Source organism: Triticum aestivum, chromosome 2A (genome assembly GCF_018294505.1).
Source record: "Triticum aestivum cultivar Chinese Spring chromosome 2A, IWGSC CS RefSeq v2.1, whole genome shotgun sequence".
Taxonomy (NCBI): domain Eukaryota; kingdom Viridiplantae; phylum Streptophyta; class Magnoliopsida; order Poales; family Poaceae; genus Triticum; species Triticum aestivum.
Window position 1 is genome coordinate 633,997,031 of NC_057797.1, and position 72,089 is coordinate 634,069,119.

A 72,089-nucleotide genomic window follows, 5' to 3' on the forward strand; every position below is an offset into this window, starting at 1 on the left:
AGCATGATAGCGCATGCTTTTATTGTTAAGAATAAGAAAAAGATGCTTAACTATAGACTGATTTTTGGTAAGAATAACTTTGAGACTATTACCTTGCCTGTTCCCTCTTTGTTTCACATATTTTTAGGCAAGTACCTTGTTTTGACGGAGGAAGTTTATGCATACTGGAGCGTGACACCAGCTCCAGAGCCTGAGCCGGAACCACCCCTGGACCCTTGTCGACAGTCCATTTACCAGTGGGATCCGGAGGATATCGCCAACCAGTGGCACCCAGAGGACACTCCTCCTTACACCAGAGAGGCCCACTTTGATCCATGGGCATAGACCAACTTAGGCCAAAAGCCTAAGCTTGGGGGAGTATGCATCTCTCACCGACATTACATTCATGTTCACACACTCATGCCAATTGTCGGTGCTCATACTTTTTCATTGTATCATCCATGCTAGTTTATTTTCTTTTTAAGCTTTCTTCGTGTGTGTTTGAAAACCCTCAAGAAAAAAACAAAAAAAATTAGTTGTAGCTTTTAGTTAGTTTACTTTCCATGCCTGTAGTAGTAGTAATTAAAAAGAAAACCCAAAAAGATTTCTTGTTCTTTTTTTTGCTTGTTGGGAGCTTTCCCGTGTAAATAGTTTTGTTTCTTTTCTTTCCTTTGGGGGCCGAGAGGAGAAGACCATGATTAAAGTGTTGAGTGGCTCTCATATGCATTATTGTTGATCTAACAAAGAGCCCATATTACCTTGTCTTCTCTCTTGAATTGAATGCTTGCAGATTCCAGCTTAGTCCAATGCACGTGCACTATTATTATTATCCACACCGTTCGGTCGTGCAAGTGAAAGGCAATAATGATGATTATATGATGAACTTATTGAGATGAGGAAAGCTGGTATGACCTCGACCTCTCTTGTTTTCGTAAACATGATTAGTTCATCGTTCCTGATTTAGCCTATTATGAAAGAAACATATTTGCAATGACAATTAGAGATTGTAGTTGCTTATGCCATGCTTAATTAGTTAGGAGTTTATAATGGTTTACCTTGCGTGCCAACTTGCTATTAAATGGTTGTGATGTGGTATGATAGGGTGGTATCCTCCTTTGGACGATTCGAGTGGCTTGACTTGGCGCATGTTCACGCATGTAGTTGAAACAAAATCAACATAGTCTCTACGATATTTATGTTCATGGTGAATTATATCCTACTCATGCTTGCATTCGGTGTCGATTAATTTTAATGCATGTTCATGACTGTTGTCGCTCTCTAGCTGGTCGCTTCCCATTCTTTTTCTAGCCTTCACTTGTACTAAGCGGGAATACTGCTTGTGCATCCAATTCCATAAACCCCAAAGTTATTCCATATGAGTCCATCATACGTACCTATATACAATATCTACATGCCGTTCCAAGTAAATTTGTATGTGCCAAACTCTAAACATTCAAATAAACATTTTTTTTTGTATGCTCGAATAGCTCATGTATTAACTAGGGCTGTCTGTATGCTCCATGCTAGGCGGGTTATTCTCAAGAGGAGTGGACTCCGCTCCTCATTCACGAGAAAATGGATGGTCACCGGGATGCCCAGTCCCGTGCTCAAATCAAATCAAAATAATTGCAGTCAAAACTCCCCCAGGATTGTTGATAGTTGGAGGCACCCGTTGTTACGGGCAAGCCATCAATTGATGCTTGTTGGTAGTGGGGGAGTATGAACTTTACCATTCTGCTTGGGAACCGCCTATAACGTGTGTAGCATGGAGGATGTCGAGATCTCTCGGTTGTTATGTTGACAATGAAAGTATATCGCTCAAAATATTATTCATATCTATTTCAAAACCGAGCTCTTGCACCTCTACAAATCCCTGCTTCCCTCTACGAAGGGCCTATCCATTTACTTTTATGTTGAGTTATCATCCTCTTATTAAAAAGCACCAGTTGGAGAGCACCGCTGTCATTTGCATCCATTACTGTTAGTTTACATTGAGTATGACTATGATTGGATCTCTTTTACCATGAATTACAATGCCTAGTCAATCCTTGATCCTTAAAGGTGCTCTGGATTTATGTTCCGCGGTCTCAGAAAGGGCTAGTGAGATACCGTCTTGTTATATCATATCATGATTGTTTTGAGAAAGTGTTGTCATCCGAGATTTGTTATTATTGCTCGCTAGCTGATTATGCCATTGATATGAGTAAACATGAGACCTAAATGTTATTGTGAATATGGTTAGCTCATAATCTTTGCTGAAAATTTGAGTGCTGGCTTTACATATTTACAACAATAAGAGCAACCAGAGTTTGTAAAAGTTTTTCTTTATCACTTTCAGTTTATCAACTGAATTGCTTGAGGACAAGCAAAGTTCTAAGCTTGGGGGAGTTGATACATCTCCGTCGTATCTACTTTTCCAAACACTTTTGCCCTTGTTTTGGACTCTAACTTGCATGATTTGAATGGAACTAACCCGGACTGACGCTATTTTCCACAGAATTGCCATGGTGTTATTTTTCTGCATAAATAAAAGTTCTCAGAATGACCTAAAAATCAACGGAAATTATTTTTGGAATATATAAAAAATACTAGAAGAAGAATCCATGCCAGGGGGCCCACACCCTGTCCACAAGGGTGGGGGCACGCCTACCCCCCTGGGCGCGCCCCCTGCCTCGTGGCCCCCCTGACGCTCCACCGACCTCAACTCCAACTCCATATATTCGTGTTCGGCGAGAAAAAAATCAGAGAAAAGGATTCATCGCGTTTTACGATACGGAGCCGCCGCCAAGCCCTAAACTCTCCCTGGAGGGCTGATCTAGAGTCCTTTCGGGGCTCCGGAGAGGGGAATCCGTCGCCATCATCATCATCAACCTTCCTCCATCACCAATTTCATGATGCTCACCACCGTGCGCGAGTAATTCTATCATAGGCTTGCTGGACGGTGATGGGTTGGATGAGATTTATCATGTAATCGAGTTAGTTTTGTTAGGGTTTGATCCCTAGTATCCACTATGTTCTGAGATTGATGTTGCGATGACTTTGCTATGCTTAATGCTTGTCACTAGGGCCCGAGTGCCATGATTTAAGATTTGAACCTATTATGTTTTCATGAATATATGTGAGTTGTTGATCCTATCTTGCAAGTCTATAGTCACCTATTATGTGTTATGATCCGTTAACCCCGAAGTGACAATAATCGGGAACATTACCGGTGACAACCGTAGTTTGAGGAGTTCATGTATTCACTATGTGTTAATGCTTTGGTCCGGTACTCTATTCAAAGGAGGCCTTAATATCCCTTAGTTTCCTATAGGACCCCGCTGCCACGGGAGGGTATGAAAAAAGATGCCATGCAAGTTCTTTTCCATAAGCACGTATGACTATATTCAGAATACATGCCTACATTACATTGATGAACTGGAGCTAGTTCTGTGTCACCCTATGTTATAACTGTTGCATGATCGATCACATCCGACATAATTATCCATCACTGATCCAATGCCTACGAGCTTTTCATATATTTATCTTCGCTTATTTACTTTTCCGTTGCTACTTTTACAATCACTACAAAACCCAAAAATATTACTTTTGCTACCATCACCACTACTATCATATTACTTTGCTACTAAACACTTTTCTGCAGATATTAAGTTTCCAGGTGTGGTTGAATTGACAACTCAGCTGCTAATACTTGAGAATATTCTTTGGCTCCCCTTGTGTCGAATCAATAAATTTGGGTTGAATACTCTACCCTTGAAAACTGTTGCGATCCCCTATACTTGTGGGTTATCAGGTACTAGTCCCGGTTCCAGAAGGCCTTCAGTCCCGGTTCTGGATCCGGGACAGAACTGTCGGGACTAATGCCCAAAACCTTTAGTCCCGGTTTGCTTACGAACTGGGACTAAAGGAGCTCCACGTGGCCGCTGTGGGGCACCCAGGGAGGAGTACCTTTAGTCCCGGTTGGTAACACCGGCCGGGACTAAAAGGTAGCCACGCGTCAGCACCTCCCAGGCACTGTTTTTTTAAAGGGGGGTTTAGGGGTTTTGGAGAGTTTAGGGGTTTTGGAGGGTTTAGGTGTTTCATATTGTGTTAGTTATAGCTACTGCATATAGAGAGAAGTGACCTCTCTTTCTCCGTGCTTGGTCCATGGTAGCTACTACATAGAGAGAACTCAATGGTAGATAGTAATCAAATAAAGGAACCATTAATTACACAACATCATGATCATGAACATATATAGAGAGAAGTGACCTCTTTTTCTCCATGCTTGGTCGAACAACAAGTTTTCGTATATCTATCCGGCGCTACTACATATATACAATATAACATCTCTACAATCCCTGACATCATATACCGAAAATCCATTTGAATTTCCACATGGTATTCTCCCTTTTCATGTATGACATGGTCAAGAAAGAATCCCGCTAATTCCTCTTCAATTGCTCGTATGCGGTCATGTGGTAGGAGTTCATTCCGCATCTGCTAGATCTAATTTAAAGAAAGGGGTCAATACATATATATGAATGAAACTCAACACAATTGATGGTAATAAAATAAAATTGTGGATATTGTTTATGTACTTCATATTGTTTGTCAGAGTAGCCCCGCTCAGAGGTCGAGTGGCGAATGAACTCGCAAACATAGTATCCACATAAATTATTGCCGCCTTCCTGCCACAAGCACTTTACGAGAATAGAGTTCAATCAAACTGATAATCAAGCATGATAAATGTTATTGATGAAACTAGAATCAATGAGAGATGCGCGGAACTAGATAGTACTACTTACTTTGGGGTGTGTAAATCGCAGCTCCTTCTGTAGCCCGGAACCGTTTCGGTCAACTTTTTCCAAACCCTGCCAGGCAAAGAAAATGATTACTTGATATCAGGAGAGGCTTCACATGCTCGTATCTAAAGGTCTCTACTACCTCATCCATTTCAAACTATACATCATCGTCCGCGTAATCACCAAGAGTGGTACCGGGCAGTAGCCCCAGATGATTAGCGATATCGCTAGACACCTTGAGCGGGGGGAACGATTGCTTCTCCTGTAAGCCGAGCTGGGGAATTGTTTTCCCACTTCTTCGTTTTGCTTCTAATCTTGCAGTTCTGGTAGTACTTCCCGGCTGCCGCGCTTCATCATATGTCCTTTCAATACAACGGTCATAGTTGGATTGTGGCGGAGGCGATGGTGGTCGCTTAAGGGCATCCAGAGTGCGCTTCGCTTTCACCGGATCTACTGTTTCCTTCGGAGGTGGACGTTTCCATTCAAAATGGGCCTGCACTTCGGCAGCACTGATGTCCTTGTTTTCCTCGTCAGTCCTCTCATATGGTAACTTTGCAGGAGCCTTGAGGCTTGGACCAAATTTGAATTTCTTTCCGCCCCTGGTACTGCTAGCCGCTGGAGCAGCGACGTCTCTCTTCCGTCGTTGCTGAGGCGGTGGAGTCTGCTGACGCATCTGAGGAGGCGGAGTGCGCTGACGCGCCAGAGGAGGCGGAGGAGGAGGAGGCGGAGTCCGTTGACGCGCCGGAGACAGCTGAGGCAGAAGAGGACTCTGCTGTGGGGCCTCATCCGGCTGACGCGCCGGAGGTGGCGGAGGAGGAGGAGGCAGAGTCCAGTTTGGAAGCTTGATGTACTCCTTTCTCCATAGATAGCTACTCCTTAAAGCATTTTCCAGATGAATCTCCCCTTCACTTGTAGGTTAGTAAAGCTCCAGCTCCTCAAATCCCTCCATTTATTTCATCCACCGTTAGAATTGCATAGTGATACGTCTCCAACGTATCAACTTTTCCAAACATTTTTGCCCTTGTTTTGGACTCTAACTCGCATGATTTGAATGGAACTAACCCAGACTGACGATGTTTTCAGCAGAACTGACATGGTATTATTTTTGTGCAGAATAAAAAGTTCTCGGAATGACCTGAAACTTCACGGAGATAACTTTTTGAATTACTAAAAATATTGGCGAAGGAATCAAGACCAGTGGCCCACACCCTAGCCACAAGGGTGGGGGGCGCGCCCTCCGACCTTGTGGGCCCCCTGGACCTCCATCGACCTCAACTCCAACTCCATATATTCTCTTTCGGGGAGAAAAAAGTCTGAGAGAAGGATTCATCTGTTTTTACGATACAGAGCCGCCGCCAAGCCATGTTCTTCCTCAGGAGGGCGGATTCGGAGTCTGTTCGGGACTCCGGAGAAGGGAATCTGTCGCCATCGTCATCATCAACCATCCTCCATCACCAATTTCATGATGGTCACCGCTGTGCGTGAGTAATTCCATTGTAGGCTTCCTGGACCGTGATGGGTTGGATGAGATTTACCATGTAATTGAGTTAGTTTTGTTAGGGTTTGATCCCTAGTATACACTATGTTCTAAGATTGATGTTTCTATGACTTTGCTATGCCTAATGCTTATCACTAGGGCCCGAGTACCATGATTTCAGATCTGAACCTATTATGTTTTTATGAATATATTTGTGTTCTTGATCCGATATTGCAAGTTATAGTCCCCTACTATGTGTTATTGTTGGGGAAGGTAGTAATTTCAAAAACTTTCCTATGCACACGCAAGATCATGGTGATGCATAGCAACGAGAGGAGAGAGTGTTGTCCACGTACCCTCGTAGACCGAAAGCGGAAGCGTTAGCACAACGCGGTTGATGTAGTCGTACGTCTTCACGATCCGACCGATCAAGTACCGAACGTACGACACCTCCGAGTTCAGCACACGTTCAGCTCAATGACGTCCCTCGAACTCAGATCCAGCCGAGTGTTAAGGGAGAGTTTCGTCAGCATGACGGCGTGGTGATGATGTTGATGTTCTACCGACGCAGGGCTTCGCCTAAGCACCGCTACAGCAATATCGAGGTGGACTATGGTAGAGGGGGGCACCGCACACGGCTAAAAGATCAAACGATCAATTGTTGTGTCTATGTGGTGCCTCTGCTAGGGAGGAGGCGCGCCAGGAGGAGTCCTACTCCCGCCGGGAGTAGGACTCCCCTGTTTCCTAGTTGGATTAGGACCTGGGAGGGGGAAAGAGTGGAGGACAAGAAGGAAGGGGGGGGGGGGTACCGCCCCCTTCTCCTTGTCCTATTCGGACTGGGGGGGAGGGCATGCGGCCCAGCCCTAGCCACCTCTCCTCTCTTCCACCTAGGCCCACTAGGGCCCATTAAGTCCCCGGGGGGTTCCGGTAACCTCCCGGTACTCCGGTAAAATCCCGATTTCACCCAGAACACTTCCGATATCCAAACATAGGCTTCCAATATATCAATCTTCATGTCTAGACCATTTTGAGACTCCTCGTCATGTGCAGGATCACATCCGGGACTCCGAACAACCTTCGGTACATCAAAACATATAAACTCATAATATAACTGTCACCGAAACGTTAAGCGTGCGGACCCTACGTGTCGGGTGGTAGGTGCGACATATGCCAACGGGTGGCTTATCATTGTGGGAGCCAGTAAGACGTCGCCGGTGCCTGGAAACGGGATGAGGCGAAGACATGCACGCCGGCGAATCTTACCCAGCTTCGGGGCTCTCCGTGGAGATAACACCCCTACTGCTGCTCTGCGGGGTCTCCGCATGATCACTAGATTGACACGTAGCTACACAATGCTCCTTGAGCTGTTCGGTGGGAGGAGGAAGAAGGGCATGGCTAGCTGGCTTCTTCTCCTCGTGTGGTGTCTAAAACTAGCAGGGGGTCGAACCCTTTGCATGGGTGCCCCGGGGGGTTTATATAGGCCTACCCCCCGGGGGTACAATGGTAATCCGACTGGGCGCTGGGCCCAGCCGTCTGTGACCGCGCTCGCCAGCTTCTGCACCGACTGCTGGGGCCCGCCAGCTGGTGGGTCCCGCCGGCTACCAACTCCTTGGCAACAGGCAGGCCCCACTGCCAAGGGTCTTGTCGATGGCTGGTTACTGTTGCCCCATCCTGATGACGAGGGATTCGTCGAGGTAAGCGTGGCTACAGTGCCGCCGTCCGGCGAGCGATTACTGTAGCCTTACCGCGTCTTGTCTCCTTAATGGGGCGTCTTCTTCGAGGGGGGGAAGCGAGCCGGCTGCGGGGAGCCGGCCCCGTCTCGGGCCGACTGGGGAGGCCAGGCCGCCTTCGGGTATCTCTCTGCCTGAAGGGGCCCACCGCCCATGGGCCGTACTGGTAGCCCGTCGTGGATGACATCAGGGTCAACATGGAAACAGTGCCGCGCCGGACGGGTCATGGCCACTCCGTACGGTGCACTGTGCCAGGCGTGCTCCGGGATTCGGGGGTGGCAGGCTTCACTGTAGCCACGCCCCGTCTCATCGCTGCTAGATGGATGCAAACTTTGAGGGTACGGCCTCGACCGCTTTATGGGAGCCGGCTTCTTGGAGTCGGCCTTCTTGCGGCTGGCTTCTCGAAGTCGGCCCTCTCCAAAGCTTTCTTCATGAGGGCTAAAGTCGGGCCGCCTTCCGAAAGCCGGCCTGGGTGACGGCCAGCAAGGGGAAGGTGGCCCCATGTCTTGGATTCTCGAGAGCCGTACGGGCTCGTAATTTTTTCAGAAGGGCCAGGGGAAGCCGGCTAGGCTACCCATGGCTATTTACTCCGACAGTAGTCTCCGAAGCCGATCGAGCTTCGAGGCGGACAAAGGGACGAGAAGCTTGGTCAGCTTCTTATCCTGAAGAGCCGGCTTTGCTTGTGCACGCCGACTTCAGAGAGCTCCGGCTCTCGTAGGCGGGAACGCGGGCCACGTGGCAAGGAAATCCTGGCAACGCACGCGCGCGATGGGACGTCGCTGCAGGCCCGGGCCCGCCACTCGCAGGCCTCGGTCCGAGCGCGGATCTTCCGTGGCCCACACGGACCGCTCGCCTTCCCACGACGGTTTTATTCCGCCATCATGGCACAGTAATCGCGGGACATGGGGGCGTGGGCACGATCGATCGCCACGCTTCCCCACGCCGCGCCTCCTCGGCTCCGCCACGCGAGCCTATAAGTAGGGGGAGGAGGGGGAGCGACAGAGGTTCGCACGCTCTCTCTCGCTCCGCCCCTTCTCGTCCTCCTTTCTTCCTCTCATTGCCGCCGCAACCTCCCGTCTCAGCGCCGCCGCGCCACCACATCGTCTTGCTCCCATGGCGCTGTCGAGCTCATGGGACGGCTCCAACGTCCATGAGGACCATGTTGTGTTCCTCCGCCAGACTCGGCGCCTGCCCGACGCCAACCTCGTGCGGGTCCGCCTGGCGCCGGAGACGGAGATCTCGCCGGCACCGGAGGAGGGCGAGTGGGTCGTCTTCCGCTCGCACTTCCTGCGCGGATTCGGCCTTCCGGCGAGCGGGTTTCTGCGCTCCTTCCTCGAGTTCTACAACCTTCAGCCGCATCACCTCATGCCCAATGCGGTGATGCTGCTGTCGGCCTTCGTCTGCCTATGCGAAGGCTTCTTGGGGCTGCTCCCCATGCTAGAGCTCTGGGGGGAGTTCTTCCAGAGCAAACTCGGCACCGTCGTCGCCGGCGTGCCCGCACCCTGCGGGGCCTTCATCGCCATGAGGAGGGCGGGTGAGAACAACCCGTTCCCGCCCATCCCCCTGATCCAGTCGGTGAAGATCTGGCAGAAGTCATACTTCTACGTGAAGAACGTCGCCGAGCAAGGAGACCATGTCAACCTGCCGACTTATGTAGCCGGCCCTCTGGCCGGGAGGCAGCCCTCATGGAGTTTCCGGTCCCGGTCACTGTCTCAGGCCGGGAACGCTTCCGTCTCCTGGCTTCGGGTGATGATCTAGTCGGAAGGTCTGAGCGGGGCCGACTTGGTGGCCGCCTTCGTGGAGCGCCAGATATCTCTTCTCCAAAGCCGGCCCCACATGATGTGCCAGATGAGCGGCCGGTTCGACCCATGCTGGCTGAGCACCAGGGAGATGCCTCATGCGGAGGTATCACATGGTAAACTACATCTCCAATTGCAAGCTCACCGAGGACTGGCGATACGGCAAGGCGCCATACTCTCGCGCCAACCCTCCGCCCGTGGTAAGTTTTCCTTTTCTTCTTCTTGTTGGTGGCCGGCTTCATGCTGGCCGGCTTCTGATCAGTCGGTTCTTCTTAGCAGAACCCTCTTCTCCCGCCGACGACCGGGGCAGCAGGGATAGAACGCCAGTACGCCCCCGACCGCACGGCAGACGACGTCGATGACCCGGACTTGGGGGCGGCCGCCATGGAAGACGCCGTCGTGGGGGACAACGCCGAGCCCGGGGGCACAAGGCTCACCGCCAGCTTCGAGGACTGGCCGGATGATTTCGAAGCCGAAGTCGCCCCGCGTCGCCAGCCGGCGGCCGACCATCAGGGCGCGGGCTCGTCCATCGCGCCGGCTGTCGGCGGCGGTGCACAGAAGTGCCGGGCCGCTTCAGGTCTCTTCGGCAGTCGGCCGAAGAAGTCCAAAGCCTCCACCGCGGCGACCAAGCGAGATGAGGCGGCTGTGAAAGCGGCCCGCTTCCGCAAGGCGGTGAAGTAGCCTCAAGCGGTCTCAGCGTAAGTCGTCAATTGCCCTGTCGCAGGCTTTTCATCGTTCTCTTCTTGTTCGAACATTCTTCTTAACTTTTCCCGCTTGCTGGACAGGGCGCCGCTTTCCCTTGAGCGGGGTACGGGCGGCTCCGTAGTGGGGCCGGCTGGAGGGTCTTCGAGCTCCCGCCGCATGGACCCCCGTGCCGATCTCAAGGAAGCCACGGAGCGGAATGCCCGTGAGGCGTAGGAGGAGCGCGAGGCGGCGGAAAAAGCGGCCGCCCAGGCGGTAAAGGAGCAGGCCAGCGCGGCTGCCAAGGCCCAGGTGGAGTCGGCGACCGCGGAGACGGAGGCGGGGGGTTCGCGCAACCAGCCTCCGCTGCTCGCCATTCCCCTCCGAGCCGTGGCCCCTAACACCCCACTGCCCTTGGCGGAGGAAATCGTCCAAGACCCGCCGCTGATGGAGAGGAGGGAGGACCCCGTGGCCTTCGCGAGGAGAGCGCCGCCAGCGGCGCCAACCGGAGCGGGCCAAGGCGGCCAATCGTCAGCGGTGCCAGAGGAGCCGGCCGGGGGTGAGCCGGAGGACAGAGCCGGCCTCGAGGTGCAGCCGGTGATGCGTCGGCACGCAGGGGGAGGCGCCGCTCCACCGGAGTCGCACCGAGTCGCGGGTGCAGGCCAGTCGGCTGAAGATCCGGAGGCGGCCAGCACTGCCACGTCCGAGTGGACTCCCAGCGGGGGGACTGGCGAGCTGAATGTGGCGGCTCAAGGGGTCCGGAGCCGGCTTCAAGCTCAGGCCGCCCTGCTGCAGCAGCTCACCCAGGAGTTCCTGTCGACGCGTGCCGCCATCCAGGTGAGTCCTTCATTCTTGACCGTTTTGATCTCTTGATTTCTTCCGTGAGGGCGCGTCAGCGCACCCACTGGGTGTAGTCCCCGAGATTCGGGCCGACTGCTGCGCAGTCGAGTCGAATCTTTCTTGACAACCACCTCATCTTTGCTTCATGTCTGAATCTTTCAGGAATATCATAACCTCCATGCTGCTGCCTTCAACTCCCAGGCTCCGGATTTGAGTCGGAGGACCGACGACCTGGCCGATAGCCGAAGTAAGTGCTTGATTTTGTCTGTCTCCTATGGGGGCGCGTCAGCGCACCCACTGGGTGTAGTCCTCGAGATTCGGGCGACTGCTGCGCAGTCGGGTCGGATCTTTCTTGATGACTTTTTCCTTATTGGTTTGTCTTTTTCTTTGTCTTCAGGGGCCAACGCCGACTTGAGGAAGGAGCTCGGCGAAGCGCAGGCCGCCCTTCATACCAAGGACGCCGAGTACGTTGTCTTGGTCCAGGAGCGTGACCGCCTGGCCAAGAAGCTGGCTGACCAGGAGAAGAGCCACAAGGCGGCCCTGCAGCAAGCGCAGTATAGCGAGGCCGCCCTGAAGGCAGAGTATGAGACCGAGGCGGCGAGCTGGGCTGAGACCCGGTGAGCACTTGATGAGGGCTTCGGCCGCATCGAGGACTTGATCGACGGTAAGCCGCCTTCCTCGCTCCTTTCCTGCCCCTTGGCATTTGGTTCTTGTTCTAACTTGTGCTGCTGCCTATTTCCCTGCGCAGACTACTTTCCCGGCTACTCCACCTTTGCCGCCATCAGGCGGGGGCCAACATCACGCCGGATGCGAACTGGACGCTTGAGGAGCAGCTCTTGGCTGTCCAGGCACGGTTGCAGCCGGCTCATCGGATGCTTCGCCGGCTCCAACGTGCCGGGGCGCAAGTGTTTGCCGCCCTCTGGCGTGGAGAGACGATCCCCCGCACCCCAAGCCGGACTGCCGACTGGCTGGAGGTCGTAGTCGGTCGCTTTGAGGCTTGGAAGGCGTCGGCGGCCCGCCTCGGAGCCGGGCGGGCATTGGAGTTCGTTCGGGCTTGGTACCCAGGGCTGAGCCTGGACCAGCTGCGCACTTGGCGGATGGAGGCCGACGTGGAGCTGGAGGAGGTGAGGCCGACCATCGCCCAGCGTGCTTCGACGATCTCCGAGTGCACCGACATCAGCGTTTTCGCACCCAAAATTGATGATGACGGTGTTGCCCAGCCGGAGGAGTGGTTTGGGCTGAACCCGGCGGTGGGCGAGGACTCGGCAGAGGAGATCGCCTCCAGCGACGAGGGCGAGGATGACGAGGAGGAGGACGGCGAAGATGTCGAGCCGGCTGGTGGAACAACCGGCCGACCTCAGGCCGACCGTGCCTCCAGCAACGAGGCGCATGGAAGCGCGCCTTCTGCGGGAGGCGGTGACCAAGCCGAGGTTCGCCAGCCAGCCGCTCCTTCAGCCGGCACAACCGTCTCCGCCAACCATCCCGGCTCGTCGGTCGCTCCGCCGGCTTGACCTGTCGTCCTTATTTTTCCTGCTTCTTGTCTTTTGAACAATCTTCATTAAGTTTTCGCAGTTCCACCCACTGGGGTGTATCCAAACTATGTTGAATGCTGGCCTCTCGGAGGTCTTTTATGTAAATATTATTATGTGCATGTTTGGTTTCCATTCGCGTATGCTTTTTATCCTTAGGCTTTTTCCTTTGCCGCCTTCCCTCTTTGGGGAGGCAAGTACTTGAGCTTTCTTGGATTGAAGTGAAGTGAATGGAAACCGGCCGGCCGGCTACTCTGGTAGCCATTCGGCGGTGGGAGAAAAACCGGCTTTTGTTATATTAGTCCGTTAGTCCCTAGCCGTTTTTCGTGTGGGCGCCCGTTCCTGCCTTTAACTCTTGCCAGTCGGACAGCCGGTTCTTCGAACTGCGACTTTTGGCAAGAGAAAGCTTGGGAGCCGGCACACTACTTGTCTGACTGCGGGTAGGACTTCTAATATAACTCCAGTCGGCCAGTCCCCGGGCCGACTAGTCGAACCCGGTGCCGGATGGAACAAGTAAATGAAATGACAAAGTCATAAGCATGATACTTTTCATTCATAGATAAGAGATGGCAGTCCCCGAGCCCTCCTCGGGGGGCCTATTGTCTCGTACTTAATACAAAAGTTAGCGTGATACATACTGCATTTCAACTGTAAAATCTTCGAAGGAGGTTGGCATTCCATGGCCGTTCCGACTCCTTGCCGGAGTCGTCTCTCTTGCGTGCCTTCGGCTTCTGTGCGTCGAACAGGTAGTAGGAGTCGTTGCCTAGAGCTCTGCTGATGACGAAGGGGCCTTCCCAAGGGGCCGAGAGCTTGTGCTGGCCGGCTGTTCGCTGGATCAGCCGGAGCACAAGATCGCCCTCTTGGAAAGATTTTGGCTTGACCTTCCGGCTGTGGTAGCGGCGCAGGCCCTGCTGGTAGATGACAGACCGGCTGAGGGCTAACAGCCGGCTTTCTTCCAGCAGGTCGACGCCGTCTTCTCGTGCTTCCTTGGCCTCCGCTTCCGTGTACATGGTTACTCGAGGCGAGTCGAACTCGATGTCAGTTGGGATGACCGCCTCGGCACCATACACAAGGAAGAAAGGGGTGAAGCCGGTTGACTTGTTTGGTGTAGTGCGCAGACTCCAGAGGACAGCCGGCAGCTCATCGAGCCAACAGCCGGCTGAACGCTCCAGAGGTACGACCAGTCGGGGCTTGATGCCGGAGAGGATGAGGCCGTTGGCTCGCTCGACCTGGCCGTTTGACTGCGGGTGGGCGACGGACGCTAAGTCCAGCCGGATACCTTGGGCTGCGCAGAAACGTGCCAAGGCTCCTTTGGCAAAATTCGTGCCATTGTCGGTGATGATGCTGTGTGGCACGCCGTACCGAGTTGTTATGTCTGCGATGAATGTCACAGCAGTCGGCCCATTCAGCTTCTTGATCGGCTTTGCCTCAATCCACTTGGTGAACTTGTCCACGACGACGAGCAAATGCGTCATGCCGCCGCACGCCATCTTGAATGGGCCCACTATGTCCAGTCCCCAAACGGCAAAGGGCCAGGTGAGGGGAATGGTCTTGAGTGCCGAAGCCGGCATGTGTTGCTTGGAGCTGAAAAGTTGGCACCCTTTGCAATATTTAACTAATTCCTTGGCGTCATCCAAGGCAGTCGGCCAAAAGAAACCATGGCGGAAGGCTTTGGCGACGAGTGATCTTGAGGCCGCATGGTGGCCGCATTCTCCTTGGTGAATGTCTCTGAGGATTGCAATGCCCTTCTCTTGCTCGACGCATCGCTGGAGAACTCCAGTGACACTGCGCTTGACGAGCTCTCTATTGACGATTGTGTATGCTCCGGCTCGGCGTTGGACTTGTCTTGCCTCTGCTTCGTCAGCCGGCAGATCTTGGTTTACTAGGAAGTTGACGATGGACTGAGCCCATGACGGAGCCGCGACTTCTCCCACTACCAATGTGGCTACTGCCACCAGGGTGGGCGGGCTGGGTGGTGAAATGCTGGAGTCGGCCGCCGGCTGTTGTGCTGGTGCAGTCCCCGGGCTGGCTACTGTAGTCCCTGAGCCGGTTGTGGCAGTCCCCGAGCCGGCTACTGAAATCCCGGGGTCGCCTGCTTGGTTCTTCGAGCCGGACCCGGCCGCGTCGGGGTCATGCGGTACGAAGATGGAATCGGACTCTGGAGACGGCTTGATAGATGGCTTGAGGAGGCGTTGTAGAGCGACGCCGGTTGGAATTGCTTGCCGAGTGGAGCCTATTCGAGCTAGGGCATCGGCTGGCTCGTTGTCGGCTCGTGGTACGTGGAGGAACTCGCATCCTTCAAAGTATCCGCTGAGTTGTTGGACCAGGAAGCGGTAGCTTGCCATATTTGCGTCCTTGGCGTCCCAGTCGCCGGATGATTGCTGGACCACCAAGTCCGAGTCGCCATAACATAGGATCCGGCGGATGCCGAGTTCCTTGGCAAGCCGGAGCCCGTGTATGAGCGCCTCGTACTCGGCCACGTTGTTGGAGGCGGCAAAGTGAATTTGCAGCGTGTATCTGAGCTTGTCGCCTTTGGTAGAGGTAAGGACAATGCCGGCTCCCAAGCCGGTGCGCATCTTGGACCCGTCAAAGTGCATGCGCCAATGGGTGGAGTCGGGAGCCGGCGGCAGGTACTGGGTCTCGGCCCAGTCGACGAGGAAGTCGGCCAGTGCTTGGGACTTGATGGCGGTGCGGGGCTGGTAGAAGATCGTGTAAGGGGCCAGCTCGATGGCCCATTTCGCCACCCGGCCGGATGCGTCCCGGCTGCCTATGATCTCGGCCAGCGGGGCGGTGCATACGACCATGACGGGGTGCTCTTGAAAGTAGGGCTTCAGCTTCTTGGCGGTGAAGTACACGCCGTAACACATCTTCTGGTAGTGCGGGTAGTTCTGCTTTGAAGCGGACAGCACCTCGCTTAAATAATACACCGGCCTCTGGACCGGCTGGGCTCGGCCTTCTTCTGGGCGTTGGACTACGATGACGGTGCTGACCACCCGGCTGGTTGCGGCAATGTAAAGGAGCATGGGCTCTTTCTCAGTCGGCGCCGCCAGGACGGGCGGCGTGGCCAGCATCTTCTTCAGCTCGTGAAAAGCTTGGTCGGCCTGGTCGTTCCACTCGAAGTGAGTGCTCTTCTTCATGAGGCGGTAGAGGAGGAGAGCCTTCTCTCCGAGCCGGCTGATGAAGCGGTTCAAGGAGGCCAAGCATGCGGTGAACTTTTGGATGTCTCGAAGCTTGGTGGGGATCGCCATTCTCTCGATGGCCTTGATCTTCACCGGGTTGCATTCGATGCCGCGTTCGGAGACCAGGAAGCCTAGGAGCTGGCCGGCTGGCACTCCGAACACGCATTTCTCGGGGTTGAGCTTGATTTGGAACCGGCGTAGGTTCTCAAACGTTTCCTTGAGGTCTCCCAGCAAGGTGCCGCGCTTCTCCGTCTTCACCACAATGTCGTCCACGTAGACGTGAGCGTTTCTGCCGAGTTGCTTGAGGAGGCACTTCTGCATGCAACGCTGAAAAGTGGCACCGGCATTTCTTAAGCCGAATGTCATAGTCAGGTAGCAGAAGGCTCCAAATGGCGTGATGAAGGCGGTCTTCAGGCGGTCGTCCGGATCTAGCTTTATCTGGTGATATCCTGAGTAAGCATCCAAGAAACTCAACAGCTCGCATCCGGCCGTGGAGTCTATCACTTGGTCAATCCTTGGCAGGGCAAAGGGATCTTTGGGGCAAGCCTTGTTGAGGCTCGTGTAGTCTATACACATGCGCCACTTGTTATTCTTCTTTAGCACAAGGACCGGGTTGGCGAGCCACTCTGGAAAGAAAACTTCCATAATGAAGCCGGCTGCCAGAAGCCGGGCTATCTCCTCTCCCACAATCCTGCGTTTCTCCTCCGACAGTCGGCGAAGGGGTTGTTTGACTGGCTTTGCGTCTTCTCGGACGTGTAGTTTGTGCTCGGCGAATTTCCTCGGAACACCCGGCATGTCCTTGGGGGACCATGCAAAGATGTCCCGATTCTCACGGAGGAAATCGGCGAGCTCGCCTTCCTATTTGCTGTTCAGGCTTGCCCCGATGACGGCAAACCTCTCTGGATGCTCGGGGTCAAGAGGTATCTTCTTCGTCTCCTTGGCCGGCTGGAAAGATCCTTGAGCATCATGCTCCTTGGGGTCGGGGGACACGGCCGACTGCTTGCCGGCTATGGCCACGACTCGGTCCAACATCTTCTTTTCTTCGGCAATCACAAGGGACTCGGCCAGCCGGCTGCTGGCTGCCGCGCACTCAGAGGACTTCTTGTAATCGCCGTCTACGGTGATGACGCCTTCTATGCTTGGTATCTTCATCTTGAGGTATGCATAGTGGGGAACTGCCATGAATTTGGCCAAGGCAGGTCGGCCAAGCAATGCATGGTAAGGGCTCTCCAGGTCCACCACTTCAAACCAGATCGCTTCCCGGCGGAAATGCTCCTTGTCCCCAAAAAGTACATCAATCTTGATCTTGCCAATGGGGGCGCAGGACAGGCCGGGTACGATGCCATGAAACACTGTTCGAGTAGGCATGAGCTGCTTTGTCTTGACATTTAGCTTCTCCAGGGTGTCACGGTACAGGATGTTGATGCTGCTCCCGCCGTCTATCAGCACGCGGGAGAAGCGGGCAGCGCGTCTGTCCGTCGCGAGGGTGGCTTCCAGGACCAGCGCATAAGAGCCGGGAGACGGCATCACCTCTGGATGGTCGGCCCGGCTCCAGCTGATGGGCTTTTCTGACCAATGCATGTGTCCGGCGGGGTTGGCAGCGACCACGCTGACTTCCTGGTGCTCTCGGCGTTTGCTGCGCCGGTCTTCGGGCTGGCTTGTAAAGACGATGTAGGTTGCTTGCTCGTCAGGGAATTCGTCATGCACGGCTCCGACTGCGGGCCGAGCGCCGGAGGCGGCGGAGGCGGAGGCGGCGGGCCGGCAGGCGGAGGCGGCGCGAGCCCCTCGCCTTTGGAGATTCGGGTGAGCCAATGGCACTTTCGGGTTGTGTGGTTGGACGGCTTCGCGCCGTTGTGGAACTTGCACGGGGCGTCGAGAGTTTGCTCGTAGGAGAAGGCCGGCTGCCAAGCCGGCCGGCCGCCCTTGGGTTTCTTGGGCGCGGGCCGCCCTTCAGGCGGCACGTCTTCAACTGTGGCCACCTGCCGACTGGCGGGAGGCGGCGCGGGGCCCTTGCGCTTGTGGTCGTTCGGGTGTGGGCGTCGGCCGGAATCCCCAGCCGGCGTCTTGGGCGCCGGGTTGAGTACTTTTCCGGACGCGTCTACCCGAAGCTCGGTCTTCATCGAGGAGTCGGCGGTGGCGTACTTGTCCGCTATGTCCAGAAGCTCGTCGAGGGTAGTCGGCTCGTCGCAGAGGAGCTTGTGCTTGAGGAGGGTGCCTTCTCGGCATCCGGCTGTGAAGTATTCTATGGCTTGCACCTCGTGCACCCCCTCGCAAGAATTGCGGAGCTCGGCCCAACGCATGAGGTAGTCGCGAGTGGACTCGGCCGGGCCCTGTACGCACAGGGAGAGCTGCCTGGGCTTGGGGGCCCGCTTGTAGGTGCTGGTGAAGTTGCGGATGAAAGCTTCGGTGAAATCTAGCCACCTGTTGATGCTGAGAGGCTTGAGGCTGTTGAGCCAGGTCCGCGCCGTGCCTTGCAGCATGAGGGGCATGTACTTCACGGCAACGCGCCGGTTGCCATTGGCTATGCTGACCGCCGTGGAGTAGTCGATCAACCAATCTTCCGGCTTCACGGAGCCATTGTACTTGGGCGTGTCTCTTGGGAGTGAGAACCCTTTGGGGAAAGGCTCATCGCGGATGCGGGGGCCGAAACAAGGCGGGCCGACATCATCTTCTTCTTCCAGTGCCAGGGATCGCGCCAGGCGGTCGATCCGATGGCGGGCGTCGTTCTCGCCGACTCCTTCGCGGCGACCTGGTCGGCCGCTGAGAGTCGGGTGCGCCACTAGCGGCGGGGTGGGATATCTCTCTCCGCGGGGTCGAGGCGGGGGCGGGTTGCCCCGCCATTCCATGGCTTGGGGATGGCCGTCCGTGTCTCGCTCGATGGAGATTCGGGTCCGGCTTCGGCTGGCCGCCGGCTCTTTCTCGCGCCGCGCGCGGGCGTTGCTCGTAGTCGGTGTCTGGGATGTCGCTCCATGATCTCGGCACGGGGGAGGGCTTCCCGCGCGGGCGTCGGCTTCGTGCCACTGTGCGGCTGCATCGATCAGCTGCTGGATGCGCCGGGTCATGTGGGGGAGGTCTTCAGCCTCCAAGCCGTCCAACTCGTCCACGGCCGCCTGGGCGGCGCCCAGGTTCTCGAGTGGAGTGGCATAGACTGGGCGGTCGACTCCCAGCGTGTCGGCGATGACGGCGGCGCGTTGCTTGACAAGGCCGGCCCGGCTTGGCCCGCCCGGGGCCGGCGTGCCGAAGGCGGCGCGGTCAGCTTCGCGCTGGTAGGCCTCTGTGAGGCGTCTCACGGAAGCCATCCTCCGGCCCTCTGCAAGGAGGGCGAGGCGGCGTGCCTCCAGTGCTTCGTCGTCCGCATTAGCCGGGAGTGGGGTGGACAAGTCGTGGGCCGCCACGTGCGGGACGTCATGGGCGCTCTCACCGGCCGGGCCGCCGTGGCCGATGACCAACACTTCGGTGGTGACGGTATCGCGGCCGTCGGTCCGGGGAAGCGGGTCGTTGTAGATCGTGACGTTGGTGGGGAAGGTGTCGAAGGAGGCCGTGTCAGAGTCGACAGGCATCGGGTCGGTGGAGCCAACCGACTCCAGATCCACAGCGGGTTCGCTGGAGACATGGAGCTGGCCGAGGAGGTTGGTGAGGTGATCGGTGCCCGCATTGGAGGCGAGCTCGTCGGAGATGAGAGTTTCGTCGGGGAGATCGGCGAGGCCGCTCGCCGCGCAGATGCTGGTGACGCCTTGCAGCGCGTTGTGGCAAGCGCCATCGGGCGTGCCGGGCTGGCTACGCTCGCTGGGGAGGAAGAGGGTTCCCGTCCAGAACAGGTCTCCGGACGACGGTGCACCTGGCCCCATGGTGGGCGCCAAATGTCGGGTGGTAGGTGCGACATATGCCAACGGGTGGCTTATCATTGTGGGAGCCAGTAAGACGTCGCCGGTGCCTGGAAACAGGATGAGGCAAAGACACGCACGTCGGCGAATCTTACCCAGCTTCGGGGCTCTCCGTGGAGATAACACCCCTACTGCTGCTCTGCGGGGTCTCCGCATGATCACTAGATTTACACGTAGCTACACAATGCTCCTTGAGCTATTCGGTGGGAGGAGGAAGAAGGGCACGGCTAGCTGGCTTCTTCTCCTCGTGTTGTGTCTAAAACTAGCAGGGGGTCGAACCCTTTGCATGGGTGCCCCGAGGGGTTTATATAGGCCTACCCCCCAGGGGTACAATGGTAATCCGACTGGGCGCGGGGCCGAGCCGTCTGTGACCGCGCTCGCCGGCTTCTGCACCGACTGCTGGGGCCCACTGGCTGGTGGGTCCCGCCGGCTACCAACTCCTTGGCAACAGGCAGGCCCCACTGCTAAGGGTCTTGTTGATGGCTGGTTACTGTTGCCTCATCCTGATGACGAGGGCTTTGTCGAGGTAAGCGTGGCTACAGTGCCGCCGTCCGGCGAGCGATTACTGTAGCCTTACCGCATCTTGTCTCCTTAATGGGGCGTGTTCTTCGAGGGGGGGGGAAGCGAGCCGGCTGCAGGGAGCCGGCACCGTCTCGGGCCGACTGGGGGAGGCCAGGCCGCCTTCGGGTATCTCTCTGCCTGAAGGGGCCCACCGCCCGTGGGCCGTACTGGTAGCCCGTCGTGGATGACATCAGGGTCAACATGGCAACAGTGCCATGCCGGACGGGTCATGGCCACTCCGTACGGCGCACTGTGCCAGGCGTGCTCTGGGATTGGGGGGTGGCAGGCTTCACTGTAGCCACGCCCCGTCTCATCGCCGCTAGATGGATGCAAACTTTGAGGGTACGGCCTCGACCGCTTTATGGGAGCCGGCTTCTTGGAGTCGGCCTTCTTGCGGCTAGCTTCTCGAAGTCGGCCCTCTCCAAAGCTTTCTTCATGAGGGCTAAAGTCGGGCCGCCTTCCGAAAGCTGGCCTGGGTGACAGCCAACAAGGGGAAGGTGGCCCCATGCCTTGGATTCTCGAGAGCCGGACGGGCTCGTAATTTTTTCAAAAGGGCCAGGGGAAGCCGGCTAGGCTACCCATGGCTATTTACTCCGACACTACGGGTTCGAGAACTATGTAGACATGACCGAGACACGTCTCCGGTCAATAACCAATAGCGGAACCTAGATGCTCATATTGGCTCCTACATATTCTACGAAGATCTTTATCGGTCAAACCGCATAACAACATACGTTGTTCCCTTTGTCATCAGTATGTTAGTCACTACAAAAAAAATACACTTCTGTGATGATACGTGTTTGTCATAGTAGGTCCCGTTTTTTGTCATGGATGTACATCCATGACAAATTTATGACAGAATCAAGATAGTCATACCTGTGTTGTCGTAGAAGTGTTCCATGACATTACCAAAATTATCATCACGGAAGTGTCCACTTCCATGACGATAAATCGCGCATCACAGAAGTGCTTTCGTCAAGGGTGACCGACACATGGCATCCAACGAAACGGAACACCGTTAAGCTATCGGGTCGGGTTTTGGATCTGATAACCCGTTAACAGCCTCGACCAATATGAAATTTCCACGTGTAAAATTCTTATTGGCCGGACGAAACACGTGTCAGCTCGTCAGTGGGTCAGATAGGCGCCTATGATACGTCGACACGTGGCACGACCCAACAGAGGCCCATTCCTGTGAAAAGGCCGTCCCATTTGACTTGGTCAAAAGGTGGCGGGCCGGCCCATGTAAAGCCTGTTAACGGCCTGTTCGCATATAGCCCATTTACAGCCCGCTAACCCAAGGCCCGTTACGTTCTATCCGAATTAGGCCCAGTAGCGTCATCTGGGCCACCCAATATGATTCCAGCCCATTTTCACTTCTGGCCCATGTATGGCCCATGACGTCTTTCGGCCCATATGAGGCCATATGTAACTCTTGGCCTATAAATGGCCCGTGGTGAAACTAGCCCGTAATGAACAGTGTATCACTTTACACCCATTAACGGCCCATGGTGAAACTGGCCCGTAATGAACCGTGTATCACTTTATACCCATTAACGGCCCATTATTCCGTTGGGCCGTTTCCAGCCCATGTTATCTTTCGGCCTTCTCAGAGCCCATTTATTCTTGGGCTCATTACCAGCATTCGTTTACTTACGGCCTGTTACTGTCATTTTCTGCTTGTGGGCCAAATTCAGCCCGTGGTTACAATCGGCCCGTTTGTGGTCTGTTAATACGCTGGGCCGTTTTCATAGCGTCATCAAATACGGTCTATTAACGATGGCCTGTTATGGTCGGCCCATGAACGGACAATTCCAACTCTAGCCCGTTTACAGCCATAATGCAGCCTGTATTGGCCCATGTTTGGCCATCGATCATACTGCCCCTATAAGGCCATTGATGATACGACCCGTAGAAGGCCCATTGTTTCTATGGCCCGCAGAAGGCCCACTGTTTCTACGAACCGTAGGAGGCCCAGTGTCACTACAGTAAATATTAGCCCATGGTTATTGTGGCCTAGTTTTAAAAAATAGGTTATTGCAGCCACTAGCAAACTGCGGAAAAAGAACTGCAATGACTAGAAGAAACCAAATAAACAAGACAAAAAGGAAATAAATAAGCAAGCAACTTACGCTAGGCTATCACGGCTATCACACATATTACATCCACTGGGCATGAAAGTTCGCCACCAGTGCAAATAAACGCGCCGTCAAAAGAATATACAAAACTGAGAGCACTTCAGAAGGCACTAGGCCTGGCCAGGTCCCCCCCCAAACAGCTGAAGAAGCTGAGTAGACCTCAGTTGTTTCAATGATAGATGCATCAACACTAGATTTAAGGCATGATGGTGTGCACGGCAGTCCTCTGACATCTTCAGTGCATCTTTGACTTCAATTCGGAGGTGAGCTGAAGCAAGCCTTTCCGCTTTAAGTTGAGACTGAAGAAGTCGAACTGATTGAGGCAGTGACTGCATAGAGGTTGTCTCACACCTGCTGGTGAGTATATTCAACTCACTGTCTTCATCAAGACAGGACCTTGGGGTCATCTCGCTGTCCTCAAGATGGTTTGGCTCACTATCTTCCCTAAAGTTTTGCCTGGCGTAAGAGATACGAGTCTGAAAGAGAAACAAGGAGACACGTAACAGGTTTCACAATTATATAAGAAAATAAATGGATCTGTTCTGCATAAGGAACATGTTTTTACAACTACAATTTGAAACTGGTAGTTGTTGCAAACATCCAATCAGATGTAAACAGCAAAGCAAACAACAGTGGAGGAAATGATGCTTATCCGAATCTATACTAGAACAAAGTTTGAAGGCTTGATAAGGATGAACTTACATTACATGTTAACATGGGCTGGACAAAGCCCTTCTCCATGTTGATGGAAGGATAATTCAATAAATTCCCCAAAGAAAATTCTTTATAAGCATTGCCATTATTCTACATTTTGCAAAGAGTAAATATAGATCAAATAATATTGGAAGAAACAGAGGATAATGAATCTCGGGTGCAGACTTATGATACATAATCAAATAGCAATTAATTAAGTACATCATTACAAGGCAAAAGGGAGAGAGGTACTGACAAGAGCGATGCAAAGCCCATTATTGTTTTGAGATCACATGATCCTTTGAGCAAGGAGATTCATCTGAAATTAGTTTTCATACAAGAGAGAAGGTAAGGCACAAGAAGAAATTTAGGAGTTCAAATTTTGAATTGATATCATAGAAAGTACCTGACGCTGGGCTCCCAGTAGTTCTAATATGGGTTTGGCCACTAGAGTAGGGGTAAAGTGTGGTACAATTGGGCCTGTGTTTTTTGTGGCTGCTGATCTATCTGATTTAACAGGTATCACTACCTTTTCCAAATACCTAGTTTGTACTCCTTGACGACCTGCACTCACCCTCTTCCTTTTGGACACCTATTATGAAAGAACAACATTTGCCTGGAAAAACATAGTGTGACGACACATGGAATAGGTACAGAAAATGGATAGGTATGGCATATACTCATATATGATGCTTAAACTAAGCAGATGGTGTAACAAAGTAGAAGTAATGCAAGAGGTCAGAAGCAAAATATGTGCGACCAATACAACTTTGCAAAGTTAGAGCAAGCACCTTGATGGGTGAATAAGATAGGCCATCCTCCACCATGCCAAGTTTGTTAGGCAGTGGATCATTCCGCAATATTCCTCTCGTGCACCCATTCTCATATTCATTTTGATAATGTTCAATATCTGACATGCATGAAAACCTAAAAACAAGTGAGATTTTCTTTGTAATGCAGAAGTGATTCTAATCCAATACTGCCTCCCTGTAAACCCCTTTGTGCTATCTCTGCAATTCTTTTAAAAGATGCCATGCATGCTATAATTTGTTGTGTGCATTAATATAATGTGGCCTACTACTCAAAATATGATTGCTCCAGAAGTGATGACACTTCGCAGATGATAGCTTCAACATATAGTAAAGAAGAACAAGTCGACCTGACCTGACAGATTCAAAATATACTAAGGGAGAACAACTCGACCTGACCAGTCAGCCGCAAGAGAAGAGTATCATCTTAAAGAAGAGCAGAAGAGCAAGCAGATTGAAGATATTACAAGTCTTTTAATACAATGTCGGTTGGCCACCCATGATGAACCAGAGCGCACAGAGAAATACTATTCTTTCCGGTCTCTCCATATGTGGCTCACATGCATTTCGAAACTAAAGTAGGAACATTTAGCTAACCAATTAAACATCTCTCAGTTTTACTAATATCAGCAATAATATCAGATATGAATTTGTACAACTAAGCTTGTTTAGCTCGATGGGTGGAGCAGTGCCATTACGACACGAACCACGTAGGCTGATTGTGGTCATCATAAAATGGGGAAAACATAAACATGATGAGTACAGTGTTGACCATGGCAGTGGGATGGCAGATCTGAAGCTGCAAACCGCACAAAGGGTAGTTAGCAACCGATGTTTGCTTTGAAATAACAACTAAGATTTGGTATGGACAAGAAAGTACGGTCAACAAGTGACAAAGAAATGCAATTATGCTGTCTCTCTATATGTCGCGACATGCATTTGGAAACTCAAGTGGGACCTTTAGCTAACCAAATAAATGTGTCGGTTAACTAATATCAATATCATATCACAATCATATTTGAACAACTAAGCTTTCGAATTCTGAGTGTTGTGTTGTTTAGCTTGAAGGGTGGAGTAATGCTAGTACGACAGAAAGCACCTACGCAGATCATAGTAGAGTAGATAAAAGGGGAAAACCCTAAGCATCAAGAGAAAAATCAGGAAAGTGGAACTAGCTAGAACAGTGGGTGGTGCACATGCTTTTCGAAACGAATATAGGAACATTAGGTGACCAATTAAACGTTCTCCGTTTTAGTGATATGAGCATCATATTAGATTAGTATTTCAACACGTAAGCTTTGGGTTGAGGTCTTGAGGAGCAGTGCTAGCATGACACGAAGCACCTACGATGATGGTAGTGAATATAAAGGGGGGAAACCATAAGCTTTACGAGTATAGTGCCCGTGCCATGGCGGATCTGAAGGTGCAAACCGGACAAAGCTACTTCGCAACCAATGTTTGCTCTCAACTAGACACTATGATTTGGTACGGACAAGAAAAGTACAGTAAACAAATTACGATCTATTTTCCGGGTGAGATCAATAACTTAAGCACATATGGAAGAGTACCACCTCTCTTGCGACGCCGTGTAGGCCTATGTTGATACGTTGAGGGTGCTACGGTTGCGATGGCTGTCGGCGGCGGGGAAGAAGATTTTAGACCGCAGACGGCCGGGTCGGGGGATATATCCTGTTGCCATGGACGAGGCGGTCGTAGGAGCGGCAATGGCAAGGTGGACGACGGCGCCGATGAAGCAAGAGGAGGCGATGAAAGGATGCTGGTCCAGCACCGTGGATGAGAGACGTCTGAAGTGGACACCGGGGTAGGGATAGCGGCTCCGGCAAGGTGGAGGATGCGGTGGCAGACATAGGAGGCTGGCCGCAGTGCGGAGGTTGTCGTGCCGCCGACGATGTATGAATGGGGAAATGGAAGGGAGGGGGGATCTCAAACTTTGGGAAGCGCTTCTTTGAAATGGGGGAAAGTTATGAACTTATCCCCCGTTTAAAATTTTGGACATCGCGTCGGTTGGGGATAGGACGGTAATCTCGCATCTCCCAAATATTTGCCGGTAACTATTTCGGGCGAGGAGAGGGTGTTTTGCCGCCCATGGTTGGCGCCCATGGTGTATGAACGGGGCTGACAGGTAGGGTGGTTGTGTCACGTCTGATGGAAGTTACACATCTGCCCCTATTTAAAATATTAGCCTACACCGATTTCGGGCGAGGAGAGGGTGTTTTGCCGCCCACGGTTGGCGCCCACGGTGTATGAACGGGGATGACAGGTAGGGCGGTTGTGTCACATCTGATGGAAGTTACACATTTGCCCCTATTTAAAATATAAGCCTACTTCGATTTCGGACGATGAGAGTTTGTTTTGCCGCCCACCGTGTATGAATGGGGAAATGGAGGAAGAGACACATGTCTTTCGGACGAGCTTGAATCAAATGTGTTTTGCCGCCCACGCTTGGCGGCCACCGTGTCTGAATGGGCTCAGAGGCCGTCGTGTCACGTCTGATTGAAGTTATTAGTCTACCCCTATTGATAGCAGTGTAAATCCTGTCTTTAATGATGTCAAGTGTCAGGGTTAGACAGTAATTTCCATCTCGCAAACACTTGCTTCGAGTAGCCCACAAATTATAGTGGGTGTTTAGCCGCTTCGTTCAAAACTTGGGAGAATTAGCATTCCCGTTTGCCCTGGGACCTGGCAAACTAAATTCAAATCCAATTTGTATTCGATTACGAATATCCGTAGATAATTATACGTTTTGTTATTCATTTCTTCAAAACCGCAACAAAGATTTATTCCACCTTTATATATGATTATGATTTAGAAATGTCGTGATCTTCGAATTCAGTAGGTTGGATACACTCTGAGTCAAACAATTATTTCATCCAATACAATATGCTCACACGACAAACAGTTCACCTTATGTCAATCATACAAGTTCTGAGGATTACCTCGCCTAAAAAATTCAGATCATTACAACACATGGACAACATAGGGGGTCTTGCAACATAATCCATTCAGGGACATGACACAACATGCAAGTACAATAATCTAATGAAAATTTCAACTGGTATCTAAAGAAGAACCGGGATTATCTTGGGCTTTAGATAGTAGAAACAGCAGGACCTCCTCTGTCTTCAAATGCAACATTCTTACTTCCTCCAATTCTTGGGTTGCTTGCATAATGCGTTCCGCTAATTCCGTAATTTCCAGCCTCAAGATAAATATCACCTCATTCATGGCAGCCACACCATCTCTTTCTGCCTCTAGTAGAGCCTCAAGCACTATAATATCTGTGCTCAGACTGCTCTCCGGCGGTGTTGCCTCTGAACTGCTACCATCTGGTAACATGGATGGCGCACTGCTTCCACAAATAGATTCTGGGGTTGTACATTGTGTCCTAGTGTGAATGGCATCCTGAAAGGTTTCCGCTGGACATTAGTAAGAGATAGTTATCGTATGATCCAGGCAGTAAGCTTACATGGTAAACGACGAACGAATTATTGCCGAGCATGGCAAACTATATTTAAATGGTTCGAAGCAGCATCAGCCGAAAAGAAATTAAAATGGTAAGATGAAACTAGGGATGTAAGTGGCAAATAAACAAAATCCGCCAGTCCCATCTAGTTAGTTTTTGCTACCTCCCTAGTTCATTTTCCTCAAAAAACAAAAACTCTTTTGAACTATCATACCACTAGTGGACTTTAATCGGGATTAAACCGGACCCAGTTGACATCCCTAGTTGAAAGGGAGTGTACAACCGCTATATTTAAGTTGCCAAGGCATCTAAGCAGTTGAAATAATCTAAGAAAGCACTTAACAGTGTGGCCTCATATAAACTACGAAGACAGTCTTGTGATGAAGTTGAGAGGAAAAGTTAAGGACTCAAATGAAATAGGCATGCATTTCTTTATGATAGTACAACAGGCACTGCTGACATATTGGCCAACTCAACTATAGCGTAACAACAAATAAGCATTCGAATCAAGCAATACAGCAAAGCAGATAACTGAACTATTTGTAATTCGGTAGGATTACACGTTGAGGGCACAAGCCAAGAAAGCAGCCCACTCGCATTACATTTCACATGTACTAAAACACACTGGCTTACCATTTGTTGCTGTGAAGCCTAGCTGATGTTGCAATGTTCTTTGAAGATATCGTCAGCATCCCATGGTTGCAAATCTAGTTGTTGTAGTTTATTCCGCACCATCTATTTAGGTAAAATTAATTTTAATCGCATGCACTGGTCCGAATTGATCATCAATGGTTCATCTAAACTAATGAAAGAAGGGTGTGTGCATACACGACAATACTCCCTCCGATTCTTTTTACTTTGCATATAACTTTTTCTCAGTTTTCTCGTATTAGTCTGCGCATTGCCGATTCCTAGCGCTGGTTTCCATTTGTGCCCCGCCCCATCCGCCTCTACCCTAATTAATTGGCAAATTAGTCCAGAAAAATTAAACCAGTGCCCTCCTTGGTATGCGGGTCAAGAGTTATGCGTAGAGTAAATAGAATCGAAGGGAGTATATCTGCTTCCCTCTATTTTTATGCTTGTTCGAGGTGCCAGCCCCAAAAGAACAAATATTTTGCTTGATGGGATTGGCAGCTCCATAATTAATAGAAGCATCAAATTAGTCATGCAACTTGGGAAGATCAAGAACACACAAACAAGTAATGAACAGAGGCTCGGAGCAGTGTTGTAATAGCTAGCATTAGAAAATGTAGGGTAAAACAAACAAAAAGCAGCGGAACCACATGCTAGTTTGCTGATGTGTAATTAAGCATAGAGAACATTAAGCAGTCTGATGGAACCAACAGGTGGCATTAGAACAAAGCTAAAGCATATTAACTATATGTGCACTGGTATGTAATTTAGCACATAACATGTTCACTGCCAGAAGTATGGCCCTACAGGTGCAAGCAGAATAACGTGTCTCATGAAAAACTGAATGATGCCCTGAAGAAATTCAAAGGTGCGGTGCTTATGCTAGGAAAGTGAATGTTGGCGTCAGCCGTTGGATAATAGTACCTGATTCTTAGCGGCGTATGGGTATTGTTGTCATACTAGATAGCTAAGGATCGTCGATGGTGCTCGTGTTGCGGTTGAGTTTGGGCCGGCTGTCGCTGTCGCTGAAGTGGCTCCGGTGCTACGGTTGCGGCGCCTGTCGACATACAAGAAAGCTCATCTATGGTAAGTGAACAGTTGCACGATAAAGAGAAAAACTGAAGGAGTACAAATCGAAATAACCTAATGAGGCTACGGCATCGGTAAAGCAGGGCCGATGGAGTTGAATATGGCATCCGTGGAGCGGGTATGGTGCAGTGGATGAAGGCTTCGGCGGGCGCATTGTACAGTGCTTTCGGTGAGGCGGATATGTTGCGGCGGACAAGGGCTTGTATGAAGGGCCAGCGAAGGGGCGGACGTGGGAGTCAGTGAAGGGCCTACGCTGTGGTGGACGAGGGCGCCGGTTAAGCAGATCCGGTGCGGTGGACCATGATGGCGGTCAAGGAGATCTGGAGTGGTGGACAAGCCAGTCGCTGAAGAGGCTCCGGTGAAGTGGTGAGTTGGCAGTTCGGGGTTCCAAGGTGCGGAAGGTAGATCCGACGGGGTGTGAGGTCCACCGCTACGGCGGAGGACTAGATTCGGTGGCTTGCCGTGGTTGGAGGGTCGGGGAGGGGAAGGGGAGGGGCTCTGGGGAAGAATGTTGGGGGCAAAGAGGGGAAAACAATGGAGTTACCAAAGCAGCCCTTTTCCGTTCATGTGGCAGGGGTAAAACAGGAATATCGCAGGGCTAAACTTTCGGGCGCGTGATATTTCGATGTGAGCGGGAAGTTTGAAAGCTTTTGGCGCCTTAAATTATAAGTATTCTGCTCTCGTACGACCGACTATGATATCATGGCCGACAATTTGTTTGTTTTGCACGCAAAAAATGGGCAAGTTTTGAAAATCAATGTCTCCAACTTGAAACTTAGATTGTCCATTCAATTCAAATATGGATCATTGAGCTACTACAAGCAAATACCATCATACGGTCCAATTCAAATGAAATTCCAAATGTGTTTATCCTAAATATGATGACAAAAGCAAAAATGTGTATGTGGATGAATGAAGTGGATGATTATAAAGTTTGAACATGCCCGTATGTGTATATCTCTAGGTTTGATATATGAATTTGAAATCACGAAATCTCGGCTTAAAAAATGTACCTCTGTTTAAATGAATTACAAAAGCTAATGATGGAGTCGAATTCCAAAATTCCAATCTTAGGTTTGTAATTCTGGTACATCAAGGTATATCACACATGTTCAAAAGTATCATTATCTCATAGTACAAACTGTGAAACAAATTGATCAACCATGAGTGCACAATATCTCAATTACGCTAAAGTCCCTCAAATATAGACAACTCACTCTTTATCTGAAGTCAACCCCCCCCCACCACACACACACAGAAGTCGTTCTCTCCCCGAAACACCAACACACGAGCACATTAACACCCCTCTCTCTTGTAAAGTCCGGACCCAACATAGGTCTCTATCACTTTGTCTCTCGGGCATGCACACATCTCTTCCCTCACTCTCTAGGTCTCCCGCTATCTCTCTTACCCAAGCACACGCACTATGTAGAGTGTATATTACCCATACACACAAAACATCGCTCCCAAATGTCTATCTCCCTAGTTATGTGGTTCTCGCGCACTCACCTCACACACCACCCCCACTTTAAACAAGCACACTTTGTCTCCTTGTGCACCACTCTCCTCTTTCTATCTCTCCCACATGCGGACCCGCCCCCAACTCCTTCCCTGTATACATATATGTCGTGACTCTTTGCATAGCTCCCTAATGTATAATCATTCTCGATTTCACACATTGTTCTCTACACCATCTATTCTAGCTCTCTCATGAAGTCCCTATCACACACACAATGACTCGCTTCCCATGCGTCTCCGTTCATAGGCCAATTTCGGACTACATCAACATTGTCTCCCTATCTATACGCCATTTATGGACACAAACGACCCCTCTTGCCCCCTCTCTTCCTCTCTCTCTCTCCGTTGCTAGCCCTCTCTTTCTCTCGCTCTCACACCCCTCTCACACACACACACTCGATGTCTCTTCCAAATAGTTTGCTCCCCCGCCCGCACCCGTGCTATCTCGCTACTACACATGTCACACCATTCCCCCTTTCCCTTATACTAGGTTTACATCATCAGCGGTCTCTCTACTCCACATACACTCTCTCCCTCTCACACACAAACGCGTGCACAAACACACAGACACGCACAAACACCCTTTTACCTGGATCCTCATCTCTCCTCATGTCTGCATGTGTATCTCACACACTCACTCTCTAATTATGTATATGTGTCTCCATGTTACACAACACAAAGCCCCATGTACATGTCTCTCTCTATCCTCCACACACATAGACACAAAGAATCTGTTATCATTGCCTCAGTCTCTAACATATCACACACGCACACACACACTCTCTCTCTCTCGCAAACACGCTCAACAAGGGTTTCCCCGTGAATAACTTACCATCTATTCATGAACAATGGTGGCAGTACGGCGAACACGAGACGTGAAAAAGAATAAATCTACACGTGCTTAGACCACCTAGTATGACTACTAGGACTAGAGCAAGCCAAAAAGCACGCCGCCGTGACCCCCTCCTTGTCGGCGATGGGAAAATCTTTGTTTTACACAGTCGAGAAGTCATTGTGCTAAGGCCCCACATGACGAGGCGTTGAATAGAATGTAGATGCTAGTTTACGGAAGAAAGTATCGATAATATGTTTGTATATCCATACTTATATTTCTTCTCTTATAAAAAACCGAGTTGGTGATGATGGTACGTGTGCCATCTTGCAATATAGACCGTCCGATCTATATCTGACGGATGGAAATTAAACTAAAAGATACCCGCACCCCTCTCCACATTTGCATACAAGGCCTTCCCTCGTTCATCCTTATCTCCAACAAACCTCATTGTTGAGAAATTAAGAAAGGAAGCCTCTGGAACAAACTGGCCTGGTGGCCGCTGCCGGCGTCGTCAATCCCCATGCCTCCGCTCAGTTCGACCACCAACCACCACCACACCCCACTCCTCTTCACCTTATCTCATATTTCTCGAGATATCATTAGTTTTTACAAATGAGATTACTCCCGCAAGGGTCAATCACAACAAGTGTTTTATAAAAAAATGCATCTTGATGTTCCATGCAATGCACGGATCTTGCTAGTACTCCTACACAAGACTAAGTTGGTGATGCTGGTGTGTCTGCCATCCGTCGTTTCTGACCATTAGATCTACATCTAACGATTGTGAGGTAAGTTGTTGCCTTTTCTCACCAACATCCCACTTGTTTACCAATTTGCAGAAAAACCCATAATTAGTATCTTAAAACCAACCACATCCCTCCCTGACCTCACCAAAACAGCCCAAGGAATATATTCTAATTGAAACATAATATATCTCTAGTGACATATGTATATCAAAATTAGAGTGTTTTGTACCAAGTTTGTGAATAAGTATTATTCTAATTATGATTCGTTGCAACGGACATGAACATTGCTAGTATTTCCAACCATGCATTTCTTTTCCTAGTATTCCATAGTTTCGAGTTTTCCATCAAGATATTCGTCACTCATGGTTGATATTTACTTTCAATCATGTACACATATGCACTATGTAACTAGCCTTGCTATTGGCTTCCAAAGCTTAACTTTCACTCCTACTTACAATATGTAGAGTATTTAACAAAAACTACCACTTTCAACTAGCCCTAGGAGGAATCCATTGTACAAAAAATAGCAAAAACATACCCAAAATTTCTTAATCCACGCCAAAAACTACCTAGTACTCCTACCGATTAGGTTCGTTTAAACCCATTTATGACAGGGTTGGCCCACATGTTCGTGCTGACGAGGCAGCTTAAACCAACACATTTTGTTTGACCGTTGACACGAGGGACCCACATCTGACCTTCTATCCTATTATTCCCCCTCAAATCATTATTTTTCCTGAACATTACATCAAACAGTACTGATGCGTGTTCATCGGTGGCACCAGTGATGAGCGAGTTGGCCACCGCTCCGCTGGACGGGCCGGATACCGCGCTGGCCTCCACACGGGTTGGTAGGCTGGCCCGAGCGTGACTCACGAGCGAGCAAGCCGCCGCGCTGGCCTTCGCTCGAGCTAGATGGCTGGCCTTAGCGCGGCGCGAGCGAGCAAGCCACCGCGCTGCCTTGCCAATCTAGCTAGCAAACCTTGCAGACAAGCAGCTGGACGGAGCTATCTTGGCTAGCTAGCGGCCGCGAGCAGCGGACGGAGCTGGCATCCGGGCTGCCGCAACATGGGCTGCGCACCGCTGGCGGTTTTGACCTTGCCTTCTGCCGGCAGCGGTAGCTGCATCCCATGGCCGAGGATGACTAGGTGGACGGGCCGGAGGTAGGAGGTCACTTGAGGATTTTTGTTGGTAAGAGCATGTACAATGGTTGATAAGGTAGTCTTATCTTAAGTCTGCCACGTATGCAAGTGGTAGTAGTTTCTTGGCATTTTAGTGGTTTCTTGCATTATTAGAGCAAGTACAATAGAGCTGAGTCAGCAGGCTATAAGAAATAAACTACTACTGCATGTTGGCTATAAGATGGCCCGTAGATGACATGGCACTGGCTTATAGCCAGCAATTGGCTATACTATTAACCATGCTCTTAGGAGTTTCTTGTAAGGAACAATGTACGTACTACTAGCGACAAAAGGCGATTCTAGGTTGCGTTGTACTCCAACGAGTAATACTAGTGGTCGCGGGAGTGTATACCTCGTTTTGTGGGTTCGATCTTGGCCGAATGCACGATGGCCTTTTTTTAAAATAGTACTACTACACTTCGCTGCGAGCCAATATTTTACACGGGTAGTTTGAGCTTTGAAGTCAAACGGACGTGCGGCCGCACAATCTGGGTGCACTGGACAACCTAGCCACGTGAACGGGTTTTCCTTCCCAGCATCCCGTGCCTCGCGTGCTCGCCCTAGCCGCACCTCGCTTGCAGCTTCCAGCTAGTAGCATATTTAAACTAGCGCCTCCTAATTAAGCCCGAGGAGCCGGAAAAGCCTGGCGGGGCATTGGGAACTGTGCAATATGGCTCTGTACGTAAAGTGCTCTAGTACTACTCTGTAGATTGTGGCGTTGCATGCATGGACTTCACTCCATTATCGGCTCTACTATAAAAGAAATTCCTCTTGCCATGTTTTTTTTGAAACGGAGGCAAAAGCTTTGCTTCATCTCATTCATAAAGAAGGAACTACTAACAAAGTTCGACGAGATCCATTACACCTCCACAAATAGAAGCGAAAAGCCTAGTCTCGCTGTATCAAATATCTCAAATGTTCTGCCCCCGCGGTAACCGTCGCTGATAAACAGGCTGCTAGTGTGTGCGTGAGAGGAGCGGCTGAGTAGGCCAGCTACGTGAGAGGAGCGGCTGAATAGAGCACCGAGAGTACCCACTAGGCCACTACGCATTCCCCTGCATTGATAGTACAGCGATGGTTCTAGAGAACAGTAGTACCCTCCACTTCCAACTGTAGCTCCTTGGCCCTGAGATTCAAGAGTTCAAAACTGGTGCACTATACTATACTAGACTAGAAGTACAGTACATCGCACTATTAGTTGAGAAAAGTAGTACTAGTACTACTACAGTACGAGTATGTACTCCTCCGTCACATAATGTAAGACGTTTTTTGACACTAGTTGGCGTGTACAAAAAATGGCAAAAAGATACCCAAAATTTCTTAATCCACGCCAAAAACTACTATCTAGTGCCAAAAATTTCTTACTAGTGCTATTATTTACAGTACAATGCAATCCCATAACGTTCCATAATCCCTTTCTTTCAAAAAATCTCTTCTGGAGAGAAGATTGCTATCTCCACGCGAGCTTCTCATAGGCCAGCGCCACCGCATGCAGTCATGTGAGAGAGAGGGAGACATCCATGCAGCATGCAGAGAGAGGAGAACGCGGGCGGACAGCCAATGGGCTGCATGGGGCATTTATAGCTGCTAACTCCTCGCATCCATGTGCCAGGGGTATTTCCGTCCAGAAAGCATGCAGCGAGCCCCTGCCTTGGTATTCGGGTCTGCTCTTATGCGCAGAGTAAAAAGAATCGGAGGGAGTACTAGTAGTAAATAATAGCCTCACCCCTTCGCTGAGGAACGATCTATAGTTGGAAGGGATGAGGCCCTGCGGTTACTACGCTCTTATCTCCTCCTCGCTAGTTCCCCTCCCCCCGAAGAGAAGGCAGTTCGTCGCTGCTCCCATGGATTTGCCAGGCGGTTCTCCTCCTCGTCGGGGCTGGGAGACCTTGGACGACTGTCATATCCCTAGTTCTGGTATGCTCTGAGCTAGCTAGTCATGTGTTGCATCATGTTTATTTCCTCTTAAACTTGAAATGAGGAAAGTGAAAGCCTCAGAAATCAATTTAAAAGAGGGGCAAGAACCCTTAAAATTGCATTCATTGTTTCCAACATGCCTTCATAAATGTTTGATAATTTTGGCAAGGCTTTGAAGACCAAACCAAAAATAGTGAACATTTATGTGGAATATTTTGGGCACTGAATTTAAATCATTATTGTATTTGAATCTGGAATTATATTCATAATATATGGGATATATTTTCAGATAACTTTGAAATGTTTTATGTGCTGTTGGAAAAGTCCATCTAGCAACATAAATTATTCAGAGGATATTTGGCACTGTTTTGAATTTGTTTAAATTTGAAAACAGTGGCAAAGAAAAAAAAAGAAAACAAAACAGAAGAAATAAAACAGAGACAGAAACTTACCTAACCTCACCTCCGGCCCAGCTTCTGTGTAGCCCAACCAGCCCAACACTGTTGGTCCAGCCCACCTCCTCCCCTTGTCTTCTTCCAGCTCGCGCCAGAAGGATTGGGCGCGTGGTCGCCGCGCGTCTGGCCACCTCCTCCCTCCCTGCCTGCCTGGCTACCCTCGACGCGCCCGGACGACGCCACGCACCCCCTGCACCGCTCCCTTCTCCCCGTGCCCCTCTTCCCCCCCTGTTCGCCTCTCCCTCTCGCTCACCCAAACCGCGCCGCCGATGCCGATGAGCTACACCACGGCCACATCCACCCCCTCGCTCCCTCTCCGCATGCCTGAGCTCCGCCCTGACCCCGTGGAGCTACCCACCGACGCACGCGATCAGAGGAGGCCGAAATCGACCGGAGCGTCGTCGTCTTTATCTCTGGTGCCCAGAGATCGCCGCCGTCAATTCGCCGGCGCAGAAGCCTCCCCGAGCCCGTCGAGCTTCTCTTCCGACCCCATGTGAGCTCCTGCACCTTCCCTTATGCTCGCCCCCCCTCTGTTTCTCTCCGCTAGCTCGATTCCGCCGGAGCCGAGAGCTCATCGCCGCCGGCCATGATGCCTCCGTCGTTTTAGCCACCACAGCCCGTGCCTGAGTGTGTCAACGCGTTCGGTGCCCTCCCAGGAGCACGCAGATCCCACCAGCTCCTCCTCCCGAGCACCCTAATGCCGAGCCCAAACTAACCCGAGCTCCGGCCGCCGCTGCCGAGCTCGCCGCCGTCAGCCCCGGCCGCCCCGCGACCTTCCGCTGCCTCCGCTGGATGCGCAGGAGCACGAGCTACCTCCTGGTGCTCTCAGCGCACATAGCCGCTGCCCCTAGCGCCACTCCGGTGAGCCACCGCCGCTCTGGGTCGTCGCCGTCGGCTAACTGTAGACGCATCCGACGTGGCCGTCATTAGCGGCTAATGGCGCCACTAATCGAACCCACACCCACTGACACCGGGCCCCACACACTAAACTAACCCCTGGCTATTTTAGTTTAACAAAACTAACTCTCTGTTAGTACAGAGCCAATGACATGTGGGTCCCAGTGTCAGGTTTGACCTGGACCCGGTCTGTTGACCTGCTGAGGTCAGCATGACGCAATGATGATGCAGATAATCATTTTCTAAAATAATTCAGAAATTTCAGAAAATGCCTAAAACTTCAATAAATCATAGAAAATTAATCGTAACTCCAAATTAAATAATTTATATATGAAAAATTATCAGAAAAATTCAAGGAATCCATCTGTACCATTTTCATGCATGTTAGAACAACTTATAGCTGCTGTTTAGCACAAATCAATTAAAGGGCATTTATTTAATCACACATGGAGTTTGAATTTGAATTTTATATTCAAACCAACTCCATTTAACTTGCTGCTAGTTGCATTAGCTCAAAACACATTCATATTGCCATGTCATAGCATGCATCATACTGTGCATTGCAGTGATCGTGTTTCTTCTGTGTTTGCCGGTGCTGTTCCCCCTCGGTAGACGTTGTACCGATGATGTGATCGTTGACACTGATGAAGACTCAATGTTATCTTCAGAAGTGCCAGGCAAGCAAAACCCCCTTGTTCATTCCGATACAATCCTACTCTCTCGCTCCTGCTCTCTTTTACTGCATTAGGACAACAACGATTCAACTGTTACTTGCTGCGGTAGTTGAACCCCCTTTATCCTCTGCATGACCTGTCATTGCCACAGTAAATAGATGAAACCCACTAGCATGAGTAGGAGTTGTTTGAGCCCTGTTGTGCCTACTCATTCATGCTTGTTTGTCATGCCTGCTACTGCTTAGAGTTGAGTCAGGTCTGATTCATCGGGGATGAATCAGAGGCGTGTGAACATGTCCTACTGTGTGTGAGCTAAGTGTGTGAACACGATTTGGTAAAGGTAGCGGTGAGAGGCCATGTAGGAGTACATGGTGGGTTGTCTCATTGCAGCCGTCCTCAGGAACTGAGTTCTGTGTTTGTGATCCATGACCAGTTACTACCACACATTGGGTTCCGGTAACTCGACCCCTCTCGACTTATTAATCACCATGATCTCTGTCCAGGAGTTGCAACTAGTTTCTGGTGTTTGTAGGTAGTGTTAGTAGTCTACGAAGTGGCACCCGGTACAGGTGGGCTTGGGACAGACTAGGCACAGTGGCCCGGTGTACCAAGTGGCACCCGGTTGGTGGGATTGGGAACCCTGCACACATCGTTTGGGGCCGTGAGCGACACCCCGGCCGGATCTCCTTGCGGATGGAACCCGAATAGGCGATAAACCTGGACTAGAGACTTGTTCGGTTAGTCAGGTCGTGGCCGACTCCCTCGCCCGGCTTCCGCTTGAAGGTTGCCGAGGTACATGACGTGTACAGGGCGGTAAGTGGCGGGAGCGTGTGTGAAGAAGTACACCCCTGCAGGGTTATCATTATCTATTCGAATAGCCGGATTCCTCGGATATGGAAACGTGGACCCCTTGTACAGTTCATAGACAAGTGAAAGTGGATACTCTAAAATACGCAAGATAAGCGTGAGTGCTATGGATGGCGTTCTCGTAGGGAGACGGGAGCGGATCCATAGTGGTGTATTGGTTGGTGAATATGTGGACTCGTGTGCGCCACTTCAAAAGAGTTACTTGCAGTCGTAGTTCAGGATAGCCACCGAGTCAAAGCTGGCTTGCTGCAGTCAAACCCCACCATCCCCTTTGTTGATAATGATGCATATGTAGATAGTTCTGATGTAAGTCTTGCTGGGTACATTTGTACTCACGTTTGCCTATTTTATGTTTTTGCAGAGAGACTTCAGTCTCACTAGTAGTTCCCGTGGACTTCGACGTTTAGCTTGTTACCTCAGCTACGATCTTGTGCCCTCGGCAGGATCTGGTAGATAGTCAGGCTTCTCAGCCTTTTTCATTTATAGATGTCTGTACTCAGACATGATAGCTTCCGCTTGTGCTTTGACTTGTATGCTCTGATTGTTGGGTCATGAGACCCATGTTTGTAATGTCTCGCTCCTCGGAGCCTAATGAATAAATTACTTGAGTCGTAGAGTCATGTTGTGATGCCATGTTGTATTTGCACATATCGAGCATATTGTGTGTATGTTATTGAAATGCTTGGTATGTGTGGGATCTGACCATCTAGTTGTTTATCTTTAGTAGCCTCTCTTACCGGGAAATGTCTCCTAGTGTTTCCACTGAGCCATGGTAGCTTGCTACTGCTCCGGAACACTTAGGCTGGCCGGCATGTGTCCTTCTTCGTTCCTGTGTCTGTCCCTTCGGGGAAATGTCACGCGTTGAATACCGGAGTCCTGTTAGCCCGCTACAGCCCGGTTCACCGGAGTCCTGCTAGCCCAGTGCTACAGCCTGGATTCACTCGCTGATGACCGACACGTTCGATGCTGGGTCATGGATGCCTGTCCCTGTAAGTTTGTGCCACTTTGGGTTTACGACTAGCCATGTCAGCCCGGGCTCCTTATCATATGGATGCTAGCGACACTATCATATACGTGTGCCAAAAGGCGCAAACGGTCCCGGGCAAAGGTAAGGCGACACCCGTGGGAATACCGTGCGTGAGGCCGCAAAGTGATATGAGGTGTTACATGCTAGATCGATGTGGCATTGAGTCGGGGTCCTGACAGCGTTGGTATCAGAGCTTGACTACCTGTAGGATTACCAAGCCAAACTGGTCGAAGTTGAGTCTAGAAATCTTTAGTTATATAAGGGAATTGATTGTGGGATGGAACGTAAGGCTCTTTTTACTCCTTATACCTTATGCCTTCTGATCTGAGTCATCTTATCTTTCTACGGGGATTAAGAACTAGGCTATCTCTTCTTTCTATCAGGATCACGTGTTACTAATCCGTAGACTTATAAGATTGTTGGATTTAAGTCTCAGTTCAGTTCCTACTACTTCTGTATGTTAATTGTTGATCTCGAAACCTTGATATTGTGCTTCTGAGTGGTTATGCCACCCTTTTGTGAATGTCTCAAATCTTTTCTGAGCATTTACAGCCGTTATGCTGTCCGAGTCATTCCAGGTTTCTAAATAGTCTGATGCATTTGCAAAATCCTTTCCCTCTGGTTTCGATGTTCCTTTATGCCAGCTCAATCACACTAATTGTTGAGTTGAGGTATTCTATTGCCTTGACATTATGTTGGAGTTACTACTATGACCCTAGGTGTCTTAGGGGATCATCTAGTAATTTAGCCATGATTTGTGTTCCCAGTGTGATGATTCTGGCCATCATTCTCGAAAGCATCCCGTGATGCTACTTAGTAGTAGGTATTCTACTCCTGGGTTCTGAACCCGAGATTCACTCTACCTAATTCACGTTGATAGTAATTGCTAGTGCCTATAGGATATTAGTAACCTTTGCGATAGTCCTCGATGTTCGTGGTATTCCTTTCTTCCAAATACTATGAACCGCTTATGGCAGATGTTCCTCGCTGATCGAAAGATCACAATCAGAGTGCTCTCGATGGGTTCTCGATTCTACATTGTAACTCTGTCAGTTCTACTTTTCTGCATGGGTTATCCGGAAGAAACATGTGGAATTCGTTCGACATGCTAAACCATGCATCCACAACTCAGAAAATCATATGTTCCTTTGAGATGTTCTCTTTAGTTGCATTCTGACCCTCGTCTATCAATTGATAGTCAGAAGTATGCGTGCGTTCGTTTATCGATGCCTATGACTCTTGTGGTCTGTCAAGCCATTCTATTCAGAATGACTTGGAGAAACAAACTCCAGTACCTCATCCATATCTAGGATTGGGTCAAAGTAGTTGTGTTCCGCAGATCAAGTTACAATCCAGCTGCTGGTCTGCTCTACCCTGAAGTATTACCTTCTTTATGACAAGAATTTCATGAGAATTGCACCACCTTTTGTGAATTCTTGACATAGTGATACTTTTCGCCATCCTTTTTCATTCCTCGGTTCCGTGTTGATGCAACCGGAATACCGACAAATGAATTGTGATGTGTGAAATCAATACTCCTAGCAACCTCGTTGCTTGGTAGTTAAAGGATAATAATTTTATTCTTAGTATGTTGGTTATTGAATCACCATTCTAGGATTGATCGTGTTACCTAGTCCTTATTTCCTGGTGCACTCTTTGATTGATGAGTTAGGATTTGTCAAGTCCTCGCTCATTTGATCATATCATCTTGCCCTGAAAAGCGAGATTGTTCTCGAGCTTAGTAACATATCGGTGGATCGTGATTTTCCGAATATTTTCTCGAAAGTATCACCCGGTTGTCACCTGACTGTTATGTTGAGCTCGTGATCAAGTTGGTTTCTTGTGAACCACCCTCTCTCCAAGAATCTGTGTGGGATACCCCTGAGCTAGTTGGTTAAGCTAGACAACAACTTGGAGAGTTGGAAGATAAAAGCTTGCCTGACTTAGTTCGTTCCAAAGGGATATTCTTGTGTAGTGTGTGTTGAAGAAAGATGATATCTTCATCGATTGGTCCCTGTGATCAGTTGCTGGACCTATTGTCTTATCAATCCTTTGATTTGAGTGTGGGCTATCGTCAAATCAAGTCAGAACCAACGATGTTCGTAATGTTGTCTTCCTCGTGGTTGATCCCTCGAGCATACACCATTATATCTTTTGGTTCTCACCAATGCTATCACCGTGTTCACATGATGGTGGAAGTTCAGTGATATGGAAATTCCGATGAGTTGTTGTTGAGCCCATTGACAACATCCTTATCTCCTCCATGATGTTGTTGAACATTAAGTTAGTGTTGGAAACTTTTGAAAGCATTTTCTTCATGCTAGCTCATGAAGTACTTGTTTGATGAAAGGAGTGACTTCCTTTGATTCACGTGCATTTTGATGTAAGTTGCCGTCGTGAATTCGAGAAAGTTTGTTTTTGCTCCTCTGGAATCATCCCAAGTCGGTCATGCACGTGCGAAGAATTCTATGGTCTGTTAGACTGATCATCTTCATTCCATATGTATATCCTAGCACACCAAGCCAATGACTGATTTGTTCAAGGAGAAGGAGTATCTTCATAAGAGCTAATCCGGACTTATGGAAGAACTTCGATATCCTCGCTGATGGTTCCCAACCAGAACTCGGTAGTGTTTTATTGTAAGACTACCATGTGGGCATGCTTGTTTGGGACAACGTGTTCACATGTTTGTAGCAGAACCAGCTCATGTCTTGGAGCTTGCTATCGTAGTTCATTTCCCGAGAATCTCGCAACGTCATCTCGTCGATTTGTGTTGCAAACTTTCATTTTTCTTCCGGGACTCGATGAGTCTGGAATAACCTGACACCAACCAGATCTGAATCTCAGGCAGATATGATGGTTGGAACATTTCCCAAGAACTATAATATTGGTCCCTCGATAACCGGTAAAGTGGATGTCGTGGCCAACACACCCAGCCGGAAGGCCTATTATTGTAGTATCTTGTTTGAGGAAGTTGGCCACCTCCCCATAAGGATTTCGTAGGATTTACCTCCGTAACTGTTTCTTATGGATTCTATTGCTCCCGAAGTCCGACCTTTACTTGATGTTCTAGATATCAAACCATATCTATGGGTGTATTACGCTAGCACATCAAGGAGAACATTAGAAGCGGAGTGCTAAATGTCTCTCGGTCGTTCATCCAGATTTTATTTGCTTGGCCTCGCTAAGGTGAAATCTGAGAAGGTGTTATCTTCCTTTGCATCTGCATCCTCCATCACCATTCATCATGGTAGTAAGTTGTTTACCGGACCCTTGACACGGATGTTGGTAAAACCTTGATGAATGTGGAAATGCTCAAGTTCTTGAGAGCACGCACAAACGCTAGGTATTATCGCCGGCACTAACCAGGATTGCTCCTAGTCTCGTCGGTTATGCTATAACCACTCCAACAGTGAATTCACTCTTTATTGTTGGGTTCTTCCCCAGTTACCAGAATCATTCCCATCATTTGCATTTTGTTCCCAGCTTGCACCGCCAATGTGCCATTCTACCATGGGTCTCTTCCATTTCCGGTGGCAAGCAAATTCATCCATTACGTTGTCTTCAACAAGGTAATCCACATCATCCAAGTCCGGGTATGCCATTCTACCGACCCCGCCAATCGATTGCTTGTGATTGCCTTAGGCTGGTATAAAGAGTTTCAATGATCTTTGAATCAAAAGTAATTCTTTTTGCCACTTAAGGGGGTATATCTACGAGTCACCATCCCTAAGGTGCCCCGTTGTGCTATCATGGCAACTAAAATCCTCGCTACGTTGACAATCGATTACCACCTTCTTAAGTGTGGAATTGTTGTCCACCTAGTGAACCTTCGTCATCCGTTTCTTTCCACCCCTCTTGATGTGTACCTCGTGTCTCAACCCGAGAGATGGCTCTATGTCTCATTCCGTGAGTTGTTCGGTCTTCTAGAAGATCGATCCTGCTAGAGTTTCCCTTTCCTCTCATTGTCATGTCAATTGGAGTTCTCAGAACAAGACGACAAGACAAAGATGGTGTTCAAATCAACGTTCCTATGAAGTGCAACCTGGATCGTGAAGATTATACTAGTTTGTGTTTCCCCTTCATCTTACCCTACGCTTGAATCTCGAGACGAGATTCTTGTTTAGTGGGGGTGAGTTGTCATATCCCTAGTTCAGGTATGCTCTGAGCTAGCTAGTCATGTGTTGCATCATGTTTATTTCCTCTTAAACTTGAAATGAGGAAAGTGAAAGCCTCAGAAATCAATTTAAAAGAGGGGCAAGAACCCTTAAAATTGCATTCATTGTTTCCAACATGCCTTCATAAATGTTTGATAATTTTGGCAAGGCTTTGAAGACCAAACCAAAAATAGTGAACATTTATGTGGAATATTTTGGGCACTGAATTTAAATCATTATTGTATTTGAATCTGGAATTATATTCATAATATATGGGATATATTTTCAGATAACTTTGAAATGTTTTATGTGCTGTTGGAAAAGTCCATCTAGCAACATAAATTATTCAGAGGATATTTGGCACTGTTTTGAATTTGTTTAAATTTGAAAACAGTGGCAAAGAAAAAAAAAGAAAACAAAACAGAAGAAATAAAACAGAGACAGAAACTTACCTAACCTCACCTCCGGCCCAGCTTCTGTGTAGCCCAACCAGCCCAACACTGTTGGTCCAGCCCACCTCCTCCCCTTGTCTTCTTCCAGCTCGCGCCAGAAGGATTGGGCGCGTGGTCGCCGCGCGTCTGGCCACCTCCTCCCTCCCTGCCTGCCTGGCTACCCTCGACGCGCCCGGACGACGCCACGCACCCCCTGCACCGCTCCCCTCTCCCCGTGCCCCTCTTCCCCCCCTGTTCGCCTCTCCCTCTCGCTCACCCAAACCGCGCCGCCGACGCCGATGAGCTACACCACGGCCACATCCACCCCCTCGCTCCCTCTCCGCATGCCTGAGCTCCGCCCTGACCCCGTGGAGCTACCCATCGACGCACGCGATCAGAGGAGGCCGAAATCGACCGGACCGTCGTCGTCTTTATCTCTGGTGCCCGGAGATCGCCGCCGTCAATTCGCCGGCGCAGAAGCCTCCCCGAGCCCGTCGAGCTTCTCTTCCGACCCCATGTGAGCTCCCGCACCTTCCCTTATGCTCGCCCCCCCTCTGTTTCTCTCCGCTAGCTCGATTCCGCTGGAGCCGAGAGCTCATCGCCGCCGGCCATGATGCCTCCGTCGTTTTAGCCACCACAGCCCGTGCCTGAGTGTGTCAACGCGTTCGGTGCCCTCCCAGGAGCACGCAGATCCCACCAACTCCTCCTCCCGAGCACCCTAACGCCGAGCCCAAACTAACCCGAGCTCCGGCCGCCGCTGCCGAGCTCGCCGCCGTCAGCCCCGGCCGCCCCGCGACCTTCCGCTGCCTCCGCTGGATGCGCAGGAGCACGAGCTACCTCCTGGTGCTCTCAGCGCACATAGCCGCTGCCCCTAGCGCCACTCCGGTGAGCCACCGCCGCTCTGGGTCGTCGCCGTCGGCTAACCGTAGACGCATCCGACGTGGGCCGTCATTAGCGGCTAATGGCGCCACTAATCGAACCCACACCCACTGACACCGGGCCCCACACACTAAACTAACCCCTGGCTATTTTAGTTTAACAAAACTAACTCTCTGTTAGTACAGAGCCAATGACATGTGGGTCCCAGTGTCAGGTTTGACCTGGACCCGGTCTGTTGACCTGCTGAGGTCAGCATGACGCAATGATGACGCAGATAATCATTTTCTAAAATAATTCAGAAATTTCAGAAAATGCCTAAAACTTCAATAAATCATAGAAAATTAACCGTAACTCCAAATTAAATAATTTATATATGAAAAATTATCAGAAAAATTCAAGGAATCCATCTGTACCATTTTCATGCATGTTAGAACAACTTATAGCTGCTGTTTAGCACAAATCAATTAAAGGGCATTTATTTAATCACACATGGAGTTTGAATTTGAATTTTATATTCAAACCAACTCCATTTAACTTGCTGCTAGTTGCATTAGCTCAAAACACATTCATATTGCCATGTCATAGCATGCATCATACTGTGCATTGCATTGATCGTGTTTCTTCTGTGTTTGCCGGTGCTGTTCCCCCTCGGTAGACGTTGTACCGATGATGTGATCGTTGACACTGATGAAGACTCAATGTTATCTTCAGAAGTGCCAGGCAAGCAAAACCCCCTTGTTCATTCCGATACAATCCTACTCTCTCGCTCCTGCTCTCTTTTACTGCATTAGGACAACAATGATTCAACTGTTACTTGCTGCGGTAGTTGAACCCCCTTTATCCTCTGCATGACCTGTCATTGCCACAGTAAATAGATGAAACCCACTAGCATGAGTAGGAGTTGTTTGAGCCCTGTTGTGCCTACTCATTCATGCTTGTTTGTCATGCCTGCTACTGCTTAGAGTTGAGTCAGGTCTGATTCATCGGGGATGAATCAGAGGCGTGTGAACATGTCCTACTATGGGTGAACTAAGTGTGTGAACACGATTTGGTAAAGGTAGCGGTGAGAGGCCATGTAGGAGTACATGGTGGGTTGTCTCATTGCAGCCGTCCTCAGGAACTGAGTTCTGTGTTTGTGATCCATGACCAGTTACTACCACACATTGGGTTCCGGTAACTCGACCCCTCTCGACTTATTAATCAACATGATATCTGTCCAGGAGTTGCAACTAGTTTCTGGTGTTTGTAGGTAGTGTTAGTAGTCTACCAAGTGGCACCCGGTACAGGTGGGCTTGGGACAGACTAGGCACAGTGGCCCGGTGTACCAAGTGGCACCCGGTTGGTGGGATTGGGAACCCTGCACACATCGTTTGGGGCCGTGAGCGACACCCCGGCCGGATCTCCTTGCGGATGGAACCCGAATAGGCGATAAACCTGGACTAGAGACTTGTTCGGTTAGTCAGGTCGTGGCCGACTCCCTCGCCCGGCTTCCGCTTGAAGGTTGCCGAGGTACATGACGTGTACAGGGCGGTAAGTGGCGGGAGCGTGTGTGAAGAAGTACACCCCTGCAGGGTTATCATTATCTATTCGAATAGCCGGATTCCTCGGATATGGAAACGTGGACCCCTTGTACAGTTCATAGACAAGTGAAAGTGGATACTCTAAAATACGCAAGATAAGCGTGAGTGCTATGGATGGCGTTCTCGTAGGGAGACGGGAGCGGATCCATAGTGGTGTATTGGTTGGTGAATATGTGGACTCGTATGCGCCACTTCAAAAGAGTTACTTGCAGTCGTAGTTCAGGATAGCCACCGAGTCAAAGCTGGCTTGCTGCAGTCAAACTCCACCATCCCCTTTGTTGATAATGATGCATATGTAGATAGTTTTGATGTAAGTCTTGCTGGGTACATTTGTACTCACGTTTGCCTATTTTATGTTTTTGCAGAGAGACTTCAGTCTCACTAGTAGTTCCTCGTGGACTTCGACGTTTAGCTTGTTACCTCAGCTACGATCTTGTGCCCTCGGCAGGATCTGGTAGATAGTCAGGCTTCTCAGCCTTTTTCATTTATAGATGTCTGTACTCAGACATGATAGCTTCCGCTTGTGCTTTGACTTGTATGCTCTGATTGTTGGGTCGTGAGACCCATGTTTGTAATGTCTCGCTCCTCGGAGCCTAATGAATAATTACTTGAGTCGTAGAGACATGTTGTGATGCCATGTTGTATTTGCACATATCGAGCATATTGTGTGTATGTTATTGAAATGCTTGATATGTGTGGGATCTGACCATCTAGTTGTTTATCTTTAGTAGCCTCTCTTACCGGGAAATGTCTCCTAGTGTTTCCACTGAGCCATGGTAGCTTGCTACTGCTCCGGAACACTTAGGCTGGCCGGCATGTGTCCTTCTTCGTTCCTGTGTCTGTCCCTTCGGGGAAATGTCACGCGATGAATACCGGAGTCCTGTTAGCCCGCTACAGCCCGGTTCACCGGAGTCCTGCTAGCCCAGTGCTACAGCCTGGATTCACTCGCTGATGACCGACACGTTCGATGCTGGGTCATGGATGCCTGTCCCTGTAAGTCTGTGCCACTTTGGGTTTACGACTAGCCATGTCAGCCCGGGCTCCTTATCATATGGATGCTAGCGACACTATCATATACGTGAGCCAAAAGGCGCAAACGGTCCCGGGCAAAGGTAAGGCGACACCCGTGGGGATACCGTGCGTGAGGCCGCAAAGTGATATGAGGTGTTACCGGCTAGATCGATGTGACATCGAGTCGGGGTCCTGACAGCGACGATCCTGTGGGAGAAATCGCACGCCGCTTCGACGTCCTCACCGCCGCAAGACTCGGTGCTTCCTGCACCAACTTTTTCAAGACACTGCTTAAACAGGCCATGCTTGTTGGTCTTCCATGCATCCTCGAGGAGAAGATTCTTCTATGGGACAATCCTTCGAACAGTCCACCGCTCCTTAGCCATGGTTGCACGTTGACTCCGCTAGAGTTGCTGACATTGAGAGGTAGTCGGATTTTGTCCGATGAGCAGGTCAGTAATGGAGTTTGATCATGTAGTACTTAGTTATTCCATTTCCATCCCGTAATTTCTCCGCTGCCCACCGTCCTATATATAGGTCTGAGTCGGTGCCAACGAAGATTGGCTTGCATACCTCCGGCCGGATACCACCATCATTTTGCACAACATCCATAGCAGTGCGGCCATTCCGATAGACCCCTTCTCCACCATTGGGATCGGCCTTCCAGACTGGCTGGGGAAGAATATGTATGATGATGCCTACATGAGATTGAAGAAGATAGCAATTGTGGACCCGCTGACAAAGCGACACGACTACGACGATTACTATCTCACCGCGGTGTTCGACATAAGGATTGCCATCAATGCAGGAGGCAATAACGGCAGAGGCTGGCGCATGTTGGCGGCGGCAGATTTCTACCCCTACACGTTCGAAGACGCCGTGCGCCATCTAGGCCGCATCTTCGCGGTGGCAAGCTAGGGGACTTGTTTCATCTGGTTGACATCCTACGATACGGGAGATTACAAACGGAATGCACAAACCATCATTTGCATCCCTAACGGTACTCCATTATTTTGCAGGAACCAGTCATCCCCCGATCAAAATAAGATCACCGATCCTAGATGTGCATTTGCATCTGCGATTCGGTCTAACCTGGAACCTTGTAGCTGACTTTGGCATATTGGGATCAACTATCTTAGCAGTCGTTACCCATGGTACCACTGATGTGCAACATGGTGACATAATCTACCACGATCGGATCGTCACCATCTACCCATGTATTCCATTTTTTAACCCTCTCGCCTTCTCTTTCATTGTTGTACTAGTATTATACTTTGTAGTACTAGTAGGAGTACTTTTACCTTGGAGGACGCGTATAGCTAGCTAGGCCCTTGAAGACTTGAACCCACTAGCTGCCACCATTTTTGTTTTTCCATGTCTTACTATCTCATCCATGTAGCCAAGAGTGGCTATATATAATAAGCCGGTTATTTTACTTCCTCTATACCGGAGTAGTACTATTTGCTGCATAGTATTACTGACTGCCACATTTGAGCACAACATTATTATGCATGGACCTTGACTATGTACATCACCATGTGTCCAGATCTGGGATGCCGCGTGTACCAGATGAATGGCGCCGAGTTCGACCCCCGTGATGCTACGTGGGTGCCGAGGAACACTCTTGGAGAGTACTCGCTTTTCATCGGGGACAGCTACCCCATTGTGAAGCGGATGCCACCTTCTGTGCACGACACGGAAGGCCTGCCGTTCATGAAGCATGGTTGTGTCTTCAGTGCGCACCGCCGGATGAACGACATGCTGGGACACACTATCCCTGATTTATGCCGCTTCAGCTTGGATGAGTCTCCATCGTGTGGAACCGGACTAGAAAGCTGCGACAATGATTCCCATTGCCCACCGCTATAGATTGTGCCATCCATGAAGAATACCTGGGACTGGAACCTGGAGGAGGACATGTAGCCCATCTATAATGTGTAAGTGGAGTACGGTAATTGTGAACGGTAGTGCTGTGAATATATGTAGACTAGTCGTGCACAAATTTATCACATGAGTTGGAGATGAACTTGTGTGTCATACTGGCATTTGTCCTTTAGAATTTATTACGAGTAAATGTGTTATGTGTACGTGCAACTTGTGTGGTTGTTGCACGGGCTCCAACACGCTCTTTGAGAAAAAAGGTGGCACAGCTTTGGATATATGTGACGTGGCGGCATCATACAGTAGCATCGTTCGCTATAGTTGTACTAGTACACTCCTACGAGGACGAAAACTCCTATAAAACCTTGCGCTTGGCTCTTTGCCTCTTCGGGAGGTTCAACAGTTCGTACTCGTGTGAACCATGCACTTGGATCTTCGCCTCTTCGGAAGGTCCAACAGTGATGATACTACAATACAATATGCTTCTGGCAATCTGACACCGATTGAACTATTGCACGTCCACCGCGAGGGCGAGGGCGAGGGAGAGGGAGAGGGAGAGGGCGTTGTAGTCAAAACCCTCTCCTCGTCCTGCGAACCACCGCGCGCGTGGGTGAGGGAGAGGCGTAGTAAGCAAGATTCTCCTCGTTCGGTGAGTTGACGGGACACATCAAAGTAGTACTAGTACTTGTAGTAGTAGTCCATACTGCGTCCTTTCCGATTAATATGGCTTAATTTGAAACGAGAAAAATACACTAGCGGTCAACGTATGTAACAGTGCGCTCTTTACGGTCACTATATATAGTTTTGTGGTGATTATGCGATCACTAGCTCATCGTAGAGCACCGTATTGCACCCTACTGACCAGCCACATAGTCGACATGGCACTTTGTTGACTGGTTAAATTGTCACCTGGTTTCTGGGTCCCACCTGTCAGTTGGCAGAGCAAAGAAATCAGTTAAACAAAACTTTACGCAGGCGCGACACGAGTCCAACCCTTGCGCGCGAACCGCCCTGGCTGTGTATGTGAGTGCATGCACGTGTCCTCCCTCGATCTTCCAACAAAGAGTGTACTACATGATGTACATCTACACTTCCAATGTGTTTAGCCTTTAATCTAAATCGATATTGATTGACTAATGCACCAACTTGTGCTGTAGGTATAGGCTACATGTCTATCCTTAATTACAGCATGCAACGGCCTTCATTTAATCTTCTTATCTCAATGGTCGCATGCACACATAAGTCTGCTACTTTTGGGTGTTAATTATGCCCTGGTCAATGTGTAAATCTCTAAATGTACAGTCTTTCACGGACGTAGGGAGTAGGTTGAGCACTTGAGCGCGAGCGTGTGTGTTGCGTCGTGTGCTGTGTGCCGCATGGGTGCGTGAGTGTTGCGTGCGTCCATGTGTACGTGTGAGTGTTGCATGTTGCATGCATGGGGCTTCCTCCCTCCCATTGACATGTTCATATTTCAAGCTTCCTCTGTTCCCTCCATATGGTGATACTCCCTCTGTTATCAAATAGTACAGAGTAAAAGCCTCCCTCTGTTCCCAAATACGGAGTATTTGTCTTTCTACAGATTTCAACAAGTGACTAGGTACGAAGCAAAATGAGTGAAGTGAGTGTAGAGGCATAGGGATACTATAGAAAGGAAGTCCTCACGATCCATTTATTCCCCATCTCGGTCAGAGAGAACTATTCAACTAGTCTCTTCTTCTTCCTCCTCTCTCCCCCATCGTCGGCCGCACACCATTTACCCCCGCTCACTGCTCGCCCGCCCGCGCCATCTTCCTTGGTAGCTCGCGCGTACCATATCCCCCCCGCTCACTGCTCGACCACACGAGGAGAAGCTTCTTCGCTCGCCCGCCCGAATCCACTTCCCCGCTGGCTCGCAGGCACCGAAAACCCCAATGGTAGAACCGACTGACACGCAGAGCTGCGATTGGAATTCCCTCCCCGATGCTCTCTTGGAGCAGATCTGTAGTCGTATAGACCTACTCAGCACCGTCCGTCTGGCTGCATGCTCGGTGTCTTTGTACCGTCTACTCGTCTGCAACCGGCCGGCTCTTTTCAAGACACCCTGCTTGCTGATGCCCGATCCTCGCAGGTGGCCCAGACACCGACTTGACGATCCTACGGAGGTTGCCGTGGTGCCCCTCGACATGCTACCACTACCCGTCCACCTGTCCTTCATGCGCGGCCACTACTGGGTGGGCATGAAGGCCAACCGGATCGTCCTCATCCACCACACCGGTAGTCTGTGGCGTCTCGTGGATATCTACACCTAGCGAGAGATCACCCTTCCATCGTTGGATACCGCCGCCATCGAGCCTCGTGGCCCGCCGGACACTCCTGCCTACTACGCACGAGACGCGTCAAGCTTTTGGCTCGACCTCTGTTTGCAGAAAGTTGTAATCTGCGAAGTGCCCACACCATCAGAAGACTACATGGATTACAAGCTCATTGCCTTGTTCAACAAGGGATTAGTCTATCTGGAATCCGGTCACCATACATGGTTATGGCTCATCATCAATCCTGTTGAGGAAACATTTCTGTCTGATGCTATAGTGCATGATGGCATCGTTTACACGGTCGACGCACAGATTGGCTACCTATATTGGTGGAATCTATTGTCGTGTAATTGTTCTATCTCATCTCATATTTACCTTATGAATACGACTGCCTGTTCATTTGTTACAAATTTAGAATGCATAGCATGTCTATAACCACATCATTGCTATATGTTCCTCTCATTTCCTAGATTTTTATGACCACACATGTTATTGTTAGAGTTGATATGAGAACAATTGGCATCTAATGATTGTTAGAATACATATTATGAGCATAACATCATGATTGCTATATGTTACTCTCGTTTACAAGATTTTTATAACAACACATGTTATTGCTTAGAGTTGATATGAGAACAGTAGTAGTAAGTGCTATGGTAGAATATGAGTAGGCGCTGTCATAGCTGTTTTCCTCTCATTGTTACATGATGTTTGAACCATGACATATTGCTAGAATATGAAAGCCATTGGCTTATTTTTTAACTTGGGGTATGATTATGACCACGGCATTGCAATTCTCTGTCTATGATATGTGTCACTGTTATAATAATCTTAATTCCACACATACTCTGAACATGATTGTTTATTTTTGTCCTTTTGGTCTCCAATTTGAATTGTTGCAGCAGACGCAAATGCGCTGGCCTTCATGATTCCAGGACCTGGAATCATACCAGCCGATGGGTGGTGGTTTATCGCTCGTTCAGCTGACGGCGGTCATTTGATGCTCATTCGCACGTACCAAATTGACCAAACCATTACATCAAACCACATGCAGTACAATGCGTGGGGCGTTCGTGACATTGATGGCTATGGCTGCTTCGTGTTCGAGAAAGATCCCAGCTCCGTTGGGCCAGGCGTATTCAACTGGAGGCGGGTTTACAGCCTGAGCAACCACTCCTTGTTCCTCGGGCTCAATTATCCGATCATCCAACCAATCATCGATCATATCACCGGCGATGATTACTGTGCTATGCAACTTCCATTCGCGAGGGGGGGCTATGTTTACACATCATACCATGGGTTTCATGAATCACCATATCCAGAGATTCATCGACACAGCTTGTTGCGAGATAATCTTCAGTGTGTGAAAGGCATCAAGCTTCCATGTGATGGATGGCTTTTGCAAAACCGACATGCGGCGATGTGGTTCATGCCAACAGCAAATATGCACAACTTGATTCGTGTTGATATCTAGACTGAGCCATGTATTTTGCTGCTGTAGCACGACCCTCTTTTGTTGGATATTATGTACTGTTGTTAGTTTGAAGCACTCCTCTGGTTTGAAGGATAGATACCTTCCTGGGATCAAGTGCATCCTAACTCACCTGCGTAGGATGTACTCATAATGATGATGGAGATGCTGCGCAGAAGCCATATATATATCAGTTAGGCTTCAAGTGCGTACTTGTTAGTTAAATCCATGTATAAATTGTGACACTAAACACGACTAGTAAGTAGTACAGTAGCAGTACTAGTATACGTCGGTCAAATTATTCATCATGTCCACACATTGAATTGACGTGACAACACGCTACGCGTGAGGTGACAAAAGAATCCCGGCGGTGTGTTCGGGTATTCTGGACTTCAGATTTGGAGTACCACTTATCTGTTGAAATCTTTCATCATTCACTAAAAACAGTCGATTGATCATACATTGAGTACCATATAACTGGAATTACCGATGCAAGTCGAAGAAGGATTGGCCCGTGCTACCGGCTGGTGTCAAGTTCGATCCCACGGATCAGGAGCTGATCGAGCACCTTGAGGCCAAAGTGAGTGCTGACAGTGCGAGATTTCAGTCTCTCATCGATTTGTTCATACCAACCATCGACAGCGAGCACGACATATGTTACACCCAACCTGAGAAACTTCCAGGTAAGACACCGATCGGCCGTCTACTTGCACAAACATATTCCTTTGTTTATAGCTCTATTTTCCTTTTAGACGCAGACCTGGTGAAGCAATTACAATTTGACAGTTAATAAAAAGTGAAACAAGTGACTGCAACATGCCAAAGATGTTATGAAAATGCCAACTAGGTACACTAAAACCTGTATTCCACAATACTGCAGGTATCACACTGAGTGGCCTAAGGAAGCATTTCTTCCAGCGCAATTCCAGGGCGTTCAAAAGGGGCGCGTGGACGCGTCGCAAGATACAGTCGGAGTGCGGCATGCACGCGATGTGGCACAAGACCGGTAATACCTTGCTGGTGATGGTCAACGGCCGGCAGACGGGCAACAAAAAAGGTTCTGGTGCTGCACACCAACAAGAACTTCGACCAGCAGAGGACCAACTGGGTGATGCACCAGTACCACCTCGGGGACCTGGAGCAAGAGAAGGAGCGGGAGCTGGTCCTCTGCAAGATTTTCTACCAGACGAACACTAGGGCCAAGAGTAAAAAGATTATAAGTTAGTTTGGTATTGGTAGTTGTACTACCTTGTCGTCCGCAACTTGGTATTATTGTTAACAATCTTTTGGTATGAACTTGCATTTGCTTCCAACCATCATGCCGAGGGTCGACGTGGATATAAAGCTGAATCATTTGTTTCGAAACGAATTTTCAGGCACCTAATTTTTATTTGATGGGTACCATAAGCACCCGCCGTTCGAATTCCCAGTTCTTCAATTTTTTCGAAACAAGTGCATGGACTTATTATCATGATAAAAAACAATATCCGTGCTGCATCCCATTTATCAGTCTGTACTTGCAGAATTCTCTCGTTTATTGAGCATGTATATTGTTTTTTCAGGTCGAGGAAGTTTCAACTGGGCTGTAGATTGCCTAGGGTTGTTTTGTTTTTAACAGGCCCAACCCATGACGACAACGGGGCACAAAGATCCAGCAGGTATCTACTGGCCTCTGACCCGCCAGCATTAGTTATATTTTGTCTTACAACATCCGCATGCAGTTTTTTTACTGAATCAAACACACAGCCCAGTTCTATTTTCCTCTTGAAACGCATGTCCTACATCCGTTTTCTAATCTCTACCTATAGTTTTACTAGTTCATATACACGTATCATTATATTGAAAACACATAAAATTCCCTTTTCATATTTACATCCTTATTTTTGTTGTTTTTTCCCACCCAACGCTTATTTTTTTACCACTGGTTTTCTCTTAAACCAACTAAATTGTCCCACATCTTATTTGCTTACAAAAACAAAACGATTTTTTTGGCAAATCAATAAGTTCCTAAAAAATGTTTATCATTTCGAGATTACAACAATTCGGACTCCACCGAAATATGCAAAATAAGGTTGGATTTTTTGACCGTGGTCCTGGGCAGAAAATGGGCTATAATAAATTACTTAAGAATTAGCAAATGGGCTGCAAATTGTAAAAAATAGCAAATGGGCTTTATGTTGTCTGCCACAGATTTGGAGGCTGACTTGTGGGCCTACTAAGTTCACGCATACACAAGGTTTCTCAAAAAAGAAACTTGGTCAACAATAAACTCTACCAGCATCAGACCGTTAGATGTCAATCTAACGGCAATCGTGCTTCTTCAGTCTCTGATCTTCCTGCCCCAGCTGCCCAAACCAGCGCCGTCGGAACTGCCTTCTCCCGCCTCCCGTGGTCGGTAGTGCTGCCGGGAAGGCCTCATGGCCCCATCATACTCGCATCCCTGGCCTGTCTATCCATCTACTCACCCACACCTCCTGTTATTTTCCAGCGACGGCAGCCAAACCAGTCAACCCTCGTACTCTCCACCGCGTGGGAAGCCACTGCCGTGTCTTCCCCAGCTCCGTGTCGTTCCCTTCGTAGGCCTCGCCGTCGTCCACCACCCTAGTGCTCTCGGCACGGCGTGGTCAATGATGTCCATCCAAGGGCCATAGTGCTTCTTCAATCTCTGGTCTTCTTGCCCCAGCCGCCCAAAGCAGCGCTGGTCGTGCCGCATGCTCCTGCCTCCCGTGGCCGGCTGTGCTGCCACGGAGGCCTCACCGTCCCCATACTACTCCCACCGCTGGCCAGGCCATCCCTCCACTCACCCACTCCCCCTGTTATTCTGCGGCGACGGCAACCTTACACCACAACCGAACTAGTGAACCCTCGTACTCCTCTCCGCGTGGGCATCCACTACCATGTCTTCCTTGGCTCCGCGTCGTCCCCTTCCTAGGCCTCGCCGTCGTCCACCGCCGTGGTGCTCTCGGCGCGGCATGGTCAATGTGGTCAACGACTGACTTCCATCGGAAGAGTACTGTACGTGGAGAGGCTGACAACTGGGTCAACGACAGCCGCAAGGAAGTGCCCCCTATTACGCGCAAAACAATTATTCCTCCACCTAATAGCAGGGATCCACCGGACGGGCCACCAGTATTTCGCGGAAAAAACGTTTCCCCCTGACTGCTGGGACCCATCGGACGGGCCACCGTATTTCGCGAAAAAAACATTTGCCACTGACTGCTGGGACCCACCGGACAGACCACCGTATTTCGCGAAAAAAACGTCCCCCCCCGCTGTCAGCTCGGACCCACCGGAAGTGCCTCCTTATTATGCACAGAAAAATAAATACCCCCCCTACCAGCTGGGACCAAACCTGGTGGGAGGATCACTTGTGGGCCTACTAAGTTGACGAGGATGGAGGGCTTTGTCAACTTAGTCAATATGAACGATTCTAGCTCCAGTGATCGTACGATGTCCATCCAACGGCCGAAGTGCTTCTTCAACCTCTGGTCTTCTTGCTCCAGCCGCCCAAAGCTGCGCCGGTCGTGCCGTGTGCTCCTACCTCCCGTGGTCGGCTGTGATGCCGCAGAGGCCTCACCGCCCCCTACTACTCCCACCGCTGGCCCATACTATCCCTCTACTCACCCACACCCCATGTTATTCTGCGGAGACGGCAGCCTCACACCGCAGCCGAACCAGTGAACCCTCGTACTCCTCTCCGCGTGGGCATCCACTGCCGCGTCTTTCCCGGCTCAGCGTCGTCCCCTTCCTAGGACTCGCCGTCGTCCACCGCCTTGGTGCTCTCGGTGCGGCGTGGTCAATGTGGTCAACGACCGACTTCCATCGGAAGAGTACTATACGTGGAGAGGCTGACAGCTGGGTCCACGGCCACATCCAAGTTTTTTTGTGATTTGCCAAGTAAGTCGCTTTGTTAGGCCTGTTGGGCTGCAAATCTTTCAAGACGAGGAGAGCTTCATTCGGCTGGCCGAGAAAATGGCCCATCAGTAATGAGAAATGGGATGTACATTTTTAAAACACATCAAACCGACAATTAGTTTAAAATATCTTTTTTTCATTTTGACATTTTAAATTACATTACTTTTTATGCGTGGAGAATTTGTTGGATTTTATATTGATATACATTTATTTTTAAAATCAGTTTGAATGTTAGTCAAAAATTCGGGATTAAAAATAGTTCAGACCGCACCGAAATATGCAAAATTTCATTAATTTTTTAACCGTGGCCACAATATGGGCTATAATGCTAACAAAAAGAATATGGGCTCCAAAAATAACCTTAAGATTAGCAAATGCGCTGTAAATTATTAGAAATAATGGCATATGGGTTGTATGCTATTTTGCACAGATTTGAGGCTTTCCTAAAAAAAGGTTGACGCACAAGCAGTGACTGTTGGATGTCCATCGAACGACCGTCGTGCTTCTTCAATCTCTGCTCTTCCTGCTCCAGCCGCTCAAACAAGCGCTGGCAGGACTACATGCTCCCTCCTCCCCGCGGCTGGCTGTGCTGCCGCGTAGGCCTCACCGCCCCACCGTACTCCCATCGCTGGCCTAGCCATCCCTCTACTCACCCACACCTGCTGTTATTCTCCAGTGATGGCAGACGAACCAATAAACCCTCGTATAGTCATACTCCCCTCCACGTGGGAAACAACTGCCGAGTCTTCCCTACCTCCGTGTCGTTCCCTTCCTAGGCCTCCCCGTCGTCCACCGCCCTGGTGCTCTCGGCGCGGCCTGGTCAACATGGTCAACGACCGACATGCATCTGAAGTGGACTGTACGTGGAGAGGCCGACTGCTGGGTCCACGGCCGCACACAAGGAAATGCCTCCTTATTACGTGCAAAATAATGATTCCTCCACCTGACATCAGGGACCCACCGAAAGGGCCTCTGTATTTTAGGAAAAAAACGTTACCGTCGCTGACAGCTCGGACCCACCAGCTATATCTTCGCACGCAAGGAAGTGCCTCCTTATTACGCTAAAAAATTGAATACCCTCTACTAGCTGGGACCCACCTTGGTGGGAGGCTAACTTGTGGGCCTACTAAGTTGACGGGGACGGAGGGCTTTGTCAACTTAGTCAATATGCACGATTCTAGCTCCAGTGACCGTACGATGTCCATCCAACGACCGTAGTGCTTCTTCAACCTTTGGTCTTCTTGCTCCAGCCGCCCAAACCAGCGTCGGTCCTGCCTTGTGCTCCTGCCTCCCGTGGCCGGCTGCGATGCGGCGGAGGCGTCACCGCTCCCTACTACTCCCACCGCTGGCCAGGCCATCCCTCTACTCACCCACACCCCCTGTTATTCTGCAGCGACGACAACCTCACACCGCAGGGAACCAGTGAACCCTCATACTCCTCTACGCGTGGGCATCCACTGTCGTGTCTTCCCCGGCTCCGCGTCGTCCCCTTCCTAGGCCTCGCCGTCGTCCATCGCCCTGGTGCTCTCGGCGCGGCGTGGTCAACGTGGTCAAGGAACGGCTTCCATCGGACGTGGAATGTACGTGGAGAGGCTGACAGCTGGGTCCACGGCCGCAGCAAGGAAGTTCCTCCTTATTACTTGCAAAATAATTATTCCTCCACCTGACAGCGGGGACCCACCGGGTGGGCCACCGTATTTCGCCCCCCTAACTGCTGGGACCCACCAGCTACATCTTCGCACGCAAGGAAGTGCCTGACAGTCGGGACCCACCTGGTCGAAGCGTACGTAGCGTTGTCATTCTGGTCGCGAACATGTATGTACATATATACTGTTCAATGTAGAGGCGCGCACGTGTCATAGTAGAGGCGCGCATGTAGCATGTACACGTACGTACAGCGGCCAGGGTGCAAGAAAGAAAATACGGCCACGGATGTGTACATACGGGCGGGTTCTCGAACACCTACTCGCGCATACGTATGGCCAGGGCTCATGTACATGGCTGGGTCGGAACGGAGAAACAATGTCGTTGTCGTGTTCATGGGGAGGCAACGGAATGCGTCATGTTCATGGGGAGGCAACGGAATGCGTCGTCTTCATGGGGAGGCAACGAAATGCGTCGTGTTCATCGGGAGGGCTTGGACGGAACAGGCAATGGAAACGAGGCCTGGCGTACCGCAAAATGGAGGAAACAGCCTTGTGTTCGACTGACCACGTTCGAAACGGGATCCTGTTCACCGGGAGGGGTCTGGCATACCGCAAAATGGAGGAAATGGACCTCCTATGGTCGAAACGGGGGTCCTATTGATCGGGAGGGGTGTGGCATACCGCAAAACGGACGAAAGATACTTGTGTTGGAGCGCTACGGTCGAAACGGGAGTCCTGTTCATCGGGAGGGGTGTGGCGTACCGCAAAACAGGACTCCACGGGATACTGTTCATCTCCACCGTCGACCCCCTCCAGCCTCCACGAGCTACTGTTCATCCACCGTCGACCTCCTCCAGCCTCCACCTGCGACTGTTCATCCACGGGCTCCTATTCATCCAGCCTCCACCGCGTGCTACTCCACCGGCTACTGTTCAACCAGCCCTCTCCACGGGCTCTTGTTCAACCACCCCTCCATGGGCTACTGTTCATCCTGCCCTCCACGGGGTGGTCCTGTTCATCCAGCCCTCCACGGGGTCCTGTTCATCCAGCCCCAACCGGCTCGATCGATTGGGGTCCTGTTCATCCAGAGGCAACACCACGGGGTCCTGTTCATCCACCCCCACCAGGAATTGTTCATCCACCCCCCTCGCAACACTCACTGTTCATCCAGAGGCAGCATCGATCATCTTCAGTTAGAAGCAGTAGCCAAGGAATCGCTCGATCGGGTTCAGTTAATAGCCATCGATCGATCGCTCGGGTTCAGTAACGCGTAGCCTGCAGTGCGATCACTCAGGTTCAGTTAGAGCCCAACGCCTCGCTCGGGTTCAGTTAGAGCCAACACCTCACACACACGCGCGTACGTGTACGAGAGAAGCGCGCATCGCTCGGCCCCGACCTCCCACCGGAACCGGGAACTCCCCGAAATTTTCCTCCCCCTCGCTTCTACCATGGTTTTTTTCCGTCATGGACGGCCCAAAGAATGTCATGCAGCTGCGTCTCTGGCCCGCCCAGCACGAAAAGCCCATTTTCTGTCATGATTTTTTTGTCATAGAAGTAGGAGCCCACCACATCTATGATGATACCGGGTTTTGTCACAATTATCGTCATAGAAGTGTCATATGTATGACAGAAAAAAATTTCGTTTGGCCAAAAATGTCACGAATGTGTCTTTTTTTTGTAGTGACTTGCCCGAGATTCAGTCATCGATATCTCAATACCTAGTTTCATCTCGTTACCGGCAAGTCTCTTTATTCATTCCGTAATACATCATCCCGCAACTAACTCATTAGTTGCAATGCTTGCAAGGCTTAAGTGATGTGCATTACCGAGAGGGCCCAGAGATACCTCTCCGACAATCGGAGTGACAAATCCTAATCTTGAAATACGCCAACCCAACAAGTACCTTTGGAGACACCTGTAGAGCACCTTTATAATCACCTAGTTACGTTGTGATGTTTGGTAGCACACAAAGTGTTCCTCCGATAAACGGGAGCTGCATAATCTCATAGTCAAAGGAACATGTATAAGTTATGAAGAAAGCAATAGCAGAATACTAAACGATCGTGTGCTAAGCTAACGAAATGGGTGAAGTCAATCACATCATTTTCCTAATGATGTGACCCCGTTAATCAAATGACAACTCATGTCTATGGTTAGGAAACATAACCATCTTTGATCAACGATCTAGTCAAGTAGAGGCATACTAGTGGCAATCTGTTTGTCTATGTATTCACACATGTATTATGTTTCTGGTTAATACAATTATAGCATGAATAATAAACATTTATCATGATATAAGGAAATAAATAATAACTTTATTATTGCCTCTAGGGCATATTTCCTTCAGTCTCCCACTTGCACTAGAGTCAATAATCTAGATTACACAGTAATGATTCTAACACCCATGGAGCCTTGGTGTTGATCATGTTTTGCTCGTGGAAGAGGGTTAGTCAACGGGTCTGCAACATTCAGATCCGTATGTATCTTGCAAATTTCTATGTCTCCCACCTGGACTAAATCCCTGATGGAATTGAAGGGTCTCTTGATGTGCTTGGTTCTCTTGTGAAATCTGGATTCCTTCGCCAAGGCAATTGCACCAGTATTGTCACAAAAGTTTTTCATTGGACCCGATGCACTAGGTATGACACCTAGATCGGATATGAACTCCTTCATTTGCTGCTTCCGAAGCAGCTATGTACTCTGCTTCACATGTAGATCCCGCCACAACGCTTTGTTTAGAACTGCACCAACTAACAGCTCCACCGTTCAAAGTAAACACGTATCCGGTTTGCGATTTAGAATCGTCTAGATCAGTGTCAAAGCTTGCATCAACGTAACCGTTTACGATGAGCTCTTTGTCACCTCCATAAACGAGAAACATATCCTTAGTCCTTTTCAGGTATTTCAGGATGTTCTTGACCGCTGTCCAGTGATCCACTCCTGGATTACTTTGGTACCTCCCTGCTAGACTTATAGCAAGGCACACATCAGGTCTGGTACACAACATTGCATACATGATAGAGCCTATGGCTGAAGCATAGAGAACATCTTTCATTTTCTCTCTATCTTCTGCAGTGGTCAGGCATTGAGTCTTACTCAACTTCACACCTTGTAACACAAGCAAGAACCCTTTCTTTGCTTGATCCATTTTGAACTTCTTCAAAACTTTGTCAAGGTATGTGCTTTGTGAAAGTCCAATTAAGCGTCTTGATCTATCTCTATAGATCTTGATGCCCAATATATAAGCAACTTCACCGAGGTCTTTCATTGAAAAACTCTTATTCAAGTATCCCTTTATGCTATCCAGAAATTCTATATCATTTCCAATCAACAATATGTCATCCACATATAATATTAGAAATGCTACAGAGCTCCCACTCACTTTCTTGTAAATACAAGCTTCTGCAAAAGTTTGTACAAAACTAAATGCTTTGATCACACTATCAAATCGTTTATTCCAACTCCGAGAGGCTTGCACCAGTCCATAAATGGATCGCTGGAGCTTGCACACTTTGTTAGCTCCCTTTGGATCGACAAAACCTTCCGGTTGCATCATATACAACTCTTCTTCAAGAAATCCATTCAGGAATGCAGTTTTGACATCCATTTGCCAAATTTCATGATCATAAAATGCGGCAATTGCTAACATGATTCAGACAGACTTAAGCATCGCTATGGGTGAGAAAATCTCATCGTAGTCAATCCCTTGAACTTGTCGAAAACCTTTCACAACAAGTCGAGCTTTGTAGACAGTAACATTACCGTCAGCGTCAGTATTCTTCTTGAAGATCCATTTATTCTCAATTGCTTGCCGATCATCATGCAGGTCAACTAAAGTCCACACTTTGTTCTCATACATGGATCCCATCTCAGATTTCATGGCATCAAGCCATTTTGCGGAATCTGGGCTCACCATTGCTTCTTCATAGTTCGTAGGTTCATCATGATCTAGTAGCATGACTTCCAGAACAGGATTACCGTACCACTCTGGTGCGGATCTTACTCTGGTTAATCTACGAGGTTCAGTAGTAACTTGATCTGAAGTTACATGGTCATCATTATTAACTTCCTCACTAATTGGTGTAGGCGTCACATAAACCAGTTTTTGTGATGAACTACTTTCCAATAGAGGAGCAGGTACAGTTACCTCATTAAGTTCCACATTCCTCCCACTCACTTCTTTCGAGAGAAACTCCTTCTCTAGAAAGGATCCATTCTTAGCAACGAATGTCTTACCTTCGGATCTGTGATAGAAGGTGTACCCAACAGTCTCTTTTGGGTATCCTATGAAGACACATATTTTTGATTTGGGTTCGAGCTTATCAGGTTGAAGCTTTTTCACATAAGCATCGCAGCCCCAAACTTTCAGAAACGACAACTTTGGTTTCACATAAGGCGTCATCTCAACGGATGTCACATCCCTAGCTTTACCTTGGCCTTGGAATAGCTTGGTTGCTGCATCATGTTTAAATTCAAATGAAATTTGAATTGGGGAATTTTCAAAGCCTCAGAATCCTTTTAAAAATGATCAAGATAAAATCGCTTCAAATAAGTCCAAGAAAATGTTCCTGTTATCCTCTGGAAATATTGGCAAGAGGTAAAATCCAAACCAATATTTTTGGTGTCTCAGAAACATTTAATTTGGGCATTTGAATTAAATCAATAATTATTTGAATTGGATTTATATCTACTATTAAATAAATATAGGTCCAATAATTCTGAAATATTTTGTGGAGCATTGTTTTAATTCTTTTAGCTCCTAAAAATATTGTCAGAAGCAAAATAAATTGAATTGGTTTCAAAACCAAATTCAAAACAAACCTGCAAAATAGAAAACTGAAATAATTAGAAAAGACAGAGAGAGAAGGGAATTACCTGGCGCCACTTACCTGGCCCAGCTGGCCAGCCCATCTGGCCGGCCCAGCCCACCTCCTTCCCCCCCCCCTTGTCATCTTCCTCCTTTGCCAGGAGGACGGACACCGCACGCATGCGCGCACGCGGAGGCCTCCACCTCCTGCTTCGCCGTGGCAGCCTCCCCGACTCCCTCGCGACGCCACGGAGACGCCCTCGACCCCCCTCGACCGCCTCTCTCTCTCTGGACCCCCTCTCTCCCTCCCCTGACTCTCTTCCCCGAGCCACCCGAGAGTCGCCGTCGCCGCCGCTCGCCATAGCCACGGCCACCGACCACCACTCGCCTCGCCGACCAATCCAGAAGGACCGCATCGTCGTTCTCCTCGTCCACCCCGAGCCAAGCAACCAGGGGAGCGCTGCATCGCCGCCCCGGACGTCTTCTACAACCTCGGTGCCGGCGATCTCCGTCGCTTGATTCGCCGCGTCCAGAGCCTCCCCGGCCCCGCCGTCTGCACCGTCTGACTCGCCGTGAGCCACTTACCTTATCCCCTAACTCCTTGTGCTTGCCCCTGTGCTGTAGCGCCGTTCCCCACGAGCCCGAAAGCTCACCGCCGCCGGCCATGCCGCCATCGTGGCTACAGACGCCATAGCTCGTGCCTGGGCGCGTCATAGCACTCGGTTTTCTCCCAGGAGCCCGTAGCGCCCACCAGCCCCTCCTCCCATGCACCATAGCGTCAACCCCGCACTCACCCGAACTCCGGCGCCGCCGCGAGCGCAGTTCCTGCGAGCTCCGGCGCGCCCGCCACCACCCTCCTGCTCCTTTGGATACGGGAGAGCACGGGCTACGCCCCGGTGGTCTCCGCGAGTCCAGCCGCCGCCTGTAGCTCAAGTCCGGCGAGCCTCCGTCGTTGTTTAGGTCGCCGGCGGGTTAACTCCGGCCGTGCCGACGTGGCACCGTAATTAGTGGCTAATGATGCCACTAACTAACCCCCCCTCTCACTGACTACTGGGCCCACGTCCCTAACTAACGCTAGTTTAATTTCTGTTTAATATTATCTAATCACTGTGGACCCACACGTCAGAGTTGACCATGATGACGTGGATGTTGACCTGACCCCACCTGTCAGCGAGCTAAACAGCCCTGGGTCACTGACCAGTGGACCCCACTGGTCAGGTTTGACCTGGAGGCGCCCTGTTGACCTGCTGACGTCAAGGTGATGTCATGCTGACGCATTAAATGATTTTCTGGATTTAAAATAAATCAGAAAATTCCAGAAAATGCCTAAAACTTCTAGAAATCATAGAAAATTAACCGTAACTCCAAATTAAATAATTTATATATGAAAAATTATCAGAAAAATTCAAGGAATCCATCTGTACCATTTTCATGCATGTTAGAACAACTTATAGCTGCTGTTTAGCACAAATCAATAAAAGGGCATTTAAATAATCACATATGGAGTTGAATTTGAATCTTGTATTCAAACCAACTTCATTTAATCTGTTGCTAGTTACATTAGCCCAAAACACCGTCATTTTGCCATGTCATGATCATGCATCATATTGTGCATTGCATTGATTGTGTTCCCTTCTGTGTTGCCGGTATTTGTCCCCTCTCGATAGACGTGATACCGATGATGTGATCGTTGACACTGATGAAGACTCAATGTTATCTTCAGAAGTGCCAGGCAAGCAAAACCCCCTTGTTCATTCCGATACAATCCTACTCTCTCGCTCCTGCTCTCTTTTACTGCATTAGGACAACAGCGACATATCTGTTACTTGCTGCGGTAGCTGAACCCCTTTATCCTTTGCATGACCTGTCATTGCCACAGTAAATAGATGAAACCCACTAGCATGAGTAGGAGTTGTTTGAGCCCAGTTGTGCCTACTCATTCATGTTTGTTTGTCATGCCTGCTACTGCTTAGAGTTGAGTCAGGTCTGATTCATCGGGGATGAATCAAAGGCGTGTGAACATGTCCTACCGTGTGTGAGCTAAGTGTGTGAACACGATTTGGTAAAGGTAGCGGTGAGAGGCCATGTAGGAGTACATGGTGGGTTGTCTCATTGAAGCCGTCCTCAGGAACTGAGTTCTGTGTTTGTGATCCATGATTCAGCTACTACCATACATTGGGCCCTGAAATATGACCCCGCTCGACTTCTTATTCACCCTAGCTCTCTGTCCAGGAGTTGCAAGTAGTTTCTGGTGTTTGTAGCCTACTAGAGGCCGTGGACAACGCTGACCATAGGGGTGGGCTGTGATGCGGTAGGTACGTGGCCGGGTGTACCGAATACCCGTTAGGTATCTCGGGAACCCTGTTCACATCGTTCGGGGCCGTATGGGAAACCTCGGCCGGACTCCCTGCGGATGGAACCTGAATAGGCGATAAACCTGGACTAGAGGCTTAAGTGTTTAGGTAGGTCGTGGTCTACACCCACGTTGGCTTTCGCTTGAAGTCTGGCGAGCACATGTCGTGTGCAGACGCTAAGTGGTGGAAACATGTGTGAAGAAGTACACCCCTGCAGGGTTAACATTATCTATTCGAATAGCCGTGTCCGCGGTAAAGGACTTCTGGGTTGCTTATATCAGTTCATAGACAAGTGAAAGTGGATACCCTAAAATATGCAAGATAAGCGTGAGTGCTATGGATGGCGTTCTCGTAGGGAGACGGGAGCGGATCCATAGTGGTGTATTGATATGGTGAATATGTGGACTCGTGTGCGCCACCTCAAAGAGTTACATTGCAGTCGTAGTTCAGGATAGCCACCGAGTCAAAGCTGGCTTGCTGCAGTTAAACCCCACCATCCCCTTGTTGAAAATGATGCATATGTAGTTAGTTCTGATGTAAGTCTTGCTGGGTACATTTGTACTCACGTTTGCCTATTTTATGTTTTTGCAGAGAGACTTCGGTCTCACTAGTAGTTTCGCGTGGACTTCGACATTTAGCTTGTTACCTCAGCTACGATCCTGAGCCCTCGGCAGGATCTGATAGATAGTCAGGCTTTCAAGCCTTTTTCAGTTATAGATGTCTGTACCCAGACATGATAGCTTCCGCTTGTGTTTTGATTTGTATGCTCTGATTGTTGGGTCATGAGAACCATGTTTGTAATATCCCGCTCCTCGGAGCCTATTGAATAAATTACTTGAGTCATAGAGTCATGTTGTGATGCCATGTTGTATTTGCACATATCGAGCATATTGTGTGTATGTTATTGAAATGCTTGGTATGTGTGGGATCTGACCATCTAGTTGTTTATCCTTAGTAGCCTCTCTTACGGGGAAATGTCTCCTAGTGTTTCCACCGAGCCATGGTAGCTTGCTACTGCTCCGGAACACTTAGGCTGGCCGGCATGTGTCCTTCTTCGTTCCTGTGTCTGTCCCTTCGGGGAAATGTCACGCGATGAATACCGGAGTCCTGTTAGCCTGCTACAGCCCGGTTCACCGGAGTCCTGCTAGCCCAGTGCTACAGCCTGGATTCACTCGTTGATGACCGACACGTTCGATGCTGGGTCATGGATGCCTGTCCCTGTAAGTCTGTGCCACTTTGGGTTTACGACTAGCCATGTCAGCCCGGGCTCCTTATCATATGGATGCTAGCGACACCGTCATATACGTGTGCCAAAAGGCGCAAACGGTCCCGGGCTAAGGTAAGGCGACACCCGTGGGAATACCGTGCGTGAGGCCGCAAAGTGATATGACGTGTTACATGCTAGATCGATGTGGCATCGAGTCGGGGTCCTGACAGCGTTGGTATCAGAGCCAGGCTGCCTGTAGGATTACCAAGCCAAACTGGTCGAAGTTGAGTCTAGAAATTCTTTAGTTATATAAGGGAATTGATTGTGGGATGGAACGTAAGGCTCTTTTTACTCCTTATACCTTATGCCTTCTGATCTGAGTCATCATCTTCTTTTCTACGGGGATTAAGAACTAGGCTATCTTTTCTTTCTATCAGGATCACGTGTTACTAAACCGTAGACTTATAGATTGTTGGACTTAAGCCTCGTTTCAGTTCCTAGTACTTCTGTATGTTAATTATTGATCTCGAAACCTTGATATTGTGCTTCTGAGTGGTTATGCCACCATTTTTGTGAATGTCTCAAATCTTTTCTGAGCATTTACAGCCGTTATGCTGTCCGAGTCATCCCAGGTTTCAAAGTAGTCTGATGCATTTGCAAATCCTTTCTTCCCGTTTCAATGTTCCCATGGGCCAGATTAACCACACTAATCAGTGAGTTGAGGTATTCTATTGCCTTGACATTTATGTTGGAATAATTATTATGACCCTAGGTGTCTCAGGGGATCATCTAGTAATTTAGCCATGATTTGTGTTCCCAGTGTGATGATTCTGGCCATCATTCTCGAAAGCATTCGTGATGCTACTTAGTAGTAGGTATTCTGTTCCTGGGTTCTTGGACCCGAGATCCACCCTACTTACTTCATGTTGATAGTAATTGCTAGCTCCCTTAGGTTATTAGTAACCTTTGTGATAGTCCTTGAAGTCCGTGGTATCTTCTTCTTCCAAATACCATGAACTACTTATGGCAGAAGTTCCTCGTTGAACTGAAATATCACAACAGGATTATTCTTGATGAGTTCTCCATTATATATTGTGGCTCTGCCAGTTCTACCCTTCCGCATGGATTATCCGGAAGAAATATGTTGAACTTGGTTCGACATACTAATCTATGCATCCACAACCCAGAAAATCGTGTGTTCCTTTGAGTTGTTCTCTTTAGTTGCATTCTGACCCTCGTCTATCAATTGATAGTCAAGAGTATGCGTGCGTTCGTTTATCGATGCCTATTACTCTTGTGGTCCGTCAAGCCATTCTATCGCAGAATGACTAGGAGAAACAAACTCCAGTACCTCTTCCATATCCAGGATTGGGTCAAAGAAGTTGTGCTCCGCAGATCAAATTGCTAATCCAGCTTTTGTTCTGTTCTACCTTGGAGTATTACCATCTTTATATCGGGATTGTTATAGGAATTGCACACCATCCTATGAACTCTTGGTACAGTGATACTTCTTGCCATCATTAGTCATTCCTCGGTCTTCGTGTTGATGCAACCGGAATACCGACAAATGAATTATGATGTGTGAAATCAATACGCCTAGCAACCTCGTTGCTGGGTAGTTAAAGGACAATAATTTCATTCTTAGCATGTTGGTTTTTGAATCATCCTTCTAAGACTGATCGTGCTACCTAGTCCTTATTTCGGTGCACCTTTCGATTGATGAGTTAGGATCTTTCAAATCCTTGCTCTATTGATCATATCGTCTTGCCCTGAAAAGCAAGATTGTTCTCGAGCTTAGTAACATACCGGTGGTTCGTAATTTTCTGAATATCTTCTCAGAAGTATTACCAGGTTGTCACCTGACTGTTATGTTGAGCCCGTGATCAAGTTGGTTTCTTGTGAACCACCTTCTCTCCAAGAATCGGTGTTAGATATCCCTGAGCTAGTTGGTTAAGCTAAACAACAACTTGGAGGGTTGGAAGATAAAAGCTTGCCTAACTTAGTTCGTTCCAGAGGGATATTCTTGTGTAGTGTGTGTTGAAGAAAGATGATATCTTCATCGATTGGTCCCTGTGATCAGTTGCTGGACCTATCGTCTTATCAATTCTTTGATTTGAGTGTGGGCTATCGTCAAATCAAGTCAGAACCAACGATGCTCGTAATGCTGTCTTCCTCGTGGTTCCTCCCTCGAGCATACACCATTATATCTTTTGGGTCTGACCAATGCTATCACCGTGTTCACACGATGGTGGAAGTCCAGTGATATGGAAATTCCGATGAGTTGTTGTTGAGTCCATTGACAACATCCTTATCTCCTCCATGATGTTGTTGAACATTAAGTTAGTGTTGGAAACTTTTGAAAGCATTTTCTTCATGCTAGCTCATGAAGTACTTGTTTGATGAAAGGAGTGACTTCCTTTGATTCACGTGCATTTTGATGTAAGCTGCCGTCGTGAATTCGAGAAAGTTTGTTTTGCTCCTTTGGAATCATCCCAAGTCGGTCATGCACGTGCGAAGAATTCTATGGTCTGTTAGACTGATCATCTTCATTCCATATGTATATCCTAGCACACCAAGCCACTGACTGATTTGTTCAAGGAGAAGGAGTATCTTCATAAGAGCTAATCCGGACCTATGAAAGAACTTCGATATCCTCGCTGATGGTTCCCAACCAGAACTTGGTAGTGTTTTATTGTAAGACTACCATGCGATCATGTTTGTCTGAGGCAGCGTGTTCACACATGTGTAGTAGAACCAGCTCATGTTTTGGAGCTTGCTATCGTAGTTCATTTCCCAAGAATCTCGCAACGTCATCTCGTCGATTTGTGTTGCAAACTTTCATTTTTCTTCCTAGACTCGATGAGTCTGGAATATCCTGACACCAACCAGATCTGAATCTCAGGCAGATATGACAGTTGGAATATTTCCCAAGAATTATAATATTGGTCGCGCGATAACCGGTAAAGTGGATGTCATGGCCAACACACCCAGCCGGAAGACCTATTATTGTAGTATCTTGATTGATGAAGTTGGCCACCTCCCCATAAGGATTTCGTAAGATTTACTCTCTAGTTGTGCCTTATGATTTGTTGTGTTCCCGAAGTCCGACCTTCTACTTGATGTTCTAGATACCAGACCATTTCTATGAATGGGTTACACTAGCACATCAAGGAGAACATTAGAAGCGGAGTGCTAAATGTCTCTCGGTCGATCATCCAGATTTTATTTCCTTGGCCCCGCCAAGGGTGAAATCCGAGAAGGTGTTATCTTCCTTTGCATCTGCATCCTCCATCACCATTCATCATGGTAGTACGTTGTGTTACCGGACCCTTGACACGGATATTGGTAAAACCTTGATGAATGTGGAAATGCTCAAGTTCTTGAGAGCACGCGCAAGCGCTAGTTGTTATCATCGACACTAACTGGGTTTGCTCTCAGTTTTCTCGGCAATGCTATGACCTATTCAAACAGTGAATTCACTCTCTATTGTTGGGTTCTTCCCCAGTTACCAGAATCATTCCCAGCATTTGCATTCTGTTCCCAGCTTGCACCGCCATTGTGCCATTCTACCATGGGTCTCTTCCATTTCCGGTGATAAGCAAATTCATCCATTACGTTGTCTTCAACAAGGTAATCCACATCATCCAAGTCTGAGTATACCATTCCACCGAACCCCTCCAAACGATTGCTCGAGAATTGCCTTAGGCTGGTTTAAAGAGTCTCAATGATCTCTGAATCAAAGGTAATTCTTTTTGCCACTTAAGGGGATATTTCTACGAGTCACCTTCCCTAAGGTGCCTCGTTGTGGTTTCATGGCAACTCAACTCCTCGCTACGTTGACAATCGATTACCACCTTCTTAGGTGTGGAATCGTTGTCTACCTAGTGAACCTTCGTCATCTGTTCCACTCCATTCCTCTAGAGGTGTGCTTCGTCTCTCAGCTCGAGAGATGTTGTTATGTCTCATTCCGTGGGTTAATCCTGAGTTGTTCGACCTTCGAGAGGAACAATTCTTTTAAAGTCTTTCCTTTCCTCTCGTTGTCATGTTGGCTGGAGTTCTCAGAACAAGACGTCGAGACGATGATGGTGAACGAATCAACGTTCAATTGAAGTGCAACCTGGATCGTGAAGATTATACTAGTTGCATTTACCTTTCACCTTACCCTACGCTTGAATCTCGAGACGAGATTCTTGTTTAGTGGGGGTGAGTTGTCACATCCCTAGCTTTACCTTGGCCTTGGACTAGCTTGGTTGCTGCATCATGTTTAAATTCAAATGAAATTTGAATTGGGGAATTTTCAAAGCCTCAGAATCCTTTTAAAAATGATCAAGATAAAATCGCTTCAAATAAGTCCAAGAAAATGTTCCTGTTATCCTCTGGAAATATTGGCAAGAGGTAAAATCCAAACCAATATTTTTGGTGTCTCAGAAACATTTAATTTGGGCATTTGAATTAAATCAATAATTATTTGAATTGGATTTATATCTACTATTAAATAAATATAGGTCCAATAATTCTGAAATATTTTGTGGAGCATTGTTTTAATTCTTTTAGCTCCTAAAAATATTGTCAGAAGCAAAATAAATTGAATTGGTTTCAAAACCAAATTCAAAACAAACCTGCAAAATACAAAACTGAAATAATTAGAAAAGACAGAGAGAGAAGGGAATTACCTGGCGCCACTTACCTGGCCCAGCTGGCCAGCCCATCTGGCCGGCCCAGTCCACCTCCTTCCCCCCCCCCCCTTGTCATCTTCCTCCTTTGCTAGGAGGACGGACACCGCACGCACGCGCGCACGCGGAGGCCTCCACCTCCTGCTTCGCCGTGGCAGCCTCCCCGACTCCCTCGCGACGCCACGGAGACGCCCTCGACCCCCCTCGACCGCCTCTCTCTCTCTGGACCCCCTCTCTCCCTCCCCTGACTCTCTTCCCCGAGCCACCCGAGAGTCGCCGTCGCCGCCGCTCGCCATAGCCACGGCCACCGACCACCACTCGCCTCGCCGACCAATCCAGAAGGACCGCATCGTCGTTCTCCTTGTCCACCCCGAGCCAAG